The sequence below is a fragment of the Diospyros lotus genome, chromosome 5 (assembly GCF_014633365.1).
Source record: "Diospyros lotus cultivar Yz01 chromosome 5, ASM1463336v1, whole genome shotgun sequence".
Classification (NCBI taxonomy): domain Eukaryota; kingdom Viridiplantae; phylum Streptophyta; class Magnoliopsida; order Ericales; family Ebenaceae; genus Diospyros; species Diospyros lotus.
Window position 1 is genome coordinate 31,106,622 of NC_068342.1, and position 68,520 is coordinate 31,175,141.

Genomic DNA, 68,520 nt, shown 5'->3' on the forward strand with positions numbered 1-68,520 from the left:
TTTCTATTCCATCTTGTCACTGCCATTGATTGGTGGTACTTTTGGTCTAGGCCATTTCAAACAAACTTTTTAGATTTTCGTATGAGTTCCCACAAACGACATCAATTGTTGTTGCTAAGATACAATAATAAATTTATTTAATAGGAAATGTTATCGTCAAGCCGCTTAAGTCTACAAGGAAGAAAATAGTCAAAGGGTTCAGGAGGGTCCTTCACACAAATACCTTGCTACTTAAGTTAAACACTGAGAGTAATAAAAAGCCAAGAGCAATATTAATACTAGTATCAGAGATGTACCTTTTTTGGAATGAGTGTCTACCTATTTATAAAGGAATATGGAGTAATCCAAAGTAATATAGGATTAAGATTCTTGTAAATAACGTCTATCTTGATTATTTCTAGTCTGGCTGGGACTAGAATTGCTATGAATGATATCTATCTTTTATAGATGATGTTTATCTTTTCTTTTTTATGATGAAATTTTTTATGGATGATTGTTTATCTTTTTTTTGAAGGGTTTTCAATTGCTAAGGTTATCAAGTTTACGAGTTGTGTGGGACCCCCTCAGTATTTAAGAAAATACTTTGATAGTGCATCGGATCTTTCTACACACCTCAATTTATGGAAGAACCATGAGCCCTTGACACTGCGTATCCTTTACGATCGTAATTGAGGTTGGGGGCCATTTGGGCCGTAAGGATTTAGTGCGCCTTCTTCTCGTTCCGTCCATTTGGATTGATAAATTAATTTAATTAATATTTCTTTTTATTTTATCCTTTTGTACTATGGCATATAAAACTCAATTTATGAAGTGGATATACGTTAAGTTCAAATTTTATATTTATTTTTATTAAGAATATAAAAATCTAAGTTAAATTAAGATAGAATGAATACTTTTTATTAACTTAGTCTACCATTTTCAAGTAAATTACATCTATACAAGAATATTTGAGTTATTTGACAACTTTACATATTGTACTAAGAATGTGAATGTGGTTTAAAAATTAAAATAAGTATAAAAAAACTCATAACTAGGAGATATAGATATAACACCTATTTAAAATTTTATTACCCTATACTTGAGTGGTAAGAAAAAATATCTTATAAGAGTTTAAAGGTGAATTGAAGGTGTTGTATCTAAGAAAGTAGATTCAAACCCAATACAGGCCTAAGAGAAAGAGGTGCCAGGGCTCAAGGGCCTGTATAATGAGTGACTTCTGGCAAGCTTCTAGGATGGCAACCTTCAAAGAGGAGAAGATCTATGACCAGTTGTAAGGTTGCATAACGAGAACGTCATGTGCTTAAGGTGTAAGCACCTTAGGCGAACTTGAACCGGACAATACGTTGCTATGTGGACGTATCAGGTAAACCTCAGCGAGGACGCTAAGTCCCAGGGGGGTGTGTGTAAGCACCTTAGGCGAATCCCACATCAGCCATACAAAGGGGGGAAACTGGGCATATAAGTGCGGAGCGTGTTCTATATAGTGACACGTATTTTGGAATTAAATCCCAGAGCGATAAAATCGAGGATTGGTTGCGACCTGAACCGGACAATATGTTGCTATGTGAACCCGGCCATTACATAAAGGGGGGAGAATGTAATACCCCAAGAGCCTAGAAAATGGTAGTATATATCAAGGATAAGTAAGAAATAAAACAACACTAATCGGATACATTTTGTGTTGAGTGTAGGTAAAGAACTCTCAGGTTAAACATGCTTGAGCTGGGGAAACTTAAGGATGGGTGACCCCTGCGAAGTTCGCTTACGCCCCATCAGGGTAAGTTGTTCTGATCCTTCCTATCGCTCGATGCGGGATGTTACAATTTCACTCCCAATGTCAACTGGGAATTTACTTCCAAAATTAAGAAAACCCTCATTCTATAGAATTCGTCGATCCTTCGAGACATACCTTCTTTATAAAAGCCATAAAAACAAAGCAATTAGAATATGTTGTCTGGTTGCCAGAAAAGGCACGCCAATTAAATGTAATGTTTGACACATACATCTACGTATATATATTAAATACCAAGCTAAGCCTCCGATACCACTGAAGGGAATCACCAGTACGGCAATATAGGAAAAAATAAAAAATCGTGTATCAGATATATACAGCGGAATATAACATACACGTCATAAATAACTTGGGTATTTAAGCAACACGAATATTCAACAATTGAATACCTAAATAAATGCATACTTTCTGCCCGATGAAGAAATGGAATACAGAACCAATTTCTGTATTGGGACAGAATCCACCTCAAGATGTGGTGATCCAAGTTGGTCCAAACCTAGTATGCAATAGGATATCGTTTCAGTCACCTCTTCATGTACTAGACATAAAGGATCTATGTATCATTGGTGTCTCTATCTTAAAATTATACACTTAACAATTACACATATAATTTCTATAATTTTTTAAAAGAAAAAGAAAGAAGGAGAAGAAGAAGAAAACGACAGAAGAGATGAGAAAAGAAAAGGCAAAGGCCCTACCTTTGTCCTTTTATTCAATCTCTCCCCCCCCCCCCCCCCCTTAATTTTTCTCTTCTCCAAATCCAATTAATTTTGGATTCCGCCGCCACCCCACCTCAATTATGCATACAATAATTTAAATGTTACTATACAATTTTACTATGCATTGTGCAATCAATAATTGATTTCATACTATGCACAATAAATTATTACTATGCATTATGCACTATATATTTCAACTATATCGTATGTGATTTCTAGGTTCACTGCCCGATAGCAATCAGATAACACCAAAACCCTTTTCGGTATTGATCAACCCCTTAACCCATCACTGAAACTTCTCCAAATCCTAACGACGTTCTGAGAGTTCCTAAATAGCGTCTATTAGCGATTCAAGACAATGTATGTGGCAGTGAAGTCTCACTTCAAGTGACCCTATTACAGTTGACGATTATTATGTACTATAATCCTTCCATCATCTAACGTCTGGACTGAGCAAGAGTCATGGAGTGACAAACCCACAAACTCAGTAATTATATGTCAGACTCCATTAATATAACTATATGATATCTTAGAAAACACATTTCTTAATTTTTAATTTATCCTAACGAGGGATTGTCTCGTCACATCAATAAAATTATTTAATTACTAAAAACTGGTGCATTAAATGCACTACACACCTGAAAATAATATGCACTTGCTGTACCTTAACTATTGCTTTTAATGATTAACATTACCCATTATACAAATATTGATGAAGCAGCTGTTCTAGCTTGGACCAAATATGTCCGTTAGCTGGTTTCCATTTGACTGGATGGAGGACATTCTTGTAACACTGTGTGTGTGTGTGTGTGAGATTCTAAACAGGGGCGGATTGAGAAGCGGACCTGGAGGACAGCTAGTCCCTAAATTCATAGGTCATTTCAGTCCCCTCCCTCCAAATGAACCAAATTCGCAGGGCAAATATGGGAGAGGGCTGACCACCCCCACCCGCCGGCCCTACATGTGTCCCTGATTCTAAAGAAAGATGTGGAAAGGAAGCATGAGATGAGAGGATACGTAAGCTTGTTGAACACAACATGAAGATTCCTTATATATAGCTTTGTCGATGCTGGCAACACTACTGGAATAAACACATAATAACAGACGGCTAATTAAGCTAATGCAAGGCCATTGGAATAAAGCAAGCATCTGCTTCTTTTCTTAATTTCTTTCACTCACAATCAAAAAGGTGGAATTGACTTCTACCCAAAGTAAAGATATATAGATCATAACGTATAAAATAAAAGCCACTTTTTTTATTATTATTATTATTATTTTAAAAGGGAAGAGTATTCTGAGATATTGAGACTTTTTAAGGATTTATTATTCTTTGTGTAATCAATATATATATATATATATAGTAGTAACAAAAGAAGAACATGCATGAATCAAACATGTTCGGATACGAGGTGTGGAAGTGAACTGTCAGTGAAGCATTAAAAACATGTCTTCTCCAACGGTCCAATTGAACGTTCCAAATGGATTAGCTGTCATATGCCGTTTGTGGCAATCTTAAATGAAATCGCTATTATTGATATGGCAGCAGGTTCCCACTTCCCACCTCGTCACGGTGACGCACACGCTGACCGCGTGATCCGCCTCTGAAGCCTGTGCCAACTCTAATTAAACAATAAAAATACATATAATAAATAATAATATATATATATAAATATATAAACTCTCAAGCATAGCTCAGTCCCAAGCCTCCCTCTATATCCGCCCCTGATATTATAACAGTACTTTTAACAATAATGTAATTAGAATAAGAGCAGCAGAAATCATGCTTACTTTTTATCTCTCTAAGTCCAAACACTTTCAATTTGGTGTATTGGTAAATTACTTGAACTTTTATATAAAATATTAGAATTAGAATTAATACGATAATTTAAAAAATAAATTTATTACTAAAAAAATAACATTTAATTAGAAAGTAACAATAAGATTAGAATACAAGTCTTACATAGATTGCACTGAATATCTAATTCTGAATATGTATAAACTTTGTCCACATTTAAATTTACTTGAGAGATACATCAGAGAGAAAGGTTAAACGGAACTCAAACACTCCAAGTGAATAAAAAAAAAAAAGTCCAAACACTTTGTTTGAAAGGAGGTGAATCACAGCTACATGCGTCCAGAGCAGAATACATATTTCCTCTAGAAAATACTATTAGTACATCATTGTGTACATTTTGAGCTACACAATGATGTATCAATGTCTAAAATACCCTCACCCAAGGCGATGAGACACAATGAGATTAGGGGTATTTATGTCATTTATGTGTTTTGTATAACCCAAAGTGTATATAGATGATGTACAAATAGTATGATCCTATTTCCTCCCTTTGTAGGAACTCAACACTGACACGTCCACGCCGACATCATATAAATGTCACCAGCCTTCCGGCCTACCCAATCCACCCCACATTCCCAACAACGGTGATAGACTCAATTTTACATTCACTATTTATTAAAAGATACTTAATAATATTTTGTAGACTTAAAAAGTTCATTTTTAAATACTATTTTTGAATAAATATCAAAATCAATTACTCTCTACCGAGAATAAATTAGATAAGTGTTTAGGTCTAATATGCATCAAAGTAATAGGTGAGATATCGATATATGGTATGTCGTTGCCTTATCTTTTATTTTTCTTTTTATTTTTTTCTATTATTATCGAGATGTAATAATAAATTTGTAATTGTGAGAGAGTATTTATCTTAAATCTCTAATTTTTGATAGACTTGTAAGAGAGAAAATAGTTAAGGGTGAAAGGTTTCTCCCACTTAGACCTTTTTGTTGTTAAGTTAGCCTCTGCAAACCATATAAGAGCAAGGAAAAGTATAGATTTTGAAGTTAATAAATTTGATTAGGGTTTTAGTTGTATCACGATCAGAGAAATCACTCATTTATTTATAGATCTTGAAGTTGACTGGTGGAAGAGTATCCACATATTTTGAGATCACCTCTTTTGAATTTTCAAGCAAAAAGGTCATAGATGAGTTGACATATTATTAGACCCATGAGAGATCCCTAGGAGGATCTCCAAGGGGTAGCTATGAACTTTTCCCTGATATTTTATTCTTGTGATTAAGGTTTTGATGATGAAAAATACAAAGTAAGTTTTTCTCAAAACATCTAGTTCATAGCTCTCAAACAAAAATCAATTTCAATTGATAAAATGAATATTCAAAGCCTAAATGAACATCATATGGAGATTGGAAAAACAAAGTAAAACATTTCTCAAACAAACCTCTTAAAAGAAGCTCTCAAATACAAAAGAATTTTTCTTAAGAAAAAATCAATCATCTGTCGACTATATTAAAAAAATTTCTTGTTCTGTCAACTAACTTCAAGCAATCTGTTGATAGACAGAATGCTAGTTTTTTATCTTTTGAAGTTTTTCCTTGATCTATCGACTAACCTCCTTCGATTTGTCAAGCGATAGAATGCATGTTTGAGATTTAACATGTATCTATCAACAAATGGGAGAGCATCTATCGATAGACAGAATGTTTGTAAAAATCTCACTTGCATCTATCGACAAATAGTAAAGCATCTATTGACTAACCTTTGAATTTTTCCTATATCTGTCGACTAACTCATTTCAACTATTGACAATTTCTTTCGTCTGACATCTCTAACGGCTAGTTCCTCCACTACCAACAGTAATACCAATAGCAAGATTCTCGAAATGAATCTCCAAGCTCTATAAATAGAAGTCAAATGGATGCTTCTATACACCCAAGCGATTACATTGCAAGCTTCCAAGTGCTCATCCGTTTTTGTACTTCATTGTTGCATTTATTTCTCTCCAAGGCTTTACTTTCATCTTTATAAATTTACTTTCAAGTCTTGTTTCTTTATTGTGAGAATTTGTAACTAAGAGTGTTAACTCTTAGATCCTTTCTTATCTTGTATCATCTTATACATTTCCTATCTTGTTGTACTCGAGAACTTGCTTATTGAAACAAGGGGTTGCAATACCTAACTTATTGCTAGAAGGCTTGCTTGTCTAAGCAAGATGTTGTACATTCCTAACTTGTTGCTAGAGAGCCTATCTGAAGTGAAAGGAGGAGTATAGTGAATTGGTTTTAAATTCCTCAGTGAAGAGGTAAGAGAGTGGATTAGACTTGATTTAAACCGAATCACTATATATCGTTATGTCCCTCTTTTGATTGTGTTCATTTATTGCTCTAAGCATTTCAATAATCCTCACTTGCACTAAAATCTTATTTTTCATAAAAAAGAATTCAAGTTTTCAAGTTAAATTTTTAAATGACCCAATTCACCCCATCTTGGGTTTTGGTGCCATTGCTATACAATTATATCAATTGGTATCAAAGCAAGGTTCTCAATCTTTCAAAAGGTCTAACAATCTAGGGTAAAAGATCTATTCATGGCTTACTTTGCTAGTACATCTCAATCTAAAGGTTAAAGTACCATTAGTCCACTCCACTTAAATGGTACTAACTATAACTATTGAAAGAAAAAAATGTCAATTTATCTCATGCAAGATCCCAGCCTTATGCAAGTAATCAAGAAGGAAACTAAGTTGGTCGATAAGGAGAAAATGGATACTTGGACCGCAGAAGAAAGAAGGAATATGGAGATCAACACAAAAGCAATGAATACCCTGATTTATGCTCTTTGCCCTGAAGAATTCAATCGGATATCCACATGCAAAATTGCTAAGAAAATATATGACAAATTAGAGATAACACGTGAAGGTACAAGTCAGGTAAAGCAAACAAAAATCAATTTTTTTGTCCATGATTATTATGAATTATTTTCTATGAAAGAAAATGAGTCCATCAAGGACATGTATACTAGGTTTAATGATATAGTTACAACATTAGAGTCTCTAGGAAAGACCTATACAACTAGTGAAAAGGTAAGAAAAATCTTGAGAAGTGTGAGAAGTTAGAGGTGGAACTCCAACTTGAAAAGTTAGCTTAACAGGTGGAGAGATCATCCTCCTTATATATAGCCTAGGTCTCCCTTGTGGAGGCGATGTGGGATTCTCAACACTCCCCCCCATGCCAAAAGTTCTCCAGTAACTGATACATGCCCAGGTGATCGGGCAGGGTACTGGTCCATAACCACGACAGCCAAAGGTTAGCTCTGATACCATGTGAGAAGTTAGAGGTAGAACTCCAACCTAAAAAGCTAATTTTTCAGCTTGAAATTCTACCTCTAACTTCTCACAAGAAATTTACTTAGAAGTTGGGAGCCTAAAATTATAGCCATAAGTGAAGAAAATAACTGCTCCATAAAAAGTGCTCGTTGAAAGGTATAAAAATTGAAAGATTACCCAAGAGGAGGGTGAATTAAGTGTTTTGACTTCTCTTTTTTTTTTTTTTTTTTTTGGAAAAAAACAACTAAAATCAACTTTAAATTTTCTGATACAGTAAAGTTATTTGATGAAATCACTTTTCTTAAACTTCAAACAGGTGCAACAGAGGATAAAATGAGCATGGATGCATGCACTGCATATAGGGTTTTTCATAGAAGATAATTTGATAAAACTTTTTGACAGATGTTAATCTTATATATGAAAACATTAATTATGAGAATATATGCTTTTTAGAATGATGCTTGGGAAACATTTTTGAATAAAAAGGAATCAGTTTATAACATATGAACTAAATATATTTAATGAAAACTAATGCTTGAAAAACAGTTGTGAGAATATGAAAGAGATTCACTTTTAAGATTATTCCAACCATAAAAACATTTTAAAGATAGTTTAAAAGAAATGCATTAAGTAGCAATTATGAAAGAAAAATGTTTTATGGCAGAATGAAAGAGAAACAGATAAAAACAAAAATGATAAAAATAAACATGGACACAACAGATTTTGAGTGGTTCAGCCAATTGGCTTAGTCCACTACCTTAGCTTCTCACTAAGTATTTAGAAAATATCCACCAAGGATAATAGTTTTTACAGGTTCAACTATAATCTCCATTTTTAGGGGCTAAGTAGGAACCCTAACTTTTATAGGAGCAGCTGTAAGCTCCACTTTTAACAGGCTAAGAATGAACTTCTACTTTTCACAGACTAAATAATAACCTCTATTTTTCACGAGCTAAGTAAGAACCCTTACAAAAGGCTTTTTCACACCCAACTCAGCCATAACCGAGACATTGCTTTTCAAGACGCAAGTATAACTTTTTACAAGTTTACACAAAACATGTGTAAGGATTTCTCAAGAGAAAAAAATACAAGATATACAAAGATGTAAATTTTCTCTTGGACAAAAGAAAGTTCAAAAGAATGAATGAATAGAGAACTTAACTTTCTTATATAATCTAGTTTGGAAAGATGTACAATTAATATCACCAGATAAATGCTTAAGAATGATAGAAGATAAAATGAATAAGCACTCACTCAAGCATAGAAAAATGACCTGAAAAGAGATAGATTTGTTGTAAAAGGATTTTCTCTATGTTGTTCGAACATTAGCGACCATGGCTATGTCGACAACATAAGCTTTCTTTTGTGGCTAAACAACAGCTTAATAGATCGCACATCTTAGCCTTTTATAGAAGCTGGTGTCAAGCCCTCAGACTAGGGTTTGCAATTCAGTAGAATAAGACGTAAGAAATGATAGAAATGAAAGAAAACAACAGATATGAGAGAGAAGAGAGAATTGAGAAAGAGAGTGACTATTTGTTAACTTCCAAGATACCCTCAAGTGTGTCGTAGGTCCATGCTTTATAAGACATCTAGCTAACTCAACAACTCTAACTACCCAACGGTTTAACCATTTATAGCTTGTTGTTAGCTCATTTATTTCCCCATTAACCCTACATTTTACAATATTACATATTCCTCCCCTAGGGTCATGACAGCTGGATGGTTGAATTCAACATTAAGACCTGCACAACTCACAACTTCTTTGATTTGACCATTAACAATCAAATATGTTAGAATCATATGCATTTTATATAAATAAGAATTAAGCACACTTGTATAAATGTATTCTAACATTCTTTTATAAGAAAACAAAGATAGACGCATTAGAATAAGCAAAGAAAACTTTAATGGTCAAAACTGTTCCCTTTTTGCTTGCTAAGTAACAGCTATAAAATTTGAAATGGAATGTCAATTACTCGACTAACTCCTAGAGTTACTCGACTATTATACGAGCATATTTTGGAGAATTCATGTAATTGATTACAGATAAGGCTCACTCGAGTATGAAAAAGCATTACTCGATTGACTCACAAGCCACAAAGACTTTGCATTAAGCACTTGACTATTTGGTTAGGCTCACTCGACTAACAGAAGCATATACTCGAGTACAAATAACTGATACTCAATTAAAATTAAGCACAGAGACTTAGCTATATTCTATCCATGAATTTTCTAGTAAGTTTCATTTGTTTGATACAACTTGTTGCAATGGTCACACCATGGTTTTTCTTTTTGGGCTCTCCTTTGGATGAATTAAATGTTTTTATCCTTAAGGAGACCAATGTTGATGTTTGTAAGTTCATGTCAAAATTGAACACCCCTAAAGGATTTAAAATCACTCTTTTTCTGCTTTCTTCTCTCCTGACTTCTGCAAAGACTTCTCTTATTGATGGAAAGGGTTTGGTTTCAAGTAATCATTCTCTTAAGGTGCATTTGATAGAAGTGGAAAATAAGAGTGGAATTCCAATTCCATGGAATTCTAATTCTCACCCCAACCCTTAGGAATTCCAATTCCTTGATTTCAAGAAAAATCTTTACTTTTTGAACTAAAATAGAATTCAAATTCCATAGAATTGAAAAGCTATTTGATAGAATTTCTTGAAATTTAGATGGAATTCGAATTTCACCCTCATTTTTCACCTCTATCAAACGCACCCTTACTTCATCAAGATCAGAATTAAAACCATGCAAAAAATCGAATACTCTCTCTTTTTCTATCATCTTATCATCTTTCTTTCCATCTTCAGCACACTCCCATTTAATCTCATGGAATAGATTCATCTCTTGCCACAACTCTATTAAAGCATTATAATATTCAGTAACTGAACTATGATCTTGTCTTGTTGTCCAAATGGTAGAATAGATATGGGAGCTTTGGGCAGTGTTTTCCATGTCCGAATAGATTTCTTACACAACTTCCCAAATCTCTTGGGTTGCCTTCTAGATGAGATAAGTCCTTCCAATCTTTGGTTCCATAAAATTGATCAACCATGCCATCACAATAGAATTTGCAACCTCCCACACACCATAAGTTGTTGAATTTGTGCTTGGCTTAGAAACTGTCCCATTTAGGTATCCAACCTTGTCCTTTCCCTATATTACCAGCAAAACTGTCTAGAACCATTCTCTAAAGTTGATTTTGTTCAACTTATGTCACCAAACACTTGTTAAAGAAGGTAAGTTGGTAGATGAGTTTCAGCCATATTGTGAGCTTACAAAAGTCTACCAACTGTAGGAAGAGAAGAATAAGTAGGAGAACTTGCCACGAAACCATGGCTCATACCATGAAAAATAAATTTGTTGGAAGTTTAATGAGATGAATAACTTCCATGTTCTCATTGATCCAAGGGATGCCAAATATATACACAAAGTTCCTAAAAAAACTCCTAACATTTAGAACCAGATTACACTCCTAACATTTAAGACTAAATTACAATAACATATTTCATATTAAAATCAACCTAAATTCAGAATTTGCTTATCTGATTTTAAGGGATATCCTTATTCATCCGACTTGAATTCTTGTTCATTCTTTTACATCTTTATCCTTTATCAGCTTTTCTTCTTGTCCTCTTGTATACATCTTAGATTTTTCTCATTTATCTTGTCCAACACATTTTTGAACTAAGGATCCCTAATTTGAAGATATAGTCATAAACAGAGAGAATTACAAGCATCTAACTAATTCCACCCGATATCAATACATTTTGGAAGCATGCTAAAGTATTTGCTATTATGGGAGCCCATTTCTTAGGGGAGCCAAGCCAACAAATTGGATTAATGTACAATTTGGCTTGCGAACATATTGGATTACATTTTCTGTCCAAATAAAACCAATGCTATATGATGAGGCACTTAAACAAGTTTTCCTTCTGAATCCCCTCATTCCTTCCCCATCCTAATGTAAAACAAGATAAAAAAAAAAAAAGAGAAAAACTTAGCTCGTTCAGTACCGTGCTATTGCCATGCTGGGGGATCTGTAAACAAGAGGGAGTATACTTCTCAGCTTGCCTTTTCAGTTAAAAGCGAAAGAAGCTGCGATCGAGCTGTGTCAAGGGCACTCGACAAATTCTCAGGTTTTCGGCCACCTGCCTGGGCAAAATTAGGCCGGCCACCCCCTCCTCCACCGCACAACTTTGCTATAGGCCCGATGAATTTCCCAGCTTGAATTCCCATCTTGACCACACCGGGTGTAAATGCAGCAACTAAGCTTACCTTGCCTTCACCTGGGCTCGAGCCCAAAACCACAGCTGCTGGGTCCAGTAATCCATCCACCAGATATTCAGCCGCACTCTTCAGTGAGTCGGCATCTGTATCGTCCATGCACTCAACCAGCACCCTGCAAACATTTTCTCCAGACATTATAGGAACATAGCGTGATTTTTTTAATCTTCAATAGGGAATTAATAATGCATTGCTTTTATTTGCTTTTGTGCACTTGTGCAATGGTTTTGTCGTATTACCAATGTTCTAAAATACGCTAGGCGCTAGTTGGGCGCTAAACTAGGGCCTAGCGCCTAGGCCGCTTAGGCGAGGACTAGGCGGGGACTAGAAAAACTACAATTTTTTAAATTAAAATTCATATTATTTTTAATGTACATATAAATTAAAATTCATATTATTCCAAATACACATAAATTAAACAAAGATTATGAAACATTAATATAAATTATTAAGTTTAGGGTTTAAACTCTTGACTTTGTGAAACATAACTTATAGGCATTAGAAACAATAGAATCAAATAAAGACATAACAAAAATAACAAAAGCAACAATAACAAAATACAATACTTGACGGAGGAGGAAGAATGCAACAAAATACAAGCAACAAATTACAAGAAGCAGCAACAGCAAGCAGCTGCAACAAAAACACTTGGCGGAGGAAGAAGATCGAGAACCAGCAACTGCTACAACAACAAGAAGAACCTCAAACCCAGATGACGGCCACACGTACCAGAGGAAGAAGATCGAGAACGACAGGGAGACGATTTGCGGTGGCAGTGGCAATGGCAAGGAGAGAGCAAGCGAAGAGTTAGGCGGCGCGCGACGAGAGACGACCCAGGCGGCGTGCGACCCAAGAAAATAGGTGGTCGCAAGTGACGCCTGCGGCTAGGCGCCGCCTAGGCGCCAATTGCCTAGAGCAATCGGTCCAGTGCCTAAGGGTGCCAATCAGCAGTTAATCGCGGCGGCCAAGGGCTACCTAACTCCTAGGTGGCTGCAGGCAGCCGCCTAGGCCGCCTTTTAGAACACTGTGTATTACTAATCCAACTTAGCTTTTTACTTCATCACGTTTGAGAGTCTTCATGCAATCTTCAGTACTTCTTAACATGGATATTAAACTATGAAGCACGTAAAATACCTGATCTCCTGGGTACTTCCTACATGGACTGCCTTGTCTGCAAGGACTGAGGCTTTATAAACTGCTGCCTTCGCACGAACAGCTGAAATTTCGTTTCTTGCCATTCGCAATTCCTCCAGTAGAGCTTCCACCCTGGCAGGTACATCTTCAGCTTTCACCTATGCAAAAGGATATTTGAGAATGAAAATATTACAGGAAGTTAGAGAAAGTAAATGCAAACCAACCATCTTTTGCATGATGGTAGTTAATCTTAATTTGACTCATCCAAAGTAAATTCAAAACCAAATTCTACTTCAGTGGAAGCAAATGAAGTCAGTTGAGCCGTATCTAGTTCTATTAAGTTAAGTTAGCCTCATGAACAAAGAACAAGCTATAGTAACAGAAGAAGCAAAAATCAGGTGAGATACAATTCAAGGTTAATTTTCATTATTTTCAAGAAAAATATGATGGAAGTAATCGTGTAGATTTTCTATTCAGCAGAGAAACTAGAAGGAAACATACTTTGAGAGTGGAACAAATCTGTTTCATATAGTTATCTCTGGCAATGATATACTCAATAAAAGCTTCACCAGCAACAGCTTCTATACGCCGGATACCAGAAGCAATCCCCTGTTCTGATATTATCTTGAAGCCACGTATTTCAGAAGTATTGCTGACATGAGTGCCACCACAGAGTTCCATGGATACTCCTGGAACCTCTACAACACGAACCTGTAATAATCACGACATTTGAAGAAAAAATCAATAAATTAATCTCCCGTCGGACGATCAAATTGTTTATGCATCCAGAACTTTTGTTCTTTCTATTTTATCTTTTCCATTTTTATTTTATCTAGACTAGAGTCAAGTCTACTTCTTAATATGTGAAGATCTACGACTTAGTTCTTTAAATATGGCATGCATGATATTTTCAGAAAATACTATATTGGAGAGTTCATCAAGGGAAGCATATGCTGCTGCTCTCTCACTGAGAAATTCTCCCTTTTAAGTGTATTTCTACATCCTAAGTAGAAATTCAGCAACATTTTTCTGGAACTAATATGAGTACAGAAGGAGATTTCACAGAAATTTGAACCTGTTCTCCGTATTTTTCTCCAAACATTGCGATAGCGCCAGCTCTTTTTGCATCAGTTAGAGGCATTACTTTAGTTTCAAGAAGTGTAGCGTCCTCAATCCATCTGTTGATCAGTCCTTCAATCTTGATGAGCTCACTGTCTGACAGTGGCCGGCTGAAGTTGAAATCAAATCTAAGACGGTCAAAGGCTACCAGTGATCCAGCTTGTGATGTTTCCTGCCCTATTACCTTTTTAAGTGCAGCTTGCAGCAAATGAGTAGCAGTGTGATGAACCTGAAAAAGAGAAAGAAGTTTGTAAAAACCTGAAAAGAGTTCCCAGATAGAATAGCTAAACAAAGAAGCACTGATATAGAAGTTTACATCATTACATATGCAGACAAGTGTTTAGACTGGAAAATGGATTATTAATATTTCTAAGGGCATCTCCGGTGCATGAGGCTCCCCGCTTTTGCAAGGGTTGGGGAAGGTGGTTTTTGTGCGCAACCTTACCATTGATTTGCAAAGAGGCTGTTTTGACAGCTTGGACCCATGACCCACCAATCACAGAGGAGCACCCTTACCTTCTAAGTTCGTTAAAATCCTGCCTGGATATATGACATGGAGACAGATCACAGACATGCAGAAATTTTATCCAGTACCTTAGCTCGCTGCCTCAACTTTGCATCTACTGCAGCTTCAACTTCTCGACCCACCTCTATGCTTCCTTCCTTGATGGTACCCTTATGAACAAAAATATTACCCAGCGATTTTTGGACATCTTTAATCTCTATAACAGCTTCATGTTGATTTCCAGCTTCAGGAACAAAGAGAAAACCATTGTCTCCAATTTGACCACCTGATTCAGCATAAAATGGTGTTCTATTAAGCAAAACTTCTACGTCAGTTCCTTCAGAGACCTTTACAACTGGTTTCCCATTTACCAAAAGACCTTTGACCACTGCATGAGTGGAAAGTGTGTTATAACCTAGAAATTCTGTGTCAGGAATATTTTCAGTAAGATCTGCACCATCTCCAACTGCAAGTTTGACAGCATTGTGGGCAGCCTGAGACTGACGTCGTTGGTTTTCCATTTCAATGTTAAAACTGTGCATATCTATATGGATGCCACATTCATCAGCCACTTCCTTGGTTATCTCAACAGGAAAACCATATGTGTCATATAAAAGAAATGCATCCTTGCCAGACAAGCAAGGTACAGTTCCTTTTTCCTTAGCTCTTGATGATGCTTCTGCTAACATTTGCTCAAGCAGTTTTTCCCCTCTCTCCAATGTTTGTACAAAACGTAGTTCTTCCCTTTTCAACTCCTCCAGAATGCGGGGTGCTCTTTCTTTTACGTCTGAATCTATTTGAGTGCTCAATTCAATTACCTTTTTGGCAACTATAGGCAAAAATGCTCCTTCGATATTTCCTTGACCATCTCCCCTTACACCAATCAACCTGCCAGTACGAACAGCCCTTCTGATTAGTCGCCTAACTACATAACCTCTGCCAATATTTGATGGGATGACTCCATCTGATAAGAGATAAACAATTGCACGCAGGTGATCACCAATTATCTGAAAACATTACAAAACATTCTATCATATCAGTGGAAATATAAGAATAACAAACATCCATAAAAGGCTTTTCCAAAGCATACTTTAAGGTTTGTTTTCACAGACTCATCAGCAAGAGGATATGAGACATTTGCCAATTCTGATGCCCTCTCTATAATGGGAAAGATTAAGTCAGTTTCATAATTGTTGGGAACCTGCAAAAGTGCATATATGAGCAGTAACTTTGAAGCAAGACCAACAGTGGCAGAATAAAAGTGCAAAGTTTGAACTAAAAACAATCAAAAGGTCACTGCCAATCCAAAAACAAATGAAGATAATGTAATAGAAGCTTGGCATGGTTATACAGAATCCATTATGTAGATTTGTCTCAGGATGCATCCCATTCACTTTGGTATGAGAAGTACCCAATGGCTCATAAATCAATAGGTGGCAGAGCTAGAACTACCTTTTGAAGGATGCGAGCCACACGCTCCAAACCAAGCCCAGTATCAATATTCTTTTGCTTTAATGGTTCAAGTGAGCCATCATCCATTCTGTTATATTGCATGAAAACCAGGTTGTAGAACTCTATGAACCTGGTATCATCTCCTAGATCCTGAAAATGAGATCAATCATCAACGTAATAATTATCATAATAATGCCAATAAATAAAACAAATTAAATGTTCTGGTTTGGAAACATCTACATCCATAAATTAACTATATGAAAATTATGGATTATATATACACAAAAATATTAAAAAAATCAACAGGTGAGGCCCGTTTGAAGCCTGGCCCAACAGCGTAGTAGATAAGGGAGAGGTATAATGCCAATAAATAAAACAAATTAAATGTTCTGGTTTGGAAACATCTACATCCATAAAGTAACTATATGGAAAATTATGGATTATATATACACAAAAATATTAAAAAAATTCAACAGGTGAGGCCCGTTTGAACCTGGCCCAACAGCGCAGTAGATAAGGGAGAGGTAAGGCCAAACAGTGGCCAAAGCAAATATGGTGGTAGGATGTATATATATTGTAAATAGAGCATTTGAAGAAAGCACCTGAGATGTATATATATTTATATAAATAAGTTAAATCTGGTTTATATATTAAGTTAAGCTTTAATGTTTTGGGGGCTAAATCTTGAAGTTCATTGCCAGTCAACCCTAAATGGGTGTGACATGGTTCATCCTGACAGACATCAAAAAGAAAATATAAGGTTTTAGAAAAATACTTACAACATCCAAGTGTCCTCTATCAGGATGGAAATCATAATAAATCTCAGAGCATGGACCACAGGGTCCAGTCACTCCACTGGTCCAAAAGTTATCTTCATCACCCATCCTCTTTATACGCTCCACAGGAACGCCAACCTGAAGAAAGAACCAGGTTTTGAAGCTCAATTAACAGATCATTTAATTATATAACAGAAGACATCACTTGAAGAACTTTCAGGTGAGTGTAATACAGTTAGAAAGAACTGAAGGCCCAGAAAGGAAAATAAAATGTAGGTCGATTTAGTACCAATGAAAATTGTTTATTACAACATTTAAAATAACTCTATTCTTCAGATGACACAAATCTCTGGTTTGCAAACAGATGCATTCTGTAACTAAAAGGACCATGAAGTGCTCTTAACATCACCTTGTGACAAAGGCATAAAGATTTTAGTAAGTCAAGCCTTTTTGGCATGACTTTGGACAATTGACAGCATGGAAAGCTAGACCTTTCTGGTCATGGAAAATAAAAGCAATGACATCTAAGTACACAGGAGCTAACATGAAGAAATATATTAGACCATAAGCACAAGAACATGAATGAAGTTCTAGTCCACTGACCTCATTGAGCCATATTGCAAATGCTTCATCATCATCTTCATAAACACTAATCCATAATCTTTCAGCTGGCAACCCATACCTGTAAGAGAACACGTCATGAGAAATATCTCCATTCTTCTTGCGGACAAAACAACTCGAAGTACATATGGTATGAAAAAATATAATGAAAGAAAGGAAAAGACAAAAAAAAATGCAATATTCTTCCTAAAATGAAGATCCTCCCTTTTTACCAATGTCTTGTCCTATCATGCAGGGATCTACCCAGAAATGGCATTTATACACCCATGAAAAATTGCTGCACTTGCATCATGTTCAGGATGGATGATATCAAATGGACTGAAAATTCTTCGCTGCTATTAGAGATTCTTTCCTAGACCGATGACACAAGTTTGTCGTGTTGGAATTTTTTATTGACAAAGAAGTGGTGAGGGTGTGTGGAGACAAGGCAAGAAGTAAAATAAGCTAATGCAGGAGCTGGAAGTTACATTTTAAAATCCATCTCCAAAATCAAATTTACCTAATCTACTATTTAGCAACAAGTGGAAAGAAGGGGAGATTAAGTTATCCCAAATAGAGATCAATTTTGATACCTCAGATCAATTGTTTAAAAGGAGAGTGGAGGATATTACTCACAGGATCACACCAATATGGTTAAAGTGGAGAACTACACTCAACTTTTTATGGGATTGTAAAATCACATTAAAGTTGAAAGGAAAGTTAAGTCAGATTGGTTAAAGACCATCTTTGTTGCATGGCTCAAAATGTCAAGCAGTTCAGTTCCAACAAGGAGAAAATATGAGTATACCTGAGATGGCCATAGAAGAAAAGAAAGAATAAGAAACAAAATCATATATAATAAGGTTGGAGTGGTGCCTGCTGAAGATAAGATGTAGGAGTCATCATTAAGATGGTTTGGACATATGAGAATGAGATTGAGAGAAGAACCTTTTAAGCGAGTGGATGAAATGGAGGAAGTTTCTGGGAAAAGAGAGAAAGGTACACCAAAGAAAACTTGGTAAGAAACCTTTTAAACATGACATGGGATATAATGGCCTTACATAGAATATGGCCATGAAATGGTCGGAGGTCTAGAATTGATGTAGCTGACCCCACCTAATGGGTTTAAAACTTTGTATTCAATATTTTTTTTGTACCACAAGGTGTACCATCATCCCACAAACAAACATTGCACAAGGATGTGCCCTTGAGAGCATGATCACTTGCAGCCAGTATAATGTAAATCTTATAGAGGGACTTATGCATAAAATGTTTAGGTAGAAAAAGGGTCAAGGCATTACCTCTAGATGAAATTATGTAGAAATACTACTATTTGTATGACTAAGTGAACAAGCTTTTATCAAAATTTTATAAACCATCTAGGAATGGCAATTTTAATCCACCCCAACGTGTATCTAACAAATCCACTCCATTTGGAGTTGGTATGGACTGAGAAAAAGATCCCCAACAGGATGCAAGCAGGGTGTCAAGTATAGGGTACCCGATCTATACTCGATCTGTGTATATTTAATAAATATGTATTTTTTATTTTATACTGGTACTAGGTTATAGTATAAGCTTGTTGCCATAATTGCATAAACAGGCCAGCCAAGCCCACCCTCATGAGGCTAGTAAAGACCTTCATTGACTTCTGACTGGGGTGAGAATTGAAACACTAACTTCTTGCGATTATATTGTTGTGTTCCATTTTTGATAATTTAAAATTTTTGCTTCAGCTGAATGAAATTGTAGCCTCAAATTGCTTCATTGAAGTCTATGGATTTTTGTTCAACTTACAGTACACATAATCTTGTATTTCTGAATGTTGAAAAGTTATACCATTAGTTTTCTCCATTTTGTGGTTACTTTTCTTGATGTTGCAACTACATAAAATATTGTGAACAGAAAATCTTGTTTATCTATTTTATAAATTGAATAGGTATAGACATCCAATGAATATCCATAATTTGATCGGGATGGGGATGGGGTTGGAGAATTAAGTATATTACCTAATGGATACATGTATGAGGTATGGCTATAAGAGGACGCAAGGATGGAGATAAGAGAAGGGCTACCCAGTCCAAATCCCATCGTCCTTTCTAAAGCCAGTTGCTAGTCTACCCATTGTCAATTGTGAAGAATAATCTTCACAAATGGAGCCAACTTGAAATAAGGATGTTGAGATGACAATGCACTGAAGGGAGGAAATGAAAAAGAATACATGCAATCAATAAAAGTGGCCATGGCAAGTGAAATAGAATCAAAGATGTATTGGTTACTCTTGACTGCTTCAATATCAGTTGAAAGACCAAAACAACATGGGACAGAATTAAAAAGGTGAGAATTAAAGCCTATTCTCCACATGGAAACAAAATCAGATAGTAGCAAACTGACAACATAAAGGCATAATGCACCAGAGCCAGATTAGCTGGGAAAAATATAGTTGTATGCTGACTACTAAAAGTTTAAAGATTATGACAAAATAACAATATAACTTGATGGATATTCCAACTTCAAGCATTAACAATACTAATGGTCAACTGAGATGCCAAGCCACCATACAGAAAACTAGATGATTCAGTCTCACGACTCTCACCTACCCAAGAACGAGATCCAAATGTAAAATGTGAAAAAATATAATAAAATTAAATCTTGTGCAGTGTACTATTTCCAGCATATTTTGGGATGATACGTATCATGATCACATTTCAGTTAAAAAGGATAAGTTTCAGCCTGATTTCAGAGGCACAGTAGAGCCATTCATACATACTCCAGGGTTGAAAGCTCCCATGCCCATTTAATTGCTTCCTTCTTGAAGTAATCTCCAAAACTGAAATTTCCAAGCATCTCAAAGAATGTTTGGTGTCTAGATGTTCGACCTACATTCTCAACATCATTTGTGCGTATGCACCTTTGGGCAGTTGTGGCCCTGGGTACTCGTCTGGAAACCTGAACAAGACCGTTTTGATGATGTCAAAGTGGTTCAGTTGTATTCCAAAGAACATATGTAACGCACGCATCGACTAATTGCAAAATAAAGAAGATAACACTGCTTGTGCATTCCGTCGACAGGCCTTGTAGACCACAACCAAGGAAAAAGGAAAAAAAGTTACTTGTTAATCTCCTAAATTCATCCAGTTACAAGGTCCTAATATCAAGTGATGGTGGATTGAAGTTCAGATTTTAATGACAGGAGGCTTGAGTTGAGGTATTCAAATGTGTAGTACAGAAGATCCATAACCTCATGTCAATAAATTTGATTATTATTAAAATGGTTGGGATGACTACTCGCACACATAGATATTCTGACATAAAGAGAGTGCTTTTAATTAAGAATAATTGTCTTCATTTCTTGTAACAGAAGATAAGCTATTTAAATGGAAGCTAAGTTTAACATTTATTTCCATAGTCATGAGAGAATCCCAAGCCAGTGGAGCAAAGCTTATAAAGCACATGTAAATACCTTCCCAAGGAATATGGGCTTGAACTGAAGCATGCCAGCAATTGTCAGCAGAACTGTTGGGTCATCTGGCACAAGAGATGAACTCGGAAGGACCTTATGGCCTCGTGAAGCATAAAAATCAAGAAATCTTTGGCGTATGGAGTCCCCACTTGTTGGGAGATCCTTTGACTTATTATTGATCAGTTCCTCAGTTATAGGTTGCACTGATGCTGAAAGAGATCCAGAAAGGATTTATATCCTAGTGAAGTAGGATGCTGAAGAATTTCAATAGCTCCAGTAACAAATATCAAGAATAAACCTTAGCTACCTGATCTACTTCTCATGCTGCAGTGTGCTTCCCGTACTCTCTTTATATTGAAATGTTTACGGGGAAAGCTAGTTGGAGAAATAAAGGCTAATGTTCTTAAGATGAAGCCTGCCTGATCCCTGCAACCTGTATTCAGGTTCTAGTGTGTCAAACTGAAGGAAGGTAATGCATGAAGCATGGAAAATACACACACATATGTCAATATACATATATTGGATACATGTGGTAAACTTGGATAAAAGGCAATAAGTTCGGAAATGAAAGTTGGCTCCAGAAAACCAAATGAATATGCTAAGGAGTCTAGATTGTGTTGAACCTTGAGACAAGTGAAGGTTATATCTTTGCAGTACAATTAAACACTTTGAAAAGTGGTCAACTGAATCAGTTTATATTCAAGGTCCAAGCAATTAAACATTTAAACCTAGTGCAAGTACCTTACAGGGGTTGAAAAGTAAAACAGATCTTCCCTTGGATTTAGTAAATCTGGCTTTTCCACATTTTGTCAATATGTTTCTAGATCTTATAATTAGGATAACTCTAAAATGAAATCATTTATCAGCATTAAAAAAATAAAAGAAAAAGAAGACAACAATTGATTAGTTCAGAATTAAGAAATAGGCTAGAAATTTGTTCAACTAGCCCATACAAGTTTAATACTAGGGGAAAAGTTTGGTTTACCCGAACTAACCGAACCAAACTGACCGAACTTGTCGGTTTGATTCAATTTTTTTCTTGCATCGATTCAATTCGGTTATTTTTTCTTAAAAGTTCAGTTTTCGGTTTTCAGTTCAGTTTTTTTTGTTGGAATAACCTAACGAACTGAACCAATCTAACTTTAAAACGACATTGTTTTTTTGCATTTCAACCAGTTAATTCGGTTTAAAATGACACCGGTCTATCAGCTAATTTGGTTTTCTTTGGTTTTTTTGCGTTTCTATGGTCTAATCAGTTCGTTTCGGCTTATACTGGTTTGGGTTCAGTTTTTTCGGTTATCATTTAGTTCGGTTATTCAAGTTAATCGGTCGATTCAGTTAAGTTTTGCTCCCCAGTTCGGTTTAATCGGTTAATGAATTTTTGTCGATTCGGTAACCTAACCGACCGTTTGCACACCCCTAGTTAATACAGCTAGAAGTGAAATAAAAGAGGAAACATAGAAGTCTACAACGTCCAACCATGAATTAATAAACACACAATCCAAAATTACTTCAAATAAATAAGACTGTCAAAGAGAACTATTTTCAACTTGCCTAGCTTGTATAATGATTAGCAGTAGACTCTTGAACTCAATTTGAAGTACAAAACTCTGTGCACTGAATAGACACCATGAAGACTCTGGATACTGAACTACATGTTTGGAGATTGAGGAAAGATGGGGGGGGGGGGGGGGGGGGCGGGAATCTTCTTCCCCGGCTTGGTTAAAATGTTCAAAAGGAAAGGAAAGGAAAGAAAATGGAAGAAAAACAAGAAGATAAGTCATTCTTAATAATTTTCTTATTTTCTTCTGTAGCTTGAAAGTAAGAAAAGAGTTTCTCTTCAAGTTTCTATTTTGTGTAAATCTCTCCCAAACTCCTTCCCTTCTTTTCCACGAGTTCCAATAAATTGTGGACACAACAGTCTTCCAGAACACATTCCATGCTTCAAAAAACTAATATCAACGTAAAAATAAGAATAAGCCTAAGAGAACCGCATGTTTACTGTAATATCTTAAACTAAAAAAGAATAAGTTGATTGTAAATTTTATGTGCTTCTTTCTATAAATTGATATTTTGATTTACCCAATTAAAGACCCACTTTGCAAACTTAGTATCATGATGAAGAACCAGAAGGGAAGGGAGAAGTTGGAGAAGAATATTACACAGAGATAGCCGAAAGAAAGAAAGGTATGTACATCCACTCCTGCAAATTAAATTCCTACAGTCAAGCCCTATATACAGATAGGATTTGTCTAAATTAATCGAGTTATGGGTTTCCAAATGGATGACAGGATAATATCGAAATTCCTGATTCTCTTTAGACTAACGATCAATAACTCCGACTCTTGATCACGAAAGTTCAAACTAACGTAAATTAAATAAATGCAACTCAGGCAAACTGAAGAGGGTCCGAAGATTTGGAATTACCAGTAGGGATGACGAGATTGGATGTCGGTTGAAATCTTGAGATGGAAGTTGAAGTAGGAAAGGGGGCAAGAGGCTTCGAGACATAGCAGCTGCCGAGAGAGAAGTTCAGCTTCAAGCCTTCCATGGCCTCTCTCTCTCTCTCTCTCTCTCTCTCTCTATCTCACACCAACGTAAATTTGAAATATATATGGCCAATTACTGATAACGGAGAGAGAGAGTGAGAGACAGAGTGAGATAGAGAGGGCGGGAGAGAGCGAGAGATAAGATTTTCCGAGATGTCCACATGTTTGGCTTACAGCAGAGAAGGTTCTTGCAACTGCGAGAGTAGTAGAGGCCACTCGGCCCCCAAAATTAAGGACGATGCTGATTTATTTATTATTCCGATTCCAACACCATAAGAAGCAATATTCTATTTTGTCCATGCGTTAGAAAACGACTAAATTATATAATGCATCAGCTTTCATCGAAACCATTTGATAAGAGATAAATATTTGTTTTGAAGATTGTCTAATTCTACATTGATTGGGATTTTATGGCCATGGAAGACAAAATTATTATGGGATTGATATCTAATTAATTTTGGTTTGGGATTTATTAAATATCAATTGTAATCTAATTCTACTAGATTTTTGATTTCCAAATTGGTATTGGATTTGGTATGTTCATCTATATATACACAATTTTGCATTGACAAATAGTAAGAAATCGAACTCTTCTTTTTATCCTCTCAATGGGTCTCTTTTTAAGCAAAATGTGTTATATTCATGCAAAGAAAGCGATTAAGTTGTGTTTTGGTAACAATGTAACTACATATTCAAAAGGAGAAGAGAAAGGAGAAATCCTAGGTATGATCTATCGCAATAAGACAACTGAGGTCATACCACAACGCGAGCTACCAGAAGATGTGATAATTGAAATCCTATCAAGACTACTAGTCAAGTCATTGATGCGATTTAGGTGCGTGTGCAAACGTTGGTATAAACTCTCTCTTTCGTCTGCTTTCATTAATATTCACCTCAACAACAACATGGACAAGAAAAAAAGCTCTATCTTTTGTTCCATAAATAGTGATTTAACCACTAAGCATTACAAAAACTTCCTTATACGCGTTAATGGAGCAATCACTAGTCTACGTGTGCCACATATCAATTGGGGATCATATATTGTGGGTTCTTCTAATGGCTTAGTTTGCATTTCGAGTTATCAAGAGAAATATACATTATGGAACCCAGCAACTAAACAGTTTGAGTGTCTCCCAGAGTTGGTATATGAAAAGAAACATGCATTATGGAACTCGAATATTCTATTATCCATGTCGGGATTTGTTTTTGATGGAAAAACTAAAGATTACAAGATAGTAAAAATCATAGTAAGGCGTGATAAAAACAGAGATACTGCTCAAATTAACGTATTTACATTGAGTAGTAATTCTTGGAGAACAATCGAACTAAATCTTCAATTTCAAAATCAAATACTTTACTCTAAATCAATTATTGTCAATGAATGCATTTATTGGACAGAAGTACTTCTTGAGGAGGAAACAAATCGATCGCACTTATGTTGGTTTGATATGGTTGACGAAGAGTTCAAAGAAATTCAAGCACCATATGATATCTGTGAATTCACAAGCACTCTTGATATATATAGAGGCTCGCTTGCGATGTTTGCTTTTAAGTACCCTTATGATAAGTTCGACATGTGGGTGATGAATAAACATGGTGATGGTACAAATTACTCTTGGAGAAAGCAATTATCTATTGGCCCTATAGCGATGATTGCAGTAGAGCCAATTGGGCTTTGGAAAGAGGATGAGGATGAATTAGTTGTCTTTAATACTACAAGATATAAACCTAAAAACCTATTCACATTTCATCCAATTACTCGAGAAATTAAGAAATTTTGGGGTGATTATCCTCTAAATCAGATATTCCCTTATTGTGACAGTCTTGTTCAGATTCCTAAGTTAAATTAATTATTTGAAGAGAATATTCTTTTTTTATATACATAGGAAAATATATACTAAGGTAGTGGTCTCATTCTTATTTTGTTTTTATTTATTCTAGATTGATCCCGCTCTTATTTGATGTAAAATTTATTCATATTGAAATGCTTTAATTTTCTAATCTAAACATTGGAGAGTAATGGATTCATTATGTGATTCATCCAATTAAAGAAGATAGAATATGACTTTCTAAGTGTAGATAGGGTAAATGGTTTAATGTAATCAAAACTACTTTAACCTAATTTTTAAAGTTATTTTGATGTTTTAATTTTATCAATTTATTTTCCAAATTTTAAAATATATTACAACTGTTATTCTATCATGTACTATTAAACATACAACCAAATTAACCTATCCAAATTGGTAATTAAACTAGTTTATATATTGTATAATTTTGAGATTCCACATACAAATTCAATCACATAATTTAGATTTTAATTCATAGTTCAATCTAGAGAGAAGAACAAACTTAGCAATTTTTAGTTATAAATTAAAAATATTGTAAAAAGAAACAAGCAAGCCACAAATAAACCTAATCAATTTGATAAAGAGATGAAATTCTCTATAATCTAAACAAGAAACAAGAGAGAGAGCCCCCATCTAACGTAACACTATTATTAATCAAGGCTTCCTATTAGGGGCGGATGCAGAGAGGGGCATGGGGCTGGATTGTGTCTGGACTTTTATATATTTATATATATTTATATATATATATTATTGTTTAGCATATATATTTTTACTATTTGTTGTTTAGTATATATATATTAAAGATGTTATAACTAAAACAAAATATTAATAGATAAAAATACAATTTCAAAACAAGTATTTTTTGTTTCCCAATTTCCAAGTAACACAAAAATTAACACCATGAAACAAAAGTAGCATTGAGTTGTTGTAAACAGAAGAAGGAAAGTTAAAGAACAATTCTCAAACCAATTGCATTAAAGAAATTGCAACCCTCTGCTACAAGTTTCTCCAATTAAAACCTTCTTCAATGCACCCTTTTGAACTTTAAAAATCGAAAGAGGAACAACAAAGAGACAGTAGCTACAAGCAAGCAGAAATAGGGGCATGCAACCAAGAAATCAAGACTTTTCAATGTTAATTGTAGATTTTTTTTTTTTTTTTGATAACCCAAGTGTCAGAACTTGTGCCCCACTATTCTTGGGAGAGGTTAATTGTAGATTTTACTAACAATGGGTTGCACTACCAACCTAATATATATATATATATATATATATATTCTTATGCATGAAAAAAAGGAATATTTTCTTCAAACAACTAATTCAAACAAATTCTAGTAGGTGAAGATCTTTTGTGGATAATTGTCTAGAAATTTCATGATGTCCCAAGTAACTTGATGGACCATCAACATATTTTCAATTCTTTACACCATTGTATCAAGAGCTAATTCAACCTCATCCTTCATCCAAACCCAATTGGTCTACTATCATCAGCACAGGGTCAAGAGAGTAATTGGCACCACCATAGCCATGCTCATTCAACATCCACACATCAAACCAAGTTGTATCGTGAGGATAACAGAAAGACTTTGTGAAAACAAATATTGCAACTCAGCTAAAAAATGAAAAGCAAATCTCTAGAAACTGCAAGCTTTGTATTAATGTCGCATGGCACCTGAATTAATTCCCTAAAATTCTTTTTGCCTATTTAGTAGCAAAGCACGTGTCTTCAATTTCTTTCCTCCTAGGAGGAACTACCATGGAGTAAATGCATCCGTCGACAAAAACTAATATAGAACAATATATAAAAGGATTTCATATCAGCAAGTCAGTTTGATCTTTCTTGACGAAGCATTACTAATTAGTATGAATACATCAACTTAAACAATATCTCCATCTCTGCTGTTATCATACCTGAATGTCATTCTTGCTACCTTGTAATCTTTCCTTTTCGAGTCAAAAATAAATCCCAATGTGAGGGACTTAGTTCTGTTGGCCAAGTTATCTTCGACTTCTCTTCAAGGAGAACATTGAACTTTCTAAGTCAGTGCATATTTCCAATTATCATGACTCAAAAGGCAAACTAAACCATTAGGCGAACCCAGTCTTTGTGTCCCTTGCAAACATTAGCATGTGCATGCTGCTGATGGCTTTGTTGATGTGCACGGAGAAGATCATTGGCTCAGCAGTGAAATATTTGTCTATCCAACAGAAGATAGAGCCTCTCATCTTGTCTTGGTGATTGTTGTTGAGGTGAAATATTGATGAAGGTGGGCAATATTGATAGAATTTCAACAATCACATCTTCTGGGAATTCTCTTTTTCCTTCCTCTATTGCTTATGTAGCTGTTTTGTAGCAGTAGATTGCTGGAAATTCTGATACATCATACATTTTGCTCAAAATTAGTAAATCCATTGAAAGGGTAAAAAGAGGATTTTATCTTTCTAATTAATGAGAACACTTGCATTTATGGCGCTCCTATCACATTATGTATGTCTAATCTGTGATGAGAATTATCATTATGAAATGTAGTAGCTAATGCACTAGTCTCTTTTGATGATAGAAAGAAATAATTTTCTCATTTTTTTTCTGATGTTGGGTTCGACCATTTATTAGATGAAGACATCCCTATGTAGCTAGCAAAAACAACCACCCTAATAAACCTCTATAGAAACCAATAAACCATACCTATCAGCACCAAATAGGCTAGCTGCTCAAAGGATGCACATACCAGACGCAATAAGAATTAGCAGATGCCTTAAAATGTTCTTAAAAAAAATGATATAATCAACAAACTACAAGGATAATGGAAAACATAAAAACTGATTTGATAACTCTCTAATTTTCTTTTTCTTTTCTTTTTTTTTTGTGTTAGTCAATTTGCAAAAGAAATAGAAAGTAAAAAAGTATGTTCTATGGCAGCCTCTTAGGTTCTCCATTTCACTCATCTAGATTTCTTATAACTTCTTGAAACTTAGCACAACGTTCTTCATAATTTTTGGGCCTGTTACTAAAATTTGGAAAATTTGTCATTGATTCAGTGAGCAAAATGCCCCATAGGAGTGGCTGCTGGAGCAATTCCAATTTCTGCAGAGAAACTTGCTCTAGCTGCCACATTGACCCTTCAGTTTTATCCTTTCCAGATTTTTCCATATTTTTCAGATATTTTCCTCAACTGGCAAAAGGGAAAAGAAAAAAAAAAAGACCTGTGGAACTGGCTGCTGGAAGCAGACATCAGCAGCAGACCAGGAAATGTAGGTTTCTCCCTTGATTTGCTATTTGTCATGGCTTAAATGATTTTGAGCCGTCAAAACCTTCTTGTACTATCTAGACCTAGAATTTGTTTGTGCCAAAATGCCCAAACATGGTACAGATTGATGAAGCGATATTTCCTCAACACAAAACCTTAATGAAACTCTAATACAACTTTTGGGACTTGTGTGCTACTATCAAAGCAAGCCTATTTTTCTACATAGGACTCCTTTTGAACTAAGCTCCCTACTCATGTTGCAAAACCTTCAAAAAAAAAAATTGTTTCTTTGTATGAAGCTTTTCCAACAGCTCTAAAATGATATTGGGGACTTGTATTGTATGCTAGCTAGTTTTGTAGATTCTTTTGAAGCCTCTCTATCCCATTTTTGGTTTACAACAAAATTTAGTATGAAACTATTCTGAAACATTTGCTCTTAGTTTACTATCTAGTACCTAAAAGCCTCTTACAACTTTATCAACACTTTTCCCTCCCCTTCAAAGGTGTGTTATTTTTGCAAAAATTTTCTCCAGAGAACAAAAAAAATGATGATACAAAACCTAAATGAGCAATTTAGTGACACTCCTGTTGTGGTTCTCTTCTTGTTTTCCATTTCTATATGCTTTCTACAATGTCCTGCTCTTTTGGGACCTTCATGTTTCAACATGCATCTAACTAGGCCTTAGTTCTACAAGATTCAAATAAAAATTTTGTGAGCTTTTGAGTACACAATAATCTCAAAACAATAATTAAGTTTGAAAAATCAAACAACAAATAGGAAACTACATTACATTGTCATCAAGCATGAACATCTGTTCAATCAATTATTTTATCCAAACACCCAACCAAATATAGAAGGCATCCATATAGAAACCTCGAGCTTTTCATTATCATTGTCGTTTTCAATTGCATCTTTGAGTGCTACTAGAAGAACCTTCCAAAATTCATTTATGAAATGATTTCCTACTTGTTTGATGTTTTGTAGAATTTCATTTGCAAGATATAGACGGAAAGCTTTCTAAACCATTTCTAATAACAATTTTTCCCATATTCGAACAATCAATTCTGTTTTTTTCCTAGTGAAAAATACACCAACTTGATAATTCTAGAAGTGAAAGTCAGGATAATGAACTATGCAAAAATTTATTTTCATGACCTAGAAATTGGGTGCCCTGAATTACCCTATTCCCTAATAGGATTATGGCTCTTCTAGAGTGTAGCAAGTCTCATGCCGTATGGATTGGATTATGGCTCTATTCCCTAATAGGATTGTGGCTCTTCAATGTTGGACAAAACTTTTAACTGTATCAATAATACCACCCAACTTTAATTCTGTTTCAATTTTGGATAGTTGTTTCTCTTCCATTAGTAACAACTATTAAATATTGATGTCACATACTAAGGTGGCTAATACGGTTGTCATCCTAGTAATTTTTTTGCCACATTAGCCATGCAAAATCAACTTGTAGTTAAAGAAAATATATTTATATAAACTAAATATTTATAATTAAAAAATTAAAAAAATACACTACCTATGGCTAGCCATCTCTAACAGCATAACGACATCAATGATAAGGATTTAACAACCTAGCAATGACAAGGTACTGTCGCCACACAAGATTGATCTACCAATATCAATTTGGACCAATTGAGAAAAGGCAACCGAAGGGGGAGGAAATCATTGGTGAACATGTTGCATACCAACTGTAAACCAAAAGGAAGAAAGCAAAGCTATCATGTTGGGACTTAACCACTGTCATCACTGTGTGATTACCTTGATGCTCATCGTGACCATCGGTCTTAGTGAGCAAAACACCTACTTGTTGATGAGAACAGAATTGATACATTATGCCACTAACATAGCCTCACCTGCCACGTGCTTGCATGTCTCTACATGTTGTTATTTCTTCCCAGTGAGCTCCTCATAAGTTTCAGTTTCATATTTTTCTTTATATATATTTATATATATTTGGGCAAGTGAATTTGAGTTTATGCCTTTGGACAAGTAAAGTATTCATTAAGAACTACTATATTATGTTCTTGTGAATGACATAATCTCTTCTGACAATAGCAATTCTTACTGTCAATATTATGGTAAGCAAAAAGTTAGGTTTCACCAGTACAAATAAATAGACTACTACTGTGAGACTAAATCTAATAGCTTATGTCCTGAAGCTCTACAAGCATTGAGACAGTATCCAAATGGATTGGAGAAGCGCATGAATCCCAGTGCAAACTAATTCTTATAATTCTTAGTAATCTTCCTTTCCGAAAAGAAACGAAAAGGTGATAGATGATGGCATTGGAAAGCCCATATATTTTGGACACTAATGTGCTGATGCAAGTACATATGATAACAGAATGGTTTAATTAAGATATAGTATAGTTAAATTGCAGAAGAGGTAAGCATAAATTGTGAGATGATTTAATTGAAGAGGACAGTTGAATTGCACAAGAAATTCTTAAAGAAAGAAAAACTACATTTAAAGTGTTAGATAATGGCATAATGTGATATAAAATGTCATTTCATGGAGTTGAAACACTCAAGTTTAAGATTCTCAACCTAGTCATGTCAGATATAAGGCCATAATGATATAAGGCCATTGTTAATCATGGTAGGTAGGTAGCAGCAAGAAACCATTTTCCCTCTGAATGCAATTAAGCAAAATTAATATACAGAAGGCAAAGAATATGGAACCAACATACTGAAATTAAACAAGGTATATGGTAAGTGATCGGTTGCAACAAAATCATAAAATTTCTTAGTATGGACATAGTGGTAGATCAAACAAATGGACCCAATTTGTCTGCAATCCCCTCCACAAAGAAGGATATAGTCACTTTTCTCACCAGGCACCAGCTGTTCTGGACCCCAATATGCTGTCAAACCACGGAACACACAAAATGTGAGCTTTGTGGCACCTTCGTGTCCTATTAACATGCATAACCGGGCAAGCCCACCTCTCAAATCGTCTTTCCTGTTCATTTTCCACATGGGTTTGTTTCCCATAGCATTCCAAAGTTAGATTCATTTAAGGCAGGGTCACTGGCTTTTTTGAGTATATATAAGTAAGTTTATTTCCTATCAAGCACAAATATAGCTTTTTCAGTCTTCAAGAGCCAAATCTTCTTTTCTTTATTTCCAACAAATTCCATCCTTTCTAGACTCCTAGAAAAACAAGCATGATCAGCTCTAAGAAGCTCATAAAAATGGCAAGGAAGTGGCAGAAGCTGGCTGCTATCACTCCAAAAAGAATCACTTCCCCGATAACCGAAAAGGCTGTTGCTGCAGGCCATTTCAGCCCATCAACAGTTGATAAGGGTCACTTTGTAGTGTACTCTGCCGATGGGACACGCTTTGTAATTCCCTTGGCTTATCTGAACAAAGAAGTAGTCAGAGAGCTCCTAAAAATGGCAGAGGAAGAGTATGGATTGCCAAGCCATGGAGCTATCACATTGCCTTTTGATGCAATATTTTTTGAATATGCACTCTCTTTGATAACAAGGAATGCATCCGAGGAGCTGGAGGAGGCGTTGCTGTTGTCCATCACTAGTAGTCGATGCCTATCATTCCAAAACCACCAACAAGGACAAAGCAATCAGCAATTAGTAGTCTGCAGTTTCTAATCTGAATTACACTCCTGTTTTGTAAATGATACACATTGCAGTTAGATTATTATTAATGGAATCTCCAATTAGATTTTGCTCATGTTTGTTCTTTTTCCATCGCAAATGATACCTTAATATGAAATCAAGGTAACTAGAAGCATCTAAAAGACTTAAAAGGTATCTGTAATTTCAGTACCTTTAGAGCCTTTTTCTATCATTTTAGTTATTTCGGTGCAAATCCACCTATAATTAGACTAAAGTTCCCCGTGTCAAATTAAATGCAGTTAGCATTTTGGAACAAGCAACTGTCAAGGGTGTTAATTGATGATTGATTTCATAAAATGCAGTTAGCATCTACACAATTGATTGTTACAAAATCATTAACTGATAATTGGTTCCATAGAAATGCATTTAAAGGGAATTGGTGATACCAGCAAGCTTGTGAAACTGATGTCAGGAAGCCAAGTCAAAGTAAAACACAGCAGCATATAAATCAGTCCTGATGTCAAGGAGCATTTTAAAACTTAAAAACCCCCCAGAAAAGTGAAAGAAAAGAGAATAAGAAGATAGAGAATTATGAAAAGAAACTTCAAATGAATCTAATAGCCTCTGCTTTTGATCCAACACTATGAATGGGTCAACAATCACTTCTTCTTCTCAAGAAAATGTGCCCCAAAATACTAAATAACATGCTTAAATTTGATAAACTAAATCTGAGAAATGCAGTAAAGTTAGAAAGTGGGAGAAAAAAAAAAAATTCTTTAAGAAGCATTATAGTCCCACACATTTAGTGGGCATCACCAAATTATGGCTGGGGGCCTCCAAATTGAAAAGTATGCTAAGGTGGAGGTCTTGATATCCCTTCATAGGGACAGCATCACATGGTTCTTTCTTATCCAATGGTTTATTCCCACGTTAGGTTTGAGTCGTTAGACGTTCTCTATTTTTCTGAAAATACTCACTGCCACATGTTAGCTGAACAGTTAATATGGGATAGAGATATGGTTCAGCTACTAGACCAATTGGGCCCTTTTCTTGTGGTTCTCAAGGCTTGGAATCACAAAAACCACTGCCTTCGGACCCAACTTGTTATCCAAGCACCATACACAGAGAAGGACCCAGGATTTTTCATGTTGAGAAAGAACAAAACATGGCCATTGGCCGCTGCCCAGTCCTCTTCTGCATTAAATAGCACATGATCTTGTAGCCGTGGACCCCTACCCATAGGAAGCCGCATTCAATTGCAGTGCCTGTGGCTATGTTTATATATATAGCTATCTACTTCCTTCAGATTAGCGCCGCAAACCAATTCATGATTCAGAGTTACCGACCTCTTCTCTTCTCCTCGATCATAATATAATAAACCAAGACAATATGATTAGCACCAAGAAACTCATCAAGATGGCAAGGAAATGGCAGCGGGTGGCCGCCATCAGAAGAAGAAGAAGGATTTCAATACCAAGAGCCGAAGGAGATGTCAGTAGTGGGAGCAGCTCATCATCAGTGGCCGATAGGGGTCATTTTGTTGTGTACACGGCGGATCAAAGACGCTTCGCTTTTCCAATTGCTTATCTTAACCATGAGATCATCTGAGGGCTCCTTGAGTTGTCGGAAGAAGAGTTCGGACTGCCAAGCGATGGACCCATTACGCTGCCGTGCGACGCGGCATTCATGGAGTACGTGGTGTCCTTAATCCCACGGCGCACATCCAAGGAAAAGCAGGAAGCTCTGCTGGCGTCCATTGCAAATAATGGAAGATGCTCAATGTCTCGCTCTCTTCTTCGTCATCAACAAAAACCCTCCAGGCAATCATTGGTCTGCAGCTTCTAGCGAGAAGAAGATCCACCACAATGACCACATCCCCCTCGCTCAATTTTTGTAGACAATCCCATTCCCATACGATGAAACCAAATTGATGTGCTGCAAACTGTTTTATTAATATACTCGAATCAAACGAAATTGAGTTTGGGCCGGTTGATTCAAAAAAAACTGTTTTGTTACCCAAGTTCAAAAGTAATTGATTATATAAGGCCCTCAAATTTAATATAAACTAAGTTGTACATCAGAGAGAGTACAATATTTTATAAATCATTTGATAAGAGAAAAACGTTTGTTTAAAGATCATCTAATTCAACTAAGTACTTGTTTAAAAATTGTCTACTTCAACTTTAATTGGGGTTTATTGGCAAAGAGAAAATTACCATGGGTTTAAATATTCTTTAAATATTCTTTCAATGGGTTTCTTTTTAGGCTTAATTGATTGATTTATCCTAAATTTAAGATTATTTTACAATTTTATTCAGTTTTGACATTTATTTCAATTTGGTACTCGAATATTAACTTTCTTTTCAATTTAATCCTTAATTGACCAAACGTGTGGCCCAATCTACATGGTGGCTGAGCCAGCCGATTAGTGGTCATCTTCTTCATTTTGGTCGACCGATGGTTCAAGCCATTGCCATGGCAGATGTCCATCATTTTCTGTCGGTCTTCATCATCTACAATGCTGGTAGTCAGTGAAGCATATAGATCAGCCACTTATGGCCCTTGTCGTCTTCTCGACATAGGTCTCGCCATGGCCATTTTTTCCTTTCACTGGTGGCTACGTATCTCGCAGTTCGTGAGCGGTGCATTAGTGTCGACAATAAGCATGGGCGAACTGGCGTGAGTGAAAGCAACCATATGCCCTCTTCTTTGTCAACTATGTCACCGTTCGGTCGTGTCTGAGGGCTATAGATGGGCTGTTGGACTCTCTCATGACCGCGTCGGCGGCGACCATGGCTTGACGTGTTTGCCATGGCCGCGACCCTTTGTTTTTGGTTTGACATGACTAGTTGCCTTTCGTTGTTGTGGGTCTTCTAAGTCGTGACGAGGCTTTTGCGCTACTAGCAATGGTTGGGTTTGTCGCAACCATCTGATTACCTCTAGTCTTCTCCCTTCTCTCTTTTTTTTTTCTAATCGGCTGGCTCTGTGGCTACCATTAATGGAAGGAAACCGGTGGTTAGAGCCACAAGCAATAAAGAGTGAGAAAGAAGGAGGCAGCTAGCGATAGTGACAATAGAAATGGCAGCCGGGCAAGATGGAAGACATAAATCGTTGGTGATTTGGGGAAGAATATGGGTTTTGACCTATTAAGTGTTGGGTCGATCTATTGGGTCAGATCTAGTTCAGGGTCAACTTGATACATTACTTGGGGTTTCAAAATGCAAAAGGCAAAATGAGATCGTTTTACTTTGTGCATTGCAGCAACATCACAGCAAAACGACGTTGTTTTGTTGATATGTCCATTATTGAACACATCAACATGTCATCTCAGTACCACGTATACTGGGGCACATGCCTAGTCAATTGAGGGTAAAATTGAAGAGAAAGTTAAGGCTTGAGAACCAAATTGAAACAAAGGTTAAAACTGGATAAAATTGTAATATGATCCTAAGTTTAGGATAAATCAATTGATTCAGCTTTCTTTTTAAGCAAAATGAATTATACTCATGCAAAGAAAGGGTTGTCTTTTTGCAACACCACGACTACAAAGTCAACAAAAGAAAGAAATGAAGAAATCCTAAGTATGATTTGTCGTAATGAGATAATCGAGGTCATACCACAATGTGAGCTACCAGAAGATATGACAATTGAAATCATATCCAGACTACTAATTAGTACAGGGCCGGCCCAATGCATAGGCCACTAAGGCTTATGCCTCCTAAGGCCCCCAATTTTTTTGGGCCCCAACAAATATAGCAATTGTTGGTTGGGCCTCAAAAAATATAGTCAAAAAATATAGGTACAACAGCCACCTTACTAAGACGGGCAGCAAGTAGTGTGCTGCCACACTGACGCACAATAAATGTGATTGACTATAAGAGAGAGAGAGAGAGAAGTAAAATAAAAAATTAAAAAAAGAATAAATGATGAAACATTGAGCCAGAGCCTCTGCATGCGCACAGTCCCTAATTCCTATTTTAATATTTTAATAATTTAACTTCAGAAGATAAAACACAGCAGAAGCAAAAGTGACAACTGAAAAGTAACGGTAAGAAATTAATTAGCCCATTGTCCGTTGATTTGGATTTGGAACAGAATTGAGGAAGAAAAATAGATATAAAAAGATCAAATACTCGCCCGCGCCCATTTTTCTCTTTCTACAGCCTACTTTGGCTTTTTCTTTTTCTCTACATATAAGTGCGATTTTGTTGCTGCAATTAGCTCTAAGTCTTCTCTCTGAAGCACTCTCTCTCTCTCTTTCTTTCTGTTTATATATATATATATATATACATGCATGATTTCTATTACTTCATTTATACTCTCTCTCTCTCTCTATATATATATATATATCATACACAATTTCTACTGCTTTAATTAGATTCTCATTTGATCGTATTGTCATTTGTCGCACGACCGCATAAGCACACCAGTTCTATCGGCAACAGTAACTCCTTTTCTAGTTAGTTTATTTATCTTACCAATTCGATCGATATCGATGATTGATACATTATTTTACTGTTATTTTATCTCAATATCATTGGTTAGTTTTTAACGTCATATATTTTGATTATTTTTTTTGCAGGTAATAATATCAAGTTTTATCACTATTTCACCAGAAAGTGCAACTAAAATAGCATAATCAGGTGCTATCATTCTTACTTTCTTGTATTTTTATAATTATTTTTATTTTAACAAAATAATATTAGGGGTATAGAATTAATTATTGTTTGAATAAAAATGTCTACTAGAAAGTATGAATCTGGATTTGAAAAACGTAAGAAAAAAAGAAAGGTAGAAGAACTAATTCAATCCTTAAAATGTGCACTTGAGAGATTTGTTATTAATACTAAACCCCAAATACTAGAAAAATCAAATGAAAAATTAGTTGAAAATTGTGGAGAAAGTTTTGAGGATAATAGTTCAAATTCACCAAAAAATAGTGAAGAATATGATAAAAATTTAGAAGAAGATGTAATTATCAACAAGAATAAAAATGTTAATAATGAAGATGAAATACCTATTAAAAATATTTATGATCCAGCACAATGGAAAAATTTAGACGCAAGAATGATTGATTTATTAGTTGAGAAATGTCCAATTAGATATGTTTTAGATTTTCCAAGAGATAAAAATTCTAGACATTTTTCTACAATTCATTACATTCGAAATTTATCAAATGGAGAAAAACATGATAGAAAATGGCTAGTATATTCAAAAGAATTAGATAAAGTATTTTGTTGTTGTTGTAAATTATTTAATTTGAAATCAAATACAAGTCAACTAGCAAATGAAGAGTGTGGAGATTGAAAAAATCTTAGTGCCAAACTTAAAAGTCACGAAACAACAAATGAACATGCTATAAATATGAATATTTGGGTTGATGCTGAAATAAGATTACTTAAAAATAAAATGATTGATCAACAATTACAAGATAAAATAAATAAAGAGAAAGAGCATTGGAATAATGTATTAATTAGAATTATTGCTATTGTAAAAAATCTTTCAAAAAATAATTTGGCATTTCGTGGTACAAATGAAAAGATTTATCAAGATAATAATGGAAATTTTTTAAGCTTAATTGAAACAATTGCTAAATTTGATCCAATAATGCAAGAACACCTTAGACGCATTCAAAATGAAGAAATACATAGCCATTACCTTGGTCATAGAATATAAAATGAGTTAATAAATATTTTAGCATTAGAAATAAGAAATATCATTATTAAAAAAATTAAAGAATCAAAATATTTTTCAATTATACTTGATTGTATCCCATATGTAAGTCATGAGGAATAAATATCTCTTATATTAAGATGTGTAAATATTTCAATAAGTCCGATAAAAATAGAAGAATATTTTATAAATTTTTTAAAAGTAAATGATACATCTGGTCAAGGTATTTTTAATATACTCATAAGTAAAATAAAAAATCTTGAACTTGATATAAATAATGTGAGAGGGCAAGGATATGATAATGGATCTAATATGAAAGGTAAACACCAAGATGTGCAAAAAAGATTATTAGATATAAATTCTAGAGCATTTTATACACCATGTGGTTGTCACAATCTTAATTTAGTTCTTTGTGATATGGCTAATTCATGTGCTGATACTATGACATTTTTTGGAGTCACACAACGTATATACGCATTATTTTCTTCTTCTACAAAAAGATGAAAAATTTTACAAGATCATGTTTTAAATTTGACACTTAAACCATTATCACAAACACGTTGGGAAAGCCGTATTGAAAATGTTAAAGCAATAAGATATCAAGCTCCACAAATAAAAGATGTTTTATATCAATTAACAGAAACTAGTGAGGATCCTAAAATAAGAAGTGAAGCTATTTCTTTAGCAACACATGATATTGAAAGTTTTGAATTTTTGTTAGGCATGATTATTTGGTATGATATGTTATTTGCTATTAATACAGTTAGTAAATATTTACAATGTAAAGATATAGACATTGCTATTGCAATAGATCACTTGAAATGTCTTATTTCTTTTTTTAAAAATTATAGAGAAGATGGTTTTAAATCTTCTATGATTGCTGCTAAAGAAATTGCACAACAAATGGATATAGAACCAAAGTTTCGTGAAAAACGTACAATAAGAAGAAAAAAACAATTTGATAAGAATGAAAACGAGGAGATGAAATTATCGAGGGAAGAATATTTTAGAATTAATTATTTTACATATTTAGTTGATCATGCTATTTCCTCCATTCAAAATAGATTTAAACAATTTAAAATTTATGAAGATAATTTTGGTTTCTTTTACAATACAGAAAAGTTAAAATTGCTTGATAATGATAATTTGAAAAAAAATTATTTAAATCTTGAAAATTTTCTAAAACATGATATGCTATCTGATGTTGATGGTTTAGATTTATTTTCAGAATTAAAAATTTTAAAAGAAATTATAACTATAGAAATTAAAACACCACTTGCAATATTAAATTTTATAAAAAAGATAAATTATTTTCCAAATGCATGGATAGCTTATAGAATATTATTAACCTTTCATGTTACTGTAACTTTAGCAAAAAGAAGTTTTTCAAAATTAAAATTTATAAAATCTTATTTACGTTCAACTATGTCACAAGAAAAATTAAGTAATTTAGCAATATTATCAATTGAAAAAGATTTACTTTCTAAATTAGAATACAAAAATTTAATTAATGACTTTGCATCTCAAAAGCAAGAAAAATAAATTTTCAATAATTTTTATTATTTTTTGAAGGGCCACAAAATTTATTATGGCCTAGGGCCCCATTAAGCCTCGGGTCGGCCCCGATTAAGTCATTGATGCGATGTAGGTGCGTGTGCAAACGTTGGTATGAACTATCTCTCTCATCCACTTTCATTAATATTCACCTTAACAATAGTATGGTTAAAAGGAAATGTTTTATCTTTTTTTTTGTCTATAAATAGTGATTTAACCACTAAAGATTACACAAACATCTTTGTGCACATTAATAAAGCAATCACCAATCTATGTATGCCAAAGTTCGAGTGGGGGCTCATATATTGTGGGTTCTTCTAATGGCTTAGTTTGCATTTTGAGTTATCAAGGGAACTATGCATTGTGGAACCCAACAACTAAACAACTCGAGTGTGTCCCATAGTTGACATATCAAGAGAAATACACATTGTGGAACCTGACAATTCTATTGTTGATGTCAGTATTTGTTTTTTCTACAAAAACTAAATATTACAAGGTAGTGAAAATCGTAGTAAGATGTAATAACAATAGAGATATTGTTCAAATTAACGTATTTACATTGAGTAATAAGTCTTGGAGAACGATCAACCTGAATCTTAAATTTCAAAATCAAATACCTTACTCTAAATCAATTCTTGTAAACAGATGCAATTATTGGATATGAAGCCTTAGAGACGGGCTGCGTACCAGGCAATAACTCAATAGTAAACTCTGCTTCTTTTCGAGGAGGTAATCTTGATAATTCATTAAGGAAACATCTAAGAAATCTCGTACTACTAGCACCTCAAACAACTTTCTCTCGCTTCCCTCATCTGAGGTAACAAAAGCTATGTAAGCTTCACATCTATCACACAACAACTTCTCTACTTCCATTACTGAAATCATAGGAATCGTAGCTATAGGCTTGACTTCTTTATATATCTGAACCGGCTGTCAAGGTAGATTAAAGTCAATAATCTTCTGTCGACAATCAACTCTTGCAAATGCCGTGACAATCAATCCATGCCAAGGATCAAATCAAAATTCCTAACATCAAGAATTTCTAAATCTTCCAAATAACTTCTTATCATGTACCTCAATCTCGTAATTCTTGAACATTTCTCTTAATAGCATATGCTTACTGAACTATCGTAGCATAATCCACACTTTGAGCTCCTCTAAAAGCGTGGCAAATATCAACACGCAATTTTCTCTGAAATTTAGCAACCTTCTTAGCTTTAGTGGACACCAACTTTGAGGCCTATCTAGTCAAGGCTGTAAACTCTACCTCACATTGGGCCACTGTCTTGATACCTTACACCAACTAAAAAAAACTTTCTGGTCCTTAACCCACGCTGGACAATAAGAATCATTGAACACTTGTTGGAACTCGACCCATGTGGGTTCTCGATTACCAAACCTCTGGCAGACAGTCTTCCACCATCTCTCGACATCACTTCTACACAAAAATGTGCTAAGTCACACTCGACGATCGTCTATACAATCGATAGCATCCAATTCTCAACTGCTGCTGCATTTGTGCCTCCATGGAATGCTGATGGTCAGAAAGCCATGAAATCCTTTAATAGCTGACTCCCTGTATCTGCCTCCACAACTAGAGCTGTTGGAGTGACTGGCTTATCGCCTCTACTTTCTCTTACTTCTTGGGAACTTGTGATTCTCTTACCTGATTAGTAACTAGGGTATCTATCACCCTCATCAATCCTGCTAACATACCTCACATCTCGATCATTCCCTTACCGTAGATCGCGACTAGACTCTCCTGGTGAGCCTAGTGTGGACACTAGAACCTTGACTTGCATAAAAGCAACCTGATTGCAAGTACGGGGTCATCCACCTCTATTACTCATATTTTTGCATCATCACTTAGGGTTAGAATATTGCTAATTAGACCAACTTATCTAACTGAATGACATAAGTCTTAACTCTACCCAACATCCTATGTGTGTACGGGAGACTCTTCAAAACACTGCTCTGATACGAATACTGAAACACCCCTCTCCTAGAACTACCCGAGAAGAGGTGCTACGAGGAAAATAAAATAAAACTAACTGATAAACTGAAATCTGATACCATAACTGAACATCTCAATCAACTGGAATAAAAAATCTGAGTCAATACAGACTGAAAATCATAAACTTTGTCTAAGGGACAATCCCTCAACTGAAATATAAAATAGATATAAACTGAGAAAATACTATAAACTCAATAGACTCCTAAACATCTTTTATCTTGAGCGGCTCCACGTACACACACTATAGACCACTGCCGCTAGGCCTCACTTCTAATACTCCCCTGCTAGGACCTGGAGGGGTGAAGAGTATAAGGTGAGCTAAAAAGCTCAGCAAGTAATAAGGTGGAAAGAATACTAAAGCTGAATCGAAGAATATTGATACTGATAAATAACTCACTGAACTTGTATTGAAATAATCACTGTCTGTTTGCATTCATAAAAATAAAATGCACATAAACTGTAAACTAAATGCAAGTATGCAACTTTGACTCATAGGCCCACATAATCTGATAATACGTACTTGTCTGATCTGAATCCTGCATACATAAAAACTGTAAGTACATACTGTGGGCAATATGCCCCTAGCTCCTGGTTGCCACCAGACGAGCAACTCATAAACTGAGCTGAAACTGATGGGATCCCCGCAGACAAGCCGCCTGGCGCGCATAATACAATGCAATGCTCACATAAATGCTTGCACATGATATGTAGTGCTCCATATAAAGTCATGCTCAATACTCATACCAAAATGTATGCACATAATCTCACAAAATAATGCTGATCATGTTATAATAATGCTGAACATGATATGATTTTCATCTATATATTGGAATACAAAGATTCAATGAACTACGATTTAGGGTATGGGTATGATTAACTTGTCATAATCTGGCTTATGAATTCAATGTTGGAAGGTATTAAATACATTAATTGAATTAAACTTGAATTAGAACTCACTTGAAGCTAAATTGGATTTCTGGAAAAGTCATCCGGATATCAGGAAGGATATCCGGATATGATGAAAGACATCCGAATATGAAGAAGGCTCATCCGGATACATTGAAGCTCAAAGGAGAAGTGATTCGGATATGCTACGATGGTATTCAGATAAGGACTAGGATATCAGGATATGATTCTGTCCATCCGGATATCTCACTGAGGCATTCGGATGCCACAAGAGACTATTCGAATACGAATTTCAACTTTTGGGGGGAGTCATCCGAATATTAGGCGAGACATCCGGATATTATCTTGACCTATCCGGATGTATAAACAAACCATCCGGATATTATACTCGATGAACTTTAGATACATCCGGATACGATACAAGGTATCCGGATATTACTCACAAAAAGTCTTAGACTCATCCGGATACAACATGAAGCATCCGGACATCACTCACAACAACTAGGCACATCCGGATACGACTCAAGGCATCCGGATACTACTCACAATCATTGTTGGACACATCCGGATACTGAAAACGAAGCATCCGGATATTACTAGGCTATCCGGATATGAACAAGAGTTATCCGGATATTACTCACAATAGGCACTGGACTCATCTGGATGTGATACTATCCCGAATCTGGATATGCTAAGGGCCATCCAGGATGTCACTCACAGAAAACTTTTTGACTCATCCGGATAGACTCTATTCCATCTGGATGCTACTCACAAGCTTTGAAAAATCCATCCGGATATGGAAGAACTCATCCGGATATCTGCAACTATTTTTGATGAACACGAACGATTACAGACTCTATGTTCTTGATCAAAACTCAATGAAACTATGCCAGTCTGAACGAAATCTTGGAAACATGAATCCCAATTGGTATGAAACAACATTAAGGATGATTTAACAATGATATTTGGAAGAATCGTTGTATAACTCATGCACATCTATCTTATGCATTCACTGTTTACGTATATATATACCTATACATACACGCACTGCAACTGATAAAATCTGAGAACTCAATGAAGAACTAGAATAATCTGAAAAATTGATATGAACTTGTAATGGAAGGGATTTCAGGAAGAATACTTGCCTGATAGAACTCTCTGATCAAACCCTGGAACAATCCTAAAGACTCTAGCAAGCTCTGCTATCTCTTGTTCTTCACATGGCGTAAAGAAAAGCTAAGCTAATGGGCTCAATATATAGACATAAAGTCCTAGATCTCTTTCCTTTTATAACTTGGAATCCCTCTCCTAATTGAACTTGGAGACTATCAAAACCTTCTCCTATTGGGACTAGAAGACTCTTAATCCAATTCCATTTCATACATGGATTCTCATTCTCCTTTAAATACATAATCTCACTTAATTAATAATAATACAAAAATTATTATTAAAACTCTCAAATAACAATAAAACTCCAAAATTACCTTCATGCCCTTGCATTTAATCCACAAAATAAATGCCATTTAAATGCTATTTAAATGATATTCTCTCAATTAAAAATTGCTTGATTGCCACCTTGGCAAATTCTTTTAACTCCAACATTAAAAGAAATAAATGTTATTATTTTCCTTCAAAATCTCTAAATTGCCACATTAAATAATTAATTGGCAAAATCTCTAAATCAAAACTTCAATAATTAATTAAATAATTCTTAAATAAATACTGGGCCCTCTAATGAGTCGTTACACTCATGGGCCTGCCTGCCTCCTACCTAACCTAGCCTAGCTTAATATTGTAGCAAATGAGTCGGACTGGCCCAATACTGTAGAAAATGAGTCATGCTGGGCCAGTGTTTTGTGGCCTACGGCCTGGCCTAGCCTACAAAAAATAAGGGTGGTGACCAAAATAGGGTGGCCCACCAAAATGGCCTGGCCCGTTTATTAAGAGCCATAGGGTTGTGCTTGGCCCCTATTTCCCATTACTCGTCTTGGCCTGACTCCCTCGCGGGTCAAGTAGGAGGTCGGTCGGCCAGCGCGGCCTACTCATTTTTCAACTCTAATCTCACTTCTTGCTAAGTATGGCTTTATATATATATATATATATATTATGTATAATAATTCACAAATAATGCCTATCATACAAATAAATAAAAATATTTGTAAAAACTTACTTGCAAGATGCTTTAAATCTCGACACAAAATCAGTATATAGTTACGTTTAGATAGACTCATTTAGTCATTTTTTCTTTTCTTGAAATTTAATATTATCATTTTTTATTTATTATATGAAATATGAACTATGAGATTTAGTCCACGATCATGCTAAAGTGATCATAAAGAGGAGATTCGCGGGATTTTTGTCCTTCAAAAGAATTTTGACGCTGGAATCAATAAGGAAGAGATAGGCTAATATAAAGCAAGTTTATGTTAATGTGTTTATACTTTTAGAAGTTTATTCTTATTTATAAATAACGTAGAGGCACACAAATTGTAATTTGATCGTTGGGTCGATATTCTCGAATAATTGATGATATTTTTAAAATATTAGGGAGATTCTCATTTGATTGGATTTACGCAAATTAAGACAACCTAGATCTTCTATGTCAACAACAAATTCAAGTCAAATAGGATCAACGGATCTCTCCTAAGACAAGTTTTGAAAATCTAAGAGGCACTTAGATATTCTTTGATACAAACACTTAAAAGTGTGTTTGATTGTATTTAGTTGGAAAAGTAAAACATTTTTCATCTTCCATGGAAAATTAAAACCACCACCCCTTGGAATCAATTTTTCATAGAAATTAGGTTAAAATATATTTTAAATGGTTGTACCATGAATTGAATTTCATAGAAAATATTGTGTGTCAAATAACAAGGATGAAATTAAATTTCTTGGATATGACATTTTCCATATAAATTCTATCCTATCAAACACACCCTTAATGAGTTCTAAATATACATGGCACGTGGTGATTGGTGGGCCCATAGGAGCAATAGAATAATTTCTCCGTCAATAAGATTCCCTCATTGGATCATAAAAGAAAATATGGAATTTAAAATTACTATTTAATTATAATTATTTGAAGCATTAAAATTTAATTTCAATTTCATCTTAAATTTGGACTAAAAAAATTGACATAAGACATTTTCAAATACCATGATTTAAAAGGACATTGAGGTAAAATCTGTTGATTCATACACAATTTAACTGAAATTTGTAACATTTTTAGGCATGTTTAAAAGAAATCATAGCTACCTAAATAAATGAATCTCACACCTTCACACAATCTACAACAAAAGGGAGGTGAAAAGAAGGAACTAACATAGCAGGTACACAAATTCAAATTAGCTAGTTATCATAAATAATTTCAAAGCATAATACAAATGAGAGGCTAGAGAGATATCGTCAAAATTAAGTTGTTATTATAGAATACAAAATTGGAGTTGTAGAGTTCAAATAAACTATCCGGCCATCTAGATTGAAGTCCCAAATGTCCTCTGTTTATTGACCAAAAATTAGTCAAAAATGGATCGTGGATGCTCTCCAATCTACAGATGATTAAAGATTGTCCGTGGTTCTTCAACCTAGAAAATTCAAACAACAAACCCTTTGTTCAGAGACCAATAATTGGAGTTGAAAATCTCAAAACATTAATTTGACTGTTCAGAAGGAAGAACCAGATGTCTTCTACAAATTGACCAAAAATCAGTAAGATCAAATCACATATAATGCTTTAATAGATCACTTGATCAAACTTGTATACTCTTTCACACACCTCTTCTCCGACCTTTCTTTCTTTTCTCCTTAAAAATGTAAAACCCACACACACATTTTCCTTTTATATTGAAAAATTTGAAACCTCTAAGGGCTTTGAGCTTCGTGCTTATGGGCCAAATAAGTTTTGAACTTCTCCGTGACCCAAAAAACCTCAACAATGGTGAACCTAAGGCCCAAGCTTTATACTCTTTCATATTTGACTTGAAAACATAGAAGAATTAAGAATGCTTTATTTTATTTTTCCTTGCAGTCAATCACCTTTTGATGATATGTGAGGGGTTATGATTTTGGATAGAAAATAAATTACAAAAAAATCATCAATCACACAAACGAACACATAATTTAATGTAAAAAATTTAAATCAAAAAAATTCATGAGTAAAAATAATAAAATATCACAATGATAATATTGGTATAACAAAAATAATATTATTACAGTAATTTCAAGATATTAGATACATATTTATAAATTTAAAAGTCATCTGTAGATATACACAATTTTTATTCTGATCAAAAGATGAGTAAAGAAGATAAATTTTTAAATGAAATAAATCACAATTACAATCGAATTTGACATGCTAATCATAGTCAGATTCGAAGTCTTAATTACTATCGTATTAGTAATCTCAATTTCAAATGAATTTAAATTTTGGATCACAATTATCACATGAGAAGTGTCATTAATTCTTTTAGTTAATTAATTAAAAATACATATATTTGTATAGTTATATTAACTCTGTCAACATGGTGTTAGCAAGGAATGAGAGTAATCAAATCAAATGCATAAAAAAAGTATAATATTTTTAATTTCTTTCAAATTAGGCATAAGCTGGGCTCAAATAAGCTTTGCATTTCCTTCTTACCTCAAGCAAACACAGAAAAAACAAAAGGCGGCGGCCCACAGAACAGAGAGGTGGTTCAGCAAACATGCATGTAGGCCAGTCTAATTAATATATTTAGTTTTGTCCCACATCGCATAATTTTGAATGAAACAAGCAATCACTCAGTGTCGTTAGAAAACAAACCAAACGAGAAGTAGGAAATGACGCAGCCGTGCTCACAATGAGCGCAGAGCGAACTATTCTTTCGCCTTTTACTGCCCCAAAGTCAATACCGTGCGGAATAAAAATTAGCTTGAAAGAATCAAACTATTCTTTCGCCATGTTCTCTTTTACTACTAAAATAAAAGAGAACATGGCTAATGGCTATCTCACCCTCACAGAGCCTTGGAACCAAAAAAGAAAAAAGCGGAATTTCAGCCACCACACCCTGCACCATTCAGCAAACCAAAAAACATAATAAAAAAATCGTCCATAGAAAAGATTTCGCGTGGGTCTGTTCTGAAGGAAAGACGCAGTCAATCTTTAAGATCAACGGCCGAGATCAAAAACAACACCAGCTCCGGGCGGCAGGATGACGGGCACCCCGCACTAGTTAGTAGCATCGACTCACAACTTAAAAGAGGGTACTAGATCTGCATCATTTTAGATGTTGAAACCCAATTTCCAGGGGCCGCTTCGTGAAAACCATTAGGACTGACTTGGGCAGGGGCCGCGCGAACGCAGGCCCCCTCTACCACAAATTATGACGTAGGCTCGACCACTTGGGCCGACCTTAGGCGGACGCCCCTCCTCAGTGCAATGGAGGTCGTCAACCTAGGCCATGGACCTTCTGGATCGCCCATCGACCCCGTCCAGGTAAGTATGTTGTCCCATTGGTTTCCTTGTCTTATATTGACGTTCCACACCAGCCACTGCTCCCTATGATTCCGATGTGGGATGAACTCAACTAACACTGTCTGTGAATTCCATCTCCCCTTCGGAATAGAACAGAAACTAGATTAACCTTTTGAACTGATCTAATCGTGAACAAATAATTACAAGTAGATAAAAGCCAAAAATAGTTTATATAATTACAAGTAGAGATGAAAACCAAAGATTATGTTTGGCCGGGTTGCGTTAAATTAGAGGAGGTTCAAAATACGTTGCTGCGTTTTCAAGGGTATGCTTTGTCTTTAACAATTTGCCCTGAATGTGACACTATTTTTTGAATTCTTGAATTGTGTGTGGTGGTGAAAGGTCTGTGTTTTACCTTGAGGCATTCAAGTAAGATTTATTCATAGATCTCCTGTTTTAAAGTGTTCTGAACTAATCCAGGGTTAAAGCCCTACAAGTCTTCAGTTCAAACATTTTAGGATATGAGAAGATCGTTCAAAGGTAAAAGAGTGCAGTTCAAGAGGGATTTTCTTAAGGTAGTAGAATGTTAGTTAAGTGAAAGAGGGTTTTTCTTCTTGTTTGAAAGAATTGTATTTGGTTAGTTGTCTTCAAAATAACTGATTACTAGTAATGATTTCTCTACTATCGATGCTCTTGAGAGTACAGGGCGATGTGCTATTTGAGTGCCAATGCCAAACAGGCCCGCAGCCCTAACATATAAATTACAATAGAAAACTGGGTCAGTGTTGATGTTATGGTTTTCTTCGGTATGTACATTAATGTTATGTTGAGCTGGTGTGCTTTCCATTGGATATTTCATTGAAAGGTTCCAACTCACAGTTCCAAGTAGATGGACACCTTAGAAACGCCACTATTCAAGACCAAACTAAAGGCTGCAAGCTGCAAAACTCTGTGAAACCGAAATCCACATAATCAAAGGCCTAATTTCATTCTCAATAAGAGAGAAGAAGGGCTTGATTCAAAGCACCTTGGGTACCCATGATAGTAAAGGGTTCACCATAAAGAGGGAGGATCGAGGCGTTTTCTCATGTTGAACAAGGACAAAGACAGTCATCGACATGATAGTTGCATATATTTTATTCGTATATATCATATAGAAGAAGAAGAATAAGAGGCAAGCTGCTAAAACAATGCAGAAGCGGTTGGCCTCCATTTATTCACCATAGAAGGGAGGGGAAAGAGAGAGAGAGAGATAAGAGGAAAATCTTTTAAATAAAAGTATATTTTGGTCGAGAATTGAGAACTTAAATTATTTTTTATGTATCAATGGTTGATAATTGTCTATTGTTAGATCAAGTGTAATAAAGTAATATTAATGAGGATCACCCATCATTAATTTGAATGAATTTTATTATTACTGAGATCAATTATTTGGAAGTACAGTGGATTTGGGATTTGTTTTTAAGCAAGAGACGAAGTGGGATAAGATATAAGGATAGAGAGAATTTGAGCAAACAGGTCCGGCCTATATAGACAAAAAAGAGTTGAAAGTAGAGAGGCAATTTGATGTTCAAGAGTACCAATGCCAAAGAGGCCCTGCCCTCCCTCGCATAAATATAAATTACAATAAAAATCTAAGTGTTGATGTTATGGTTTTCTTCTTCTGTATGTACATTAATGTTACATTAACCTGGTGTGCTTTCCATTAGATATTTCATTAAAAGGTTTCCAACTCACAGATCCAAGTAGATGGACGCCTCAGAAACGCCATTGTTCCTTCCTGACTAAAGTGGAGGCTTAATTTCATTCTAACTAAGTAGAGAGAAGAAGGGCTTGTTCAAAGCCTTTCACTTTGGTACCCATATGGTGTTTGGCAAGAGGACCTTTCCCCCATCTGAATGCTTCCTGAATCGTTTCTAAATTTTAAAATAAATAATTAAATTTAATTACATTTTAGTTAATTTAAATAATTTTATTAAATTTAATTTATTATTATTTTTATGAAATTTTATATTTTTGGGACGTGGGCAATTGAAAGATTTTAAAATTTTATTCTAAGTGAAAACATAAATTGGGATATTAAAATTTTATTCTAAGTGAAAACATGAATTGGGATATTAAAATTTTAGACCGTCTTTTCTTTACGTTTTTTATTTTTAGTTTTGAGTTTTAAATTTATTTTTAATTTTTTGTTTTGATAGTCTCTTTTCAAAAAAATAAAAACGTATTCTTTTTGTCATTTTAAAAAATTATTTCTTAAAAAAAATTTAGAAAATGCTTTTACTTTAGAATTTAAAACAATATATATTTTATGATATTTTATTCAATGAATTTGACTATTAAATGATAAAATTAACTATTTTTAATAAAATTTTACTATTAAAATAAAATAATAAATTTGATTAATAAATTACTAAGTGATAATTTATATTAAAAATTATTATACATAATATGTGTAATATATTTAATAAAATACTATATATTATTTTATATTTTTAATTATAATATAGATATATACTACATTTTTTAATTTTTAAATAAATATATAATTTTATTTTTTAAATTTAAAAACAAATTTTTCTTTTTTTTTTTTCCTTCTTTTCTATTTTTTCCCTTTTCATTTTTAGAGCCAAAACATAAAAAATAAAATGTGTTTTCCATATTTTGGACTTAGAGATTATTTTGGCTGAAAACAACTAAAACAATTTTTTTGTTGTTTTGATTTTCCTTTACAAAATTTTTTATTGTTTACGAAAATATATTTTTTAAATTAAAAAAGTAAACACATTTTCATTATTTTAAAAAACTAAAAACTAAAAACAGTCTAAAAACAACAAAAAGAACACAACTTTATAGTTTAAACTTCTAATATCGATTTTATAGCTAATTGTTGCAAAGTGATTAGGTAAAATGCATGTGAGGAGATGCAATGTAACACTCACTCTTCCTATAATAAAATAATTAATTTAATTTTTATTATTAAATTAATTCTTCTCTTACCTCCTCTAGTAAATTTTTTAACATATTTTTTTCACTTAAGTAAGTTAACCCTGTAACGACCCGCCTCTCAGAGTCCTTACAACAGATAGAGGATCCGTGAGAGAGTCATTATTTAAATGATATCGAACAATAACATAAACTAAACCTCTCACATAACTCTTTTAGAAACCATATTTTTGTTACATCACATAACATCTCATAATCATCTTTACATACCATTCACCACTTGGGCCCACGTAAGCCTACTTAACATATATCTAACTCAAAATTTTAAAATATTACACGATGACACCCAGGACCTAAGTTTGGGAGAGCTCTGCACTTGCTATCCTAACTCGACAATCTGGACCCTTCCCAACATCCCATGCAATTCATGCCAATGCAACTATACCATGTCATGATTTATACGTGCCTTACTTCTAAATACATAACATAAAATCAACTGCATATAAAGGGTCCTTGGGACCCACATAAGCCACACATTGGCACCCAAGTCCCGTATACAAACATGTTGGCAGCCTTTTATAGGCTACCATATCATCACTATTCCAAACATGCTCTCTCATGTCATCATATCGTCTTATCCTATCGTTGCTGTGGGACTCTAACACCTAGTCTTGTTGTTGTCGTGGGACTCTAACCCTCGGTCTTGCTGTTGCCGTGGGTCTCACTCCAAGGTCTTTCCCTCGGGCTTCCCCCGAGCTAATCTTTAAATCGAGCCGAAGCTCCTCTGGGCCAGTACTCCCGACACCCAGACTAGCACGGTACTCCCACCCAGGATAACAGTAACAATAGAACCATGCAATGCAACACATAAGAAATGCAATGGCTTCTGCAGCATAAACGTGATGGTAAGGCCCCCATAAACCAAGCATCAGGCCATGCTACGCCCACATAGGAATACACACATGCGGCATGCTCTAAATGCATATGTTCACCTAAGGTACCTAAATTGGCTCTTAAACCAATCGGGTCATGCAAATGCTCACGCATCCCATCACACACAAAGCATGTCTCACCAGTGAATGCAATTCAGTCCTTATACAGCACACACATCATGATATTCACAAGTCAAGGCGGGGAATCTGGTAGTACTAGCTCTTCTGGCCCATTTAGCACTTATCGTAACAGTTGATGACTAACACCCATACATCCAGCCATCAACTGCCACGACCTACAGTCGACAATCAGTGACTTTGTACCCCATACCCTTAGACACCCATATAGACACACTAAACTTTTACACTTTATACTTATCATTTCACACCATTTATTCATGACAACATGGACACCATTATGTCATTCACATTCTCATCTTTTCTCATACAGAAGAAACCATCTCCACATTCATAAAAAATTATTAATATAACCCCATAAATCATGACCATAGCCACTTTCTAAGAACCTAGCCCCAATAGGTTCAGCATCATTCCCAAAGAAAGCGAAGCGGTACGAAGTTCCATGACAGTCAAAATGAAAGACACCAAAAACATCATTGCTTAGCTCATTCCTTTAACAGTAAACTTATTAATAAAATATAAGTCATAAGGTGATTACCACGCGGATTATTATTATTGATGCGTGGAACCGAGTCATGGTGAGAGAAGGAATAAAATACGAAAAATCACAAAGACTTTCATGGGAAATAAAGAACACGAGGAGAGAGTTAGGAGCTTGCCTGTAACCGGCTGCTTTTGACCTATTTTGTGCTCTCATTGCGAAGTAAAACATTATATATAAAATAACAAGTTAACAGTTCAATTAATTAATTTTAACCGCACAATCAACATAATCTAACCGTATAGAATGTTTAATACATATTGCTTTACTTACCTGACTAACTAAAACTCAATTAAACCTTGATTTAATCCCCAATTTCTCTCAAATTTCCTCCATTTTCTTCACTGCGTGCGCACTGCTTCTTTTTCTTCAATTTTCTTGCTGAGTTCTGCTGCAAAAATGGCCTTAAAACGAAGAAAAATAGAGGCTTCAATTGGGTGACCGAGAGCGCGCCACGTGGCCGCGCAATTGGCTGCCCACCGCCTTGCCAAAACGACGCCGTTTCAGAAGCCTAGGGGTTGATTAAAAATCAGCCAATTTTTCCCACTCGCGCGCACGCCCCAACCAATAATCGATCCCGCGTCCGCGCCTGCACGCATGTGTTAGCTGCGCTAGCTGTTCCTTCGATAATATATACACTCCCCATTAATGTTAAAGGAATCTCATGGCATTTTTGAAAATTACATTTAAAACCTCTTAACTTCTGGAAATTAACACATACACCCCCAACTCTTTTTCTCACTTATTCAACTAACACCCAAAGTTTTCAGAAATTTCACTAAATTAATTTATTTTACTATTTCCATAAATACTCCCAAATAATTTAATTAATTACCTAAATTTCCTTTAAACCCACAAAGATTCAATAATCTCCACAAACACAATAATTAATAATTAATATTTCTCTTAAACCCAAAAATATTTAACAATTATTAATTGCTCCGACCAAATTAATAATCATTTATTTAATTCTCAAATTTCGAGATGTTACAAACCCAATGACCATTAGAGAGACTCGCCTTTAATTCATTTAAAAATATAATTATTTATTCTAAAATCAAGATTAAAAATGATATTTCAATGCACATATTTAGATTAAATCTCACAATATTACTATTTTATAATCTTTTTGAGTTACTTTATCTCACTCTTAGATTTATGATAATCACAAAAAAAAAATTAATATTATTATTGTCCAACATTTTATAAAAATCAAATATTTAAATATCTAAACCATTGTCAAAATTCTCTAGAATTTCACAAAAACTAGAGGACTCATATGACTTTGTGTAAAAATATCATTTTCTATTGTAAGATACCCTTCGTGAGGTTTTTTCCAGAGAGCCTTCAAGGAAATTCCTCTGAAAAAATCAGTTAAGTCTAGGAGAATGCCCTATCCCAAAGGGTTTTCGGAGGCCTTGTTCCCCAAAAACCCAAGTACTATTCTGAAGACCTTTGGAGAACCAGCTTCCACAAAGGGTAATGAGACCCAATAAAGGGAAAAATGGAAAATCTGGAAATTATTTCTTTGTTGGAATGAGAATTTGTTTGTAAATTATTCTCATTTGTGCATTTGTGTGGAGATTGATGGGATTGTTAATTTCTAAGGGCATTTTGATAATTTGAAGTATAATTCTATGAGGGAATTTAATTATTAAAGAGGGAAATTAATTATAATTTATTCATATATGAGAAGTAATCTATTTTTCCTAAAATGAGGAATAAATGTGGTGAAGCCACATGGATGGCTTGGATTAAAGCTTGGAAGTCAAGGGTGGTGTCTAAGAGTGACACCTGGCAAGCTAATGTCCAAAAGAAATGAGAAATCAAAATAAAGGAAAAAAGAAATGGAAAATGGTCACTCTTGCAATTAATGAGGGCCATTATTATGTTGTATAAAGAAATTCTAAATGGAAATAGAAAATTGTCTCTTATTAATGTTTTGAAAATGGGGGAATTATTTAAATGGGAAGGAAATGATAAATCCAAGAAGATTTAAGGGTAGAGAATTAGTCTTGAGATGTGATTTAATCCGAGGGCTCTCATTTTTTCTAGAAAATTGGCATGGGTTGCCAACATAATTAAATTTTTAATTAAAAAGACAAGAATGGGTGGATGAGATTATTTTGGAAAGGAAATCAGTGGCTAAGATTAATTCTTCTTTTAGGCAAGAATTATGCTTTCTTGGATTGTGAGAATCAAGTCTCCCAATTCTCATCAATGGTGGAGATTAAAGAAATCAAAATGCCATGGATTGAAATCTCCAATGGCTAGGATGGGTTCTTTAAAAGAAAATTGGAGGGCTTGGATTAAGTCTTGATTTTGAGTAAATTAAAGAATAGAGAAGTTTGAGTAGTATAAATAAGAGGTAGGAGAAAGAGGCCAAATTCCTTTGGCCGTAAATGGGTTAAAGGAAGAAAAAGAAGTAGACGGAGAGAAGAAAGACTCAAGTAAGAGGTAAGCTCTAGTGTTCTTGAGAAATGGTATTTTTTCTCCCTCATTTAGTAACCTTTATTTTTTTTATGATCTAAGGTTATTTTTTTCTAAGGTGGTTGGAATCAAAAAAAGTCTTGGAAGATTAGGGCTTGAAGCTCCAAGAAGAAAAGAGGTAAGGAATGACCCCAAAGGTAGCGGTCTTGCATGCATTTGTAAATATTGTTCTTTATGAGTTGCATGTAGTGGTTAACATTTGTATGATATGAATTTTAGTGTACATATGGCCATATGGAGGACTAGTGTTGTGGGAAATGTTTGTTGATGCCTTAACCTATAAAGGTTATAAGGGCATGGAAGACTACCCATTTTGCATTGCATTTTTTTATTATATGCTCTATCATGCTTCATTTACTTATGCATTGCACCTTTATTGAGCTTTATAGTCCATGAGGTTTTCATCATCACCTTGTAGGTTTTTTTTTTTTTATCAATAAATGAATATGTATTGATCAAAATGAACTGTACAAATACACTAGGCAAACAACAAAAGAAAAAATGGGCACTTAGAAACCCACGTCAGATAAATTAGGAATAATCAAAACATGAGGATACAAAGTAAAAAACACTTTGTATACGTGTGTTTTGATCTTCCTAATTAAATCATCAACAAGAGGACGTTGCCCCTCAATGTAAAACCCCATTTTTGAAATAAATAAATGCAAGAAATGTTTCGTGAAACGTGGCATTAGAATTGTTGAATTAGGGTTTTCAAAGCATATTTTTATTGTTATTTAGCTGAGTCAATCGAAGGGAGTACCCCCGAAACTTCAGTAATTAAAAAAAAGATCACGTCATCATTAAGTAATTCGAGATATGATTTTTAACACTGAAAGAAATCAAATCCGAGGCAGTTTTCGATACAGTTTCGGTTAGGGCTGATAAAATCGAATCATTAGAGGGAACCTTCAAAAAGGAGACAGAACCCTTAGGAGGCCTCGAATTATCAAGTAGAGCAATCTTTCAGTGTTTTCGGGTGGGAACGAGAAGATTTTCAATAAAATAATACAGTCGGGCCTAAGCACAGTTTTCCAAAATTACCCGAGAGAGGTCTAACCGTCATTATTTCTGAGCCCTCGGGGTGTGAATGTTAATTCCAGATTTTAGGGGTCTCATTGGAAGTAATGGAAAGCTTAGGGACCTTGTTAGAGGGATCAAAGTGTAAAAGTCAAAATTGGAAAGGGTTAAAGTGTAAAATCAAGGAATCTGAAAACTATCATGGTCGATAGCAGTTCTGATCAACCACTGATCGATGCCTCCGACCACAAGGATTCTAAGAAAGATGGTTGGAGAAGCTCGGGGATCAACCCAAGGCCTGTAAAGAGCACGCAAGTGGCTAAAATTTCAAAAAATTATGACAAGGCGTGGCCGATTCGCGACGCCCTATAAATGGGCTTTTGAGGAAGCTGTCAGGTGCTTTTGGGTTGCCCAAGGGTTGGGTGAAAGGTTTAAGGCATTGGTTTAGGCAGCCACAGGTGGTTTAAGGTCAGATTTCGCCTATAAATAGGAAAACGAAGGCCGAGGGTTTTGCAAAATTTAAACTTAAAATTGAGGGCGTTAGAGGGTGAATCGGGCGTAACCAATAGAGGGCTTTTGATCATCTGAAGTAGTAGATCATTTTTGGAAAAAATGGTGAGTTTTGGTGTGCATTTAGTGGGGTTTTGAGGGCTCGCCGGAAAAGAATGCTGTAGCTTCGACCGCGAGTTTGAAGCCCTTCCAGTTGTCCTTTCAAGCATCAAATCACACCTCTGTGATCAACTGAATAAGGAGAATAAGCTAGGCCGAGAAACCAGTAGCTCTAGTGTGCCATTGCCAGAGAAGAAAACTGGAGCGTGGCCTTCATGCGTTGTCTCCCACTTGCAGCCACGCGCTGAGCGCGTGAGAGCGCTTGCGCAACAGGTTTTTTCTGATTTTTTTTTTTTAGAATTTCAAGAAAAATATTTTCAGATTTATTATGCAAAAATATTTGGAAAAAATTGGGTGTAGATATTTATTTTAGAATTTTAATGAGGAAAAATAGAGAGAAATTAAATGAAAATGTGAAGAAAATATGAGAAAAATTGGTGATAGTATTTATTGATTTAATATGGTGTCTAGGGTTCCTTAGGGTCTAAGTTTGGGTGTTGGTGCGAGTTTCGAGGATTGGCATGCAAATCAAGGTGAAGCACATATTTCGAGGAAAACTGAGTTTATCTGAATGTGAGTGTTTTGATTTAAATGAGCCATAACACATATTACATCATTCGTCTAGGGCTTACCACTCATACAATTTCACATTGAAAGGCTCCAATACTATAAATACAAAATAAAGTCTACTATTGAAGCCCTCTAAACTTCCACCCATAGATTTTTGAGGCCGGGACATCTCCGTACACATCTATCAGGACTGGCCCCAAATATATATATATATATATATATCTTCCACTTACTTGGAATGACAAAGAAATAAGGGTGAGCCACAAGGCTCAACAAGTATATATATAACAAAGAGAAACGTCAATAGGATGACATATGAAGGCATGAACAATTCAGAACCAAGAAAAATCACAATCCCAACAATTAAACCTCACTTGAATCCATGCCTTCTACACTTGACAACCTCATCTCCCAAGAAGACAATTTCTTACTTTCTATCGAAATACATTTTCGAATTGAGCCATAAAACTTAGCAAGTGTCTATAAACAATGAAAACTAGATATGACCAGACTTTCCCTGATTATCATGCATATCATGCCACATGTGGACATTTGTCAATCTCAAAACATAGAGGACACAAATCCATGCCTTTTTCATTGATCATGATTCAATTAATATATATATATATATAGGTCACGCTTTCTTTTCTTACAACAATTCACACACTTTACCATGGAAGATAACATTCACCCACTTAGACTATAGCATAACGCCCTTTTATTAACATAACTTATGGTACACAAATGGGTAATACACATATAAAACAATCATGCGGATACACCGCCTTATGCGGACACGCTGCCCTTTTTTTAATATAGCACATAATGTTCTGCATCACAACCATAAAACGCAATTACAACGAGTAACATTCACACACTTGATGCTATAGTGCAACGCACTTTATGAACATAACTTATAGCATAAGAAAATATATGATGCACACACAAAAACAAATGCGGAGGAGCCGCCTTGGTAGGATATCCCCCTTTCTTTCTTTCTTGTTGACGAGCTAAATTTCTTTTCACATTTCTCTCTTTGCAGACGAATCGCCTTTCTTGCTATGGCATGCCTTGGAGATATCCACTTACTTTCTTCCGCAAAAAATAATAGGTGCGCAAAGACAATATATATACATACATATGCATACACATTCCATCATCTTTACAACTTTACAACAACATGCCTAAAATCACTCACTAGGATTCTAGGCGCCACATCACATTATGATCATGCATATCACTTCATTCACATCTATTTAGGGCAACCACGTCAATTAAGGGCAATTATTTATATAGTGATAGGAATGCATCACCCATGAAACTACATGGGCATGCATATCAACCAAAAACATTTCATAACAATCTCTTAATGATTATTTTTATACTTCCTCATGTGAGCCAATTATATTTTTATCTCATGAATCCCATGTATTTACATACATATATCTTCAAACACATCTTATCATTTTAGAGGATTAAGGGATATCAAATGAAGCATTTAAAAACAATTTACTTTGACAATCTTACTTGATTTGGTTTAAGAAAGACCTTAACCAATTCAAATCATAACCAAAATATATGATACTATATATTAAATCGAAGCCCAAATCTAGTTTATGACGCTTCAAACAGATCGCAATTTCTAGTTTTACATCAAAAGTTATGGCTAAAACAGTGAGACATGCGCAGAGCAGTCAAGTTGCAGAGTTGACTCGCGAAAATTTGAGTCGACTTGGCACGAGTCGACTCACCCAAAAGAGTCAACTTGGTTGAGAACGAAGGAAAAAGGCAAAAAATCCACCGAAAACACTAAAAGTGGGCACCAAACCCCCAAAAACTCTTATTCTAGCTTCCTAACCCACAATGCCATTCTATGAAAGGAAAATATGGGGTGATCAAGCCCCAATGAAACCATCAACGGGACACCATAATGACTCAAGAAAAGACCCACAACTTTAGGAAAATATGAAAAATAACTCATTTAACTCAAACTCTTTAAACACCATTTTGAGATGCAAAAATACAACCGGGTTATACATGAAGACATAGCCTTGCATTAAAAGATAGAAGGAGAGAAGAGGGATGCTTGCCTTTTTGACTAAAAACCAAGGGAAGAAAAGCACTCCAAGAGCTTTAAAATCTCCCCACCTTGGGCTTGATTCCACCACACTTAATGGAAGAAAAAAGAGAAGAAGATAAGGATGAAGATGATGAGGAAACTACCGAGAGAACCCCAGAAAGAGGAAATGAGAAGAAGAAAAAGAAAAAGGAGAAGAAGAAGAGGAATGGGAGAGGGCCTTCACGCCAACTCCATTACCCCCACCACATCTCCCATTTTGCCCCTTCACACAACACACACCACACAAAATATTAAGGGCCCATTTGGGCATTTTGCAACATTTTTCATTTCTTTTCTCTTTTCTTTATCAAACCAATTATGCTAACTACTATTTTACCCTCTTATTTATTCAAAAAGCAAGCCCATTTTTGACTTTTGGCTTTATTTCCTTTTCTTATCTCTTTTTCTATATTCACAAATTTTGCATACACAAAATAATGCACATGCGCGCGCGCGCACACACACACACACACATATATATATATAATACCAAGGCTTACTTTACCAATGGCCCAAACCCAATCAAAGCCCAATTCATTTTAGGCCTATGGGTTTTCTCTAGACCCATCACTTTCATTGGCCTTAAACACTTGGCCCAATCCCACTTCCATTTAATTTAAACACATACATTTATTTATATATATTTGCCACATAAAATATTACTCACATTTAATTTAATAGGGAAAATTTCCCAATTCCCATAAATAAATTATTAATAACTCCTAGACCCATTAACGGGTCGTTACATGAATGCTATAATTTTTTCTTTGTTGCACCATGAAGTCCCTCGAGCTACCTTTGTTGGTCCCTTAGGGTATGCCACTCAAGAAAGAGGGATGAATTGAGTAATTAAAATTTTTCTCAATTTTAATAAATATTCTCGATTAATGATTTTATTGAAAAATATATATTTGATAAATATAATAAATTATATTTGAGATTAATAATAAATGTAAGTCACAAGATATAACAAAAATAAATACAATGAGGCACAAGACAATTTATAGTGGTTTGGTGTCTTCACATACACTTAGTCCACTCTCCCAAGGTCTAACTACCCTTGGGGTTCCACTAAAATAATTTCACCAAAATTTCCATACTAGCTCACTTTGAAAACTAGATACACACCTAGATTCACCAACACCAAGGTTTCTCTCTAGTTTACCTTGGAAACTAGATTCACCTAGATTTTAACGGTTCTAGGAAACCTATACAATCTATGATGATAATTTAATTGTTCACAAATAATTGTCCACACTTGGACACAAATAAGCAATTAAGCACAAAATATACAAGACAATAATATTTAAATAAATAAATAAACAGTGACCTCAGTTGAATGGAGAAGATCGGATTCGGCTTTGCGATCTCTTTTTATTTTCTTGCCTTGTGGCTCTTCGTAGATGAACAATGAATCTTTGAGAGCCTTGGAATGCTTGAAAATTAGCTTGAGAGCTTTTGGGAGTTTTGGATGTGTAATGGATACTCAAAAAATGAGTTTGGGGGGGTATTTATAAGCATTTTAGCCACTAAAGAAAGGGTTAATATGAAGTTTGAAATTCAAAAAATGTTTAGGTTTTCTCAAATAATAAGAAAACATGTCTCACATTTAATTCAAAATAAATTTACTTTTTACATGAGAAATCAAGATTTGAAAATTCAAATATAAGCTTTTGAGACATAAATGATTAAAATAAGGAAACATATCTAAAACAATCTCCTTTAATTCAAAATAAATTTACTTTTTGCATGAGTAAGAGAAAACATGTTTAAAACTAATTCTCTTTAATTCAAAATAAATTTACTTTTTATATAAGAAAGAGAAAACATGTCTAAAAGTAATTCTCCTTTAATTCAAAATAAATATATTTTTTGCATAAGTAATAAAAGCATTTATCAATAAATGAAAATTTAAACATAAACTTTTGAGACATAAATGATCAAAAGAAGGAACATATTTAAAGACAATCCACCTTTAATTCAAAATAAATTTATTTTTTATATGAGAAAGAAATACATTTATATAATAACAATATTTTTATTAATCATCAAAACTTAATTAATATGAGCAAGTTGGCTCAACAACCTTCTTGAGCCATCTAAGAGCACTATGAACAATGGACATAGCTCTTTGGATGCCCAGCCACAACTTAATATGGCCTTAAATCGATGAGCAAAACTAGCAATTAAAGAATAAATGTTCATTAGTCTCTTCCACCGCGTTACAAAAGACGGAAGCATGATCAATGTCCATATATAGTAGCTTGTCTCTGGTCAACAATTTACTTTTAGCAGCAAGCCAAATAATGAAGGAGTGTTTAAGCATGATACATGCTGCCTAGACGTCTTTAGCCCAGGCTTTTTTACTCTTTCTGATGCAAATATAGTCATATGCCAACGCAGTATCCATAAAATGGCCTGTCACCCAGCTAGATAATTTTCGGATTGCAGATTCCACATTGCCTTCTTTCTGGCACAAAGCATCTCTAATTACCGCAATTCTTTTAAGCAAAGGGGAGGCATCCTTTTTAGGGGACAGTCCCAAACAGAATTCTGTTGTAAGAAGGATTGACGAATCCAATGAATCCATAGCGTATCATTTTTCGCATGGATGTTCCATAGAGCTTTGGATATGAGACCAAAGTTCCACCATTTAATGTCTTTAAGCCCCAAGCCATCCTCCACATTGGGAAGACATACCTCATTCCAAGCAACTAGTGGCTGCTTACCATTCCAAAGAAAATTTCTGCAAAGACACGTGACCTTATTGATGACCATAGCCGAGACAAACAATATAGATAACCAAAAGCGTTCTACTCCTTGTAGAGTCGCCCTAATAAGCTATGTCCTTCTTGCAAATGAAAAAGAAGGACTAAACCATGCACTAATGTAAGCTAAGATTTTATCAATAAGGGGCGAGTAGTGTATAACCTTCAATTTTTCTGCCGCAAGGGGAATGCCCAGGTAACGGAATGGCATAGAACCCTTCAGAATGATGGAAAGGGTCAAGATGTTATCCAAATCAGGATTAACAATGCCTGCTGTAAAAATACATGACTTAAGCTCGTTCACTTGAAGGCCCGAGCAAGCAACAAAATTCCTAAGACATTCCATAAGAATTTTAACAGACGGGAAATCACCTCTAGCCATAAGCATCAAATCATCAGCAAACGCTAGGTAAGAAATCTGCAATTGCTCGCATTTAGGGTGAAAATTGAAGTCTGACTTGTTAGTATTAATCCTCAGAAGCTTGGATAAGTATTCCAGATAAAGAACGAACAGAAATAGGGATAGAGGATCACCTTGCCTGAGGCCCCTATTACCCTTGAAAAAGCCACAAAGGCTACCATTGATCATGATGGAAAACGATGGTGTAGACACACACTCCATTAACCAGCAAATGAATTGCTCGAGAAACCCAAATCCAACCAAGATAGATTTGAGAAAATCCCATCAAACTATCATAAGCCTTCCTCAAATTAATCTTAATGACGCATCTAGGAGAAATCCTTTTCCTGTTGTAACTCTATAAAATCTCTTGGGCCAAATGGATATTTTTTGCCATGCTTCTCCCTTTGACAAACATCGACTGGGCTTAGTCAATAATAGAATCCAATACAGAAGCAAGTTTCGATGCTAATATTTTGGAGATAACCTTATATAAGACATTGTAGTAAGATATGAGACGAAAGTATCCAATTGATGATGCATGGGATGATTTAGGAATTAATGCTATGGCTATGTGATTCATCTGTTTGAGTAATCTGCCCAAGATGAAAAACTCTTGAATAACTTTATAAAAATCATCACCGATAATGTTCCACGATTTCTTAAAGAAAAGCGAGGAAAACCCATCCAACCTCGGAGATTTATCATCCCCAATACTAAAGAAAGCTTCTTTAATCTCCTGTGATAAAATATTACCAGTAAGAGCTATAGCTTGATCATTGGAAATACAACACCCTGACCGAAAAACCTCAGGATCAATAAGCTAGCAAGAAGATGAAGATCCAAGCAAACCTTTATAAAATTGGAAAAACTCCTCCTCAACCTCTTTTAGCAAAACAAGAAGAATCCCATCCTCCTTATACACAACAATACTAAAGTTTCTTTTAGCATTTCGTTTAACCAAACCATGAAAGAACTTGGTGTAATGGTCACTGTCTCTAAGAAACGAACACTCAGCTTTCTGAGAAAAGAACAGGCGTTCAGCATCTGCAAGAACCCTAGCTTCCTTGCATAAGCTAGACAACTCCCCTCGCAGGACCTCGTTATCAGGTTGACATGAGAGCTGTAACTGGTCATCCTTAAGAGCTTTAGAAGCTATATTTACGATGGCCGATATGTGGCTAAAGTGATTGGCATTTAACTTCTTCAAGGCCCCTTTAAGAAATAACAGTTTCTTGCACAAAACAAATTAATTGATAGTTGCCTCGAACATTCATGCTCCAAGTAGACTTCACAACTGTTTGAAAATCTTCACAACTGTTTGACCACATATTAAAAAACCTGAATGGTTTCTTCCTACCTATAACCTGATCAAATAACGATGCAATGATGGCTGAATGATCAGACAAACAACCTGGGCGAAGAAAATGGGCCAAACCCGAGAACCCCGCTACCCACCAAAGAGGATTAACAAGAACTCTATCAATTTTATACCACATCGAGTTATTCATCCATGTGAAGAAACATCCATGGACTGTAAATTAGAAAGGCTAACCGATAAACAACAATCCTAAAAGTCATTGATTTCATAAGTGGAGACTCCATTGAATCTCTCATCTGCTCTAAGGACATTGTTAAAGTCCCCAAGCAATAGCCATGGATCAGAACATTGCATTCCAAACTCCATTATACTATTCCACAATGGCCTCTGGCTGACAATGGAATGAAGGCCATAAATAAAACTCATATTAAAAACTTTCGATGAGACCAAACATGAGATCTTACAGTGAATCACTTGAGAAGAACAACCTAATGGCTCAAGAGCCACTTTGGAAGGGTTCCACATGACCATGATTCTGTAGTTTCGTGAAGATCAAAATTGTTAACCTACATCCACCCTGGGAATTTAACTCTCATGATCCAAGCAAGCTTGCTTACATTGAGTTTGGACTTAAGAATAGCCAAAACATCGATACCATGCTCCTTAATGAGGTACCAGACCCCATTGTGCTTAAGGGGCAAGGAGAAGCCCCTTATGTTCCAACAGGCACAAATCATTGTGATCGAAGAGGGCTAGTGCCCTTCTTAATCACTTTCTGTTGGCTTGAAATTCCCTTCTTTTCATCACATGCGTACCCTTCTGTTTGATCTTTCTGTTAGCAACTTGTTCATCCACTTCCTGCACCTCCTCCATAAGAGCTTGCTTATTAATTCTCTTCTTTTTGGACGCAACTGGCACAAAAGGAACTTCCCGCTGAACCATTTTTCCCAGGGGATCCACCTGTGACATGTCCCTCTGAGGCATAACATCATGACATAACTGAGTATCTGACTCTTTAGCCATCTGATCAAGCTGACCAAGAGTTGTAACTGAACCCACTTGGGCTTCACATTCTGGAGCGGCCAAATGGCCAGGCTCATGAGAAAACCCATCCATTCTAGGCTGTCATGAAGGACTTGGATCATTAGGTGGGTCGGGCATGACCTGAGCTAAACATCTAAAGGAGAATTTAAAACAATCGCTGCCTTAACACCCAACGACTTGTTCAAACTATCCGCTGGCATGCTTTCCGAGGCCTTAACATCTGTTGCCTTTACTGAATCTTGCTCCAACCTATTAGCTTGACATCCTTTCAATGAGTGCCCAAAAACTTTACAGTGAGCATAGAACTTAGGCTCAAACTTATACAAAATTGGCTGAGATCTTAACTTTCCGGATAGGAGTTTAAAGAAAACCGATTTCACTAATTCCTTGGAAGCGTCAATCTCTATCAATACTCTAGCATATGAGAATTGGCCTCTCATAGCTGTAACACTATCGCAGAGATGGGTTTCCCCACCTTAGAGCAGATAATATTCAACGTTGCTTGGGTCCAGCATTCTAGTGGCAAATTGGGAAGGTTGACACAAACCGGCATAAAGCAAACATTCTGATCATCAAGAGAACCGACTTACTTGGGAATCGACCAGCAAAATAGCCAACAAGACTGTAGCCCCATGCCAAATGAACATCAATAACATGTTCCTGCTTGAGCTTTGGGATTTCCGGAAGGTTATCCATGAACTGTAAAGATAAGCCCTGGACGGATGCCTATTATCCATGAATAAATCAATCCATAGAGCTTTATCAGCACCCTCCCCTTTCCGAGCAGGATCTGAACGAACTTCCTTCACTGGCGAACTCTGAGATAGTGTCGCTTTCACCCAAGGTTATGGAAACACTGGGTGAAGCACTAACATTTCTCGTGGTCGCTTCCTGAATCGAGAGACAAGCTCATTCTTGACCATCCCTGATGCATATAGGAGTATCCAGTAAAACATCCTTGGATTTCTTCTGACCAGACTTTGAAACATGGCCTCCAGAACCCTTTATTGCCTGTGGCCCCTCACCTTTAGTTGAACCAACAACTGTGGTCTTCGCCTTTAATGGAGGAGCTTCATTAACTCTGCCATCCAAAGCTTGTCCCACCTTTGTTGGTTGCTCATTAATGGAGTCCATACATATCCCATAAGCTTTACATACCTCGTTTACTGAAGGCATATCATTTTTGCCCAACGACTTCACTTTTTTCCTGCCCATGAGGGCTAGAAATGTATGGACGAATCTGCAATCTCATCACTAAATGCCAAGTCTTCAATCGGGATTCTAACCCAGCAACAAAAAACCAAAAAAATTGAAATTTCAAAAGTTTGACTTTTCAAATCGCTGAACACAACAAATCTGCAGCACAAACGGACAAATTTGGGACCCCCGATCCACTCACACGCATGCAAGAATCCTCAAAAGGGGTTTACAAATGCAGAATCAAAGGAAAGAAATCACCAGCATCCAGGGAGAAAGCAGCCGCGAATAGGATACCCATTCCCAACAGAGAGCTTCTCTCTTTAGCTTCTCCAACATTTTGTGACTTTTCTCACCTTGTAGGCTTTTTCATATGTCAAGAGGTTGGGAATGTTGCAAGCTTGAAGCCTTAGAAGATCTAAGATGATTTGATGTAAATTTGTGTTGTTGGTTATAGCTTGTGATGTATGAAGCTTGGATGAAGTCTCTCTTTGATATATGGTGTTTAATCTCCATGTTAGGATGTATGATTTTATTTTGAAAGTGAGATAATAGCTTATGGCAGGTTGAAGCCTAAGTCTTAGTGTAAATCTCATATTTGGTTTGTGTTGTTGGAAGTATCAAAGGGGTTGAATAATATTTTATTTTTTGAAAATGTGGGTGATTTTGATGATTATTTATTATAGTTAATTTTGAAAAATTTAGGCTAAAAAGTCCAAGAAAAAAAAAGAGAGAGTGAAGAATGGCAGCTGGTGGTCGCAAGGGGCCAACAGGGGTAGCCGGGCGAGCAGGCGCAGGCGTGCGAGCATGCGGCTGCGCGCGGCACGCAGCCAGCCTGTACTGCCAACTCACCGCAGGGCCTTGTGTGACACCCGTAACTTAAAGACATGCTTAATAATAAAAATATTCATAAGAAATTCAAGCTTTAGTGTAACAAGAAACTTGAGAAATCCAGCCTTAAATTGAGACTCGGCCTTTTCATAAACTTATATAAGCTTAAGAACATACGATGTAGCAATAGTGTACATATACCATAAGAGTGTAATACTGAAAATCTTTCTAATACAAGAAAAGAAAAACAAGATTTTGGTTATTAAAAATTATCTTCAAATAGCCACCACACTCCGTGTCCACGTTCCGATCTCCTTATTCATAATCACCTGGGAAAGAAAAATATGGGATAAGATTCATGTGAGTCTCAGTAAGTACAAGAGAACTATCATATGTATTTAAACAAGTCATGACATAACATAACATATCATATGGAGACACGAGAGGTTCCACTGACTTGCAAGGGTAAGAACCCTCGTACGTAGCGCTACCAAGCTTCGGTCCCGAAACTTGTGTTAACATAACATAACATGAAGGACCACATAACATAATTCACGGGCATGCTTAAACATCATAAATAGTTCATAATGTACTTACCTCAACTTGGTTGAATGAGATTCAAATGTTTAAGGCTTCACACCTTACCGAGTTTGTTTTTCTGCAGACAAAATACATATTTTTGTGAACTAAACCTCACATAACCTTACATGGGATTGTAGGTAATTAAATAAGGGTTGATATGTGAAATCTCATGGAAAAAGGGCTTCCACCCGCCCTCACGCGCGCGCTAAGAAGAGGTGGTGCCTATTTTCACACGCCTTGGGGGTAGATTCGACACCCTTTCGTATTTTTGCCATATCTCTCTCATTTTAACTCTGAATCGACTTCCGTTTGAACCTACGGACTCCTATTTCAGTCCTCTACATGATTATGTAAAGAAATAAGACTTACCTCTCCGATTGGATGATTGTTACAGTAGATCTTTGTGGCTATTCGCTTTTCATCAAGCCTTTACCTCTCTTTCGTTTTCTCCCTCCTTTTTCACTGACTTTCTCTTTTCTTTATAAAACTTCCTCCTCACACTCAAGATCTTATTTTTCTCTGAAATTGATCTCAAAGTAACTTGGATTTGGCTCACACAATTTTGAGATGGCTTGGGAAGTTAGGTTTCAAGCCTATTTATAGAATTATCCATCAAATCATAGCATGCCATGTGTCACCTTAGTTATTTGGGATTCATCATTACTTCCATGTGTTACCAACCAAATGGTGACAAGTGTCTCAAACTTGGAGGTTAAGTAATCTTGGAGCCTAAGCAAAAGACTTGGAGAAGACTTTAGAAAATACTTGAAAAAGTCTTAGCAAAGACTTAGAGAAGACTTACTTTAACAAAGACTTGGAGAAGACTTACTTTGGAGAAGACTTATCAAAGACTTGGGGAAGACTTAACAAAGACTTAGAAGACTTAAGACTTAGGGGAAGACTAACAAAGACTTTAAAGAAGACTAAGCAAAGACTTGATTTAAATAAGGTTTGTACCCAAAATGATCCAAAGCTATATTTGAGTTTTATTTGAAATCCACAATCATGAATTTCACATCCCTTGAAAATGCCTCATTTCATCATGTATCTGAACTTAAAGATCCTTGGTATATATCACAATTTAAAGTTATTGGATATTACATATTTGAACCGAGAAAGGAAAATAAACAAAATCTTGGGTGTTACACCTTGTGTTGGCCCGGGCGCGCCAGCAGGCCCTACCGTT

The 68,520-nt window shown here is 35.4% G+C and overlaps 2 protein-coding genes and 1 non-coding gene across 4 annotated transcripts; 1 reads left to right on the forward strand and 2 right to left on the reverse strand.

Annotated features, from left to right (window-relative positions):
- Nucleotides 1-11,360: 11,360 nt before the first annotated feature.
- Nucleotides 11,361-23,708, reverse strand: LOC127802298 (alanine--tRNA ligase, chloroplastic/mitochondrial). 2 transcript variants are annotated; one of them, XM_052338015.1, is made up of 14 exons: nt 23,415-23,708; nt 23,150-23,190; nt 21,295-21,420; nt 20,988-21,196; nt 20,295-20,473; nt 17,528-17,606; nt 16,928-17,062; nt 16,149-16,298; nt 15,787-15,897; nt 14,786-15,703; nt 14,148-14,420; nt 13,574-13,783; nt 13,073-13,230; nt 11,361-12,053 (listed from the first exon to the last, which is right to left on the reverse strand). In XM_052338015.1, the coding sequence occupies exons 3-14, from the start codon at nt 21,308-21,310 to the stop codon at nt 11,717-11,719; spliced, it is 2,775 nt and encodes a 924-aa protein (XP_052193975.1). In that variant the 5' UTR covers nt 21,311-21,420; nt 23,150-23,190; nt 23,415-23,708; the 3' UTR covers nt 11,361-11,716. The 2 variants fall into 2 exon arrangements, with proteins under 2 accessions (XP_052193975.1, XP_052193974.1); XM_052338014.1 differs by lacking the exon at nt 23,150-23,190.
- Nucleotides 23,709-24,165: 457 nt separating this feature from the next.
- Nucleotides 24,166-25,386, forward strand: LOC127802199 (F-box/kelch-repeat protein At3g06240-like). Its single transcript, XM_052337906.1, has one exon. It carries the CDS (start codon nt 24,166-24,168, stop codon nt 25,384-25,386), a length of 1,221 nt encoding a protein of 406 aa, XP_052193866.1.
- A 22,306-nt stretch (nt 25,387-47,692) lies between these two features.
- On the reverse strand, nt 47,693-47,852 carry LOC127802938 (U1 spliceosomal RNA). Its single transcript, XR_008023387.1, has one exon. It is a non-coding gene; the product is annotated as a U1 spliceosomal RNA (small nuclear RNA).
- Nucleotides 47,853-68,520: the final 20,668 nt, after the last annotated feature.

Coding starts and splice junctions, on each gene's coding strand:
- LOC127802298 (XM_052338014.1), bottom strand. CDS start 23,538: ATGGAAGGCTTGAAGCTGAACTTCTCTCTCGGCAGCTGCTATGTCTCG. Junction 21,421..23,414: donor CAATCTCGTCATCCCTACTG/GTAATTCCAAAT, acceptor ACCTGAATACAG/GTTGCAGGGATCAGGCAGGC. Junction 16,299..16,927: donor ATAGAGGACACTTGGATGTT/GTAAGTATTTTT, acceptor TCTCATTTTCAG/GATCTAGGAGATGATACCAG.
- LOC127802199 (XM_052337906.1), top strand. CDS start 24,166: ATGTGTTATATTCATGCAAAGAAAGCGATTAAGTTGTGTTTTGGTAAC.